The sequence below is a fragment of the Coturnix japonica genome, chromosome 2 (genome assembly GCF_054131305.1).
Source record: "Coturnix japonica strain WE chromosome 2, WE-NBRP24, whole genome shotgun sequence".
Classification (NCBI taxonomy): Eukaryota; Metazoa; Chordata; class Aves; order Galliformes; family Phasianidae; genus Coturnix; species Coturnix japonica.
The window spans coordinates 122,703,623-122,775,711 of record NC_140664.1 but is presented as its reverse complement, the minus strand read 5'-3'; the positions used below and the strand labels follow the sequence as shown (position 1 = coordinate 122,775,711).

Sequence of the window (72,089 nt, the reverse complement as noted above, 5' to 3'; positions counted from 1 at the left end):
AGACCCATCAAACTGATGTGATTAGGGGATGTTTATTAGAATAATTGTGCAAGGGAAGAATACATCACTAAGTCCATCCATTTTTCCTTCCTTAAGTCAAAAACCCAATACACACATCTGGGTTGCCTGGATGCAGCCTTCAGTGTTCAGCACAGAGCTTAGACCTGTGCTCTGATTTCTTGCTGAGACCTTCTAATCACTGTGCTCTAATATCAGCTGATTATGAGAATATAAATGCAGAAAAGTTTAGACAAGTGCATGGATTAAGAAGAAGCATGTATGTATGTATGTATGTATGTGTAATCATACAATGCAGAAATACAGAGGTAATACTTGCCCCCCAAATTCTGTGTCTCTGTAGAAGAATAACCATTCTAAATTTTTCATCATAGTGGGCTTCAGAAAGCAGCAAAACAAATGGAGATGTACAACGTATGGGGTTATATGGAACTTTGCATAGAATTGCTAAGCACAACACAAGCAATTAATTACTGTTAATCTCCTGTCCAATCTAATGATCATGTTTCAAATGGAAAAACGCGTGGCATGAAACTTCTGCACTTGGGAGAGCAGAAGGCAATACAGCAGCAGCCAACCTTCATTTTTCAGTGCTGTAGAAAGGCTAAAACAATGTTCTGTATAAGTGACTTTGGAGAATTATTTTTAAAGTCAAGACACAAACATTATTAATGAATGGAATAAAATGGAAGTCTGTGATCCATTTCTAGGAGTGATATCATTTATATGAAGGAAATATGAGCTATGCTCGAAGTGTAGAATTTTTGATTTGCATCATTAAGCAAGTGAAAAACACTGGGGGACTTTCCTCATTAGGAAAGTATCAACATGAACGCTGTAATCTCAGATGCATTTCTGAGTGGGAAGTGCTGAAGGAGAACAAGGTTTTAGCATTTCCATTCCATGCCAATGGATGGAAGCAGTTATTCTCAAAAAGTCAAACTTATTCTCTAAGGGTTAGCTCTTAGGTGAGCAGAGTCTTCCTGGTTACCATTTCCAGTTACCATTAATCTGCATCCAGTTTCTGTTTATCATGGATCACTATATTGGATTATAGAAAGGCAGAGATATTTTATACATGTTTGGTGATGCATTGGCACAGGCTGCTCAGGGAAGTAGTGGAGTCACCGTTCCGGGAGGATTTCAAGAAAAGAGTGGATGTGCCACTGAGGGATGTGGTTAGTGGGCATGGTGTGACTAGAATATCTTATTGGTCTTTCCCACCTTAATGATTCTATAATACAGAAGGCAAATGACACAGGGTCCTCTTAAACTAAGCAAATATTTGCCTTCTTTCTGTAACAGCCAATATCAGCTATCTGGTTCTTTTTAGACATATTTGACTTTCAGCAAGCATTTCTGTGAAAGGAGATTTTTTACAGTTGACATTAATTGAAAAGAAACCTACACATTATACATCTGCAGTGTCCTTGTTGCCATAACCTTATGTGTTATGGAAGTCAAAGCCCAACTCCACCTGTCTTGGCTGCTTCCACACCCAGTGCTCTGAAATTCTTTGTTATATGGAAGAAAAAATGCACTTACTGCTGAACATTTCATTCATTTTCTTTAATCCAGTGTTCTCATACATGTTCTTGAAAGCTTTTCCACTGGAGGAAATTGACTGATAGATTAATTCTCTTATTTTTATTGAAGCTATTGTTCAATAAAACCAACTTAATTTGGAATCATCTCCATATGATGTAGGTAAATTGGGTTAGTTAAAGCCTGTAAGGAGAATACATTATTCTGTTAAATAACACTGTCATTATGCCAATCAATTTTACTAAGTAGGCATTACCTAATGGCCTGATTTTATGAGATTGTTAACTTATCCTGCAAATCTTATTTGCAGCAGTTCCTATGGCCTGTTTTTTTTTTTTTTTTTTGTTTTTTTTTTTTTAAAATTGTTTTTCTAATTGTTTACTACGTTGCATAGACATAGAAATAGAACATTCTATGATTCTATGCATTCTATAGACTAGAAATAGACATTTCTAGACGTGAACAATAATGTTCTCTACCTGCACCTCTAGTTTATTTATTCAGCCTTCAAAAGTATATAATTCAGATAATAAAACACCGTTGAAATATTTGTCTCCCTGGACCTAAATTTTTTAAGCTGAATTCAGTTTAGTTATGTTATAAACCTTTCTAGATGTTCCATGATAATGGAAATGACATCACAGTCTTAAATTAAAAAGAACATTGCTGACAGGTGTGGTGGCAGTGAATTATGTATCCCTTTAGAAAGGCATGAAAAATCTTCATTTTCCTGTTATAATTAGCAGAGCATGTGTCCCTTTGTTCTGATTGTTGCTGGATTTTTTTTTCCACTAAGAAAGAAAAGGAGCATTTTCCTCAGCTCCTTATCAGCCACAAGTCCAGAGGAAAAGTTGCTGGGAAGGCAGCCATGTTCTCAGAGTTATTGGACCTGATAGTGCCCCACTGTTAACTCTTGGATCACCTGGAGGATCAGGGATGCTGGCATTTCAAGACACCCTTGTTCTATATCAGTAAACCAGTGTCAGCTTACTTGGAAGATATAATCCCCTTATCTAAGGGTTCTGATAGGTCTTAAAGGCCTCTGCTTTCTCAGCAAACAAGGCTGAGAAAATTTAATGTTAGCAGTGTGTTCTTCCCCAGGCAGGTTAATTAGCATCTCACTCTACAAAGTCACCTGTTACCAGGGCAATGGTTGGAAAATATCATCTTTTATCAGCTGCTGTTGAAATGCTGCTGGTTTCAAATAAGTAATGTGAAGAGCAGGAGGACATGGTCTAACAGATGGGCAGGGTAACTGGTGGATGCCAACACAGCTTCCATGCTCCCTTCTTGTCCAACAGCAGGATTATGAATGTGAGCCCCTGCTAAGAAGGAATGGGAAAAGGCACTCAGCCTGGAGGGAGGCAGAGCAACTCCATGTGATATTTAAAAAGAAGTCTTCAAGATGAGTAATGCTTTCTTCATTGCAGGCTGGATCTCAGTCACTGCTGCTTTGGCTCAGGTCTGTGACAACTCTGATCTCCACACCCATCTGACAGTGGTCAGCACAAGATGCATCAGGGGTCTGAGAGAGCAGGCAGGTATTAATGTGAAACATTATGGGGGCATGTAATAACTTATGACACACAAAATTTTGTTTCCCCTACAGATTTTGTTAAAATTAATTTCTAGCAATGTGAATATTCCTCTTATTCGTGCTCATGTCCTGCCTCTCTGGATCTTGGCTAATAGATTACTAGCTTCTGGGAAAAAATTTCTTCTTTAAGCCTTGCTCTAAGTTGAATGTTCACATTATTTCTTGTGTCTGAAGTATTTGTTTGGTCTCTGTGAAGAAATAACTATAGCAAAGTTAACATATTGGTGCACTAGCCTTTTGCTTCCCAGCCTTCACTTTTTATGTGCTGGAGGGAATGATCTTGGATAATAGCCTTTGATCCAGGACACTTTCTGTCTGTCTCTGGCCTTGTCTGTGTTAGGTGATTTTCTTTAAAAGAAATTTTCAAACTGAGTAAATTCAACAGCGGAATCATAGAACATCCTAAGTCAAAAGACCCACAAGGATCATTGATTCCAAGTCCTGGCTCCACACAGAACCATCCAAAACTCACACCAGATGTCTGAGAGTGTTGTCCAGACACTTCTTCAATGCAAGCAGGCTTGGTAGAAATGAGATGTTAAAAAAAAAAAAAGTGCAACCAGTAAAAATACCCCAAAATGACTAAATGCAGTGTAAGTGGTGTTTGAGTCACAAGCAGAAGATTTATTTGTTACAGCATTTGCCAAAGCATTTCTGTCAGTGATTTAAGTGTGATTTTCTAACTCCTGGTAGTTGGGAAGCTTACAGAAAGGAGCTGCTTGGGATTATAAAGGCATTACAGTTATTAATCCCATTTTGTATTAGCCATCTTTATTGGGCCCTGTTATATGCCCAAGAATTTGAGTCATATTTTGAGTCCTGAGGCTGTGATTCATAGAGCATCCTTGGTTTCTACAGAGTGTGATGGGAATGAATGAGCTCTGCAGTGTTCATACTATGAGTTTATACCCTATGTTTTGGTTTTGCCTTTCCTGTGTGAGCAGTAAGCCAACGAGCACTGGTAAATTGTCTGAAATGGCTACATGTTTTGCGCATCAGGCAACACAGTGTCTCTAGAAGCTTCTGAAAACACAAGAGTAAACATTATAGCTTTTGGGCATGTTCCAAGATAGAAAAACAAACCCTTCTGCATTGCCTAAATTTCCTTCTGTTTGGAGACATGAACAGTGTCAACGATGCTTGCTTTCCTGAGGGGAGCATATGCATGGCAATATGTCCTTTAATTACTCAGTCACGAGCTATTCCTCTAGTAATGTGGAATCATATCCATATTGCTGTGAAACCTCAGGTCACTGTTTGCTGTTCTGCATGTGCTAGGCAAACACAGGGGTAGAGTCCCTTGTGAGGAAGGGACAAGAATTACGCAGTAATTTGTGATAAAAAATATTTGTGCACGTTTGGATGCTATTTGTATAGGATACTGATTCTCAACTGAAAGGGCTCACTGTTGCAAGGCTTTTCTTTGCAGTGTATTTTTCTACCCAAAAGTGTAGTCCAGCTACGCTGAGCTGCTAAAAGCTGAGGTGGGTTCTTTGTGATTTGAGAAAGATTCTGGGAAGAAGCAGTGAACACAAATACATTTTTCTAATTGTGATGAATGTGTGCTCTGTGGTGGACTTATGATGGGAAACTGCAAGTTCTGGATCAAGGTTGACTCTTTCTAGAATTCCTAGGGACAAGTTATTAGTCTGTTGATTTCAGTGCCATGATTTGAAACAATTCTTCTATCTATACTTGTTTGCACAGGCCTATTTAGCAGAATTCTGCAGGGCTCAAATTCAGTACTGTAAAAGGCAATTACTTCTCCTCTCCTCTCCTCTCCTCTCCTCTCCTCTCCTCTCCTCTCCTCTCCTCTCCTCTCCTCTCCTCTCCTCTCCTCTCCTCTCCTCTCCTCTCCTCTCCTCTCCTCTCCTCTCCTCTCCTCTCCTCTCCTCTCCTCTCCTCTCCTCTCCTCTCCTCTCCTCTCCTCTCCTCTCCTCTCCTCTCCTCTCCTCTCCTCTCCTCTCCTCTCCTCTCCTCTCCTCTCCTCTCCCCATTTTGTACATTTCAAACACATACATTTAAAATATTTGAGAAGGAAATGCATGACTTAAGATGTTGTGCAGTGTGTCAAGCCATTGCAGCATGTAATTTTAGGGCTGAAAATTGGTATTGTTAAAAGGAAATACTGATGTATCCAAAGCTCTGCAGTCCCAAAGGATATGGCTGCAGTGTAATTTGCTACAGATTAAAACCAGAGAGGAAGGGTCTCTACTGCCTGTCATACTGCACTAAGAATGAACACAGCACAGTTAAAAATGATTAATGTTGAGAGGATACAAAGAATATTCATTATAACAGATGTTAATAAACAGTGTTTAGTATGAAGAAGGTTGTGCAGGATGTCAGATATTTATTTATGTCTGCTCAGGATTACAGAAAGAGAAGAGTATAAATTGTTCCTGACAACTCAATTCTCAACAGAATTCTGATGCATGTAGAAAAGCTATGTAATATTTTTTGTTTATTATAAGCTATATGACCTCTGAGTGTTGTTATAAAATAAAGTGTTGACAAATGCAGAAAACAGTGCTGTCAGCCTGGAAGTGTGGAATTGCTGTGTTTCAGCCAGCACTAATTCACTAATTTTTGAAGTGGTAACTGTAGTGAAGAAATGCAGGCTTAGCAAGAGATGCTTTTATCAGACTTTGGAGGTGAGTTCTGGAAACTGGAAGCATGGGTGAAGACAAAGAAAAAGGGTAAGAAAGGCAGTAAAGAAGCGGTCCTTTCCTTGGGACCTTCATTCTGAGATAAAGAAGGTTTAGAAGGGGTATATCTCGAAAACAACAACAAAGTATAAGAACAAAAAGCATCAGGGGGTACTCTGCTACAGGGGACACGAGGAGAAAAGGTGCAAGTGAATCGTGGTTCAAAAAAAAGAGTATAAACCAGGTCTTTTGAGGTATAAGTCAACACAACTCTGTATGAATCAACAAATAAGTACTGTAGGGACAGATTTAGGTGGGGAAGTGCCTGGTGTCTGTTTCATTTGTTCAGTATTGTGGGGTTGGGAAGATCCTGCTCCTGCTGGGGAGGGAAAGAACTGAACCAAAGCTGTTAGCATGATGAAACCCCCTCCATCCTCTCCCCATACGCATGTGATGTTCACAACCTCAGGAAGCGATATAGAGCTGCAGACATGTGGGCTGCAGTTTCTCAAGGCCATTGGCTGTATAGAGACAGGTACTACTCAGTACAAATCTGGCAGTGAATAATTGGATTTGAGCCGCTTCACTCAGGCCACTCCTCCTGATTGCCAGAGGCAAATGAGTAAATGAGTAAATTTACTCATTTACTCTAATTTACTCCTTTATGAATCTATTGGTGATAAATGTCCCTCTCTCAATAAATATTCAGTCATTGTCCAACAACTGCCACGCTCTCTGTAAAGACACGATGCTTATATTCACAAAATGAACATAATAATGTATTTAGTTGTGCTAGTAATACTGGAAGTTGCTGTGAATAGTATTAGATTTCAAATAGCAAAAGAAGAATGGAATTAAGATGAAGATCAAAACTTTTGTCCTGAGATGGGCCAGTCCTATGCTGTACCAGAGTGGCTATTGAAAGTGTATTTGTTTCCCTTGGAAGAAGGTGCTCTATGCTATTTCTCACCACTTTTTAACAAAATTTTCCGTAATTCCAAATCAGGCTGAGCTCTCAATTATCATGTTTTCTGTCTCAAATATCAAAACTAGCTTCCAGTACTGTCTCACCCCCACAGCTCTTACAGAGTTCCTCTCAAACTCTCTCTTTCCATTTCAGAATTGTCCTGTTTTCCTCATTAAACTATTTTTGAGCACTTTGGCACCCATGGATCCTTCCCAGTTATTCTCTTATTCTTCCCATACATTGTCTTCCAAAGTCCTTTTATCTATTTTCCAGTTTCCAATCATTTCTCATCTTGGGCATTCCATCACTACCTATTTTTTTAACTACTATGGCACCGTATCCCCTTCAGTGGCTACCACCTCCTGCTACCATCCCCTTAGCTTCTTTTGTGATTTTCTAGGGCAAAAGGAAGTAGGATGGACTTAAACTCTTCCTATTCCTCCAACCTAGAAGTAGACAGCAATTATATATATAAAAAAATATATAGACAAGAGTATGGGAGATGAGAGCTTCCTCTTCTAGGGAAGAGTATGCATATATAGACCGAGATACAGCTGTGAAATCCTCAGGATTTGGCAAAGCGTATTGATGCCCCAGAGTCAAACAGCTGTTGGAGAGAGAAGGGTGAGAGCAGGAAGGTAACTGATTCAGGGTCACTTTCTTACCCGCTGCTCATCTTGTCAGTAGCTGAACTTTCTAAATTGACTCGCAGCCAGATTATCAAATTCTTACACTGCAAAGCTTATTTAGTTTCCTAATTGTTAATTGGATTTGTCAGGAAAGAGAAATCTTAAGGTCTTTGAAGGCCAGCACTTATCCAAAGGGATACCCTGTCATGCTGCAGTTTTTGCTAATGCAGTCTTACAAATTTCATTTAAAGCCAAAAGGAGAATTTTGTCTCATTTCCTCCTCTCTCAGGTTAAGCCCAAGGATCATATAGATTGCATCTGACCTTCTGCATGACACAATCAGTCTAAGTTTTTCCTCGGTTGCTTATGGGAAGGTGACCACTTGGGACTAGCCTGCAGCTGCCCAAAGTAGATGTCAGGCCAGCTCAACCAGGTGCTCTGCATGTCAGCCTCAGGCTAGGTGTAAATGAAATAGGTTAACATTTACATTTTGGTTTTATTACCTGTGGGCTAGGTCTTCAGTCCTTGGCCTTCCCTCTGCCACTTTAGCCTGTAATCTGGCTGAGTCTGTGCTGTCCCAGAACTGGTAGGGCCAGGAAAGCATGACTATTCTGTTTTCAGATCCAGGCCAATAAGTTTATATGGCCTGGTGATATGTCATATACTCTTTCCAGAGTCCTTTTTGACACAGGTTTGGAGATCTTCCTGCCAACCTGCTCTGTATGGGTGATTCCAAGGAACAGTAGAAAATCTGTAAGTGGAGCTTGTGTGTCAAGCCGTCTCTATTACTCGTGAGCTTTTTACATTTGCACAGCAGAGCATCATGAATTTTTCCAAAAATAGCAAGGAAAAGATAATCTCTGCTAGCCTGGAGTTAGAAAGATACTTTCTCTCAAGAGTATGCCATTATATTTCTGTCTTGTATTTATTTCTGAAGCAAGTGGTGTGACTGTTGTTAGGGCAGGATATCAAGTTTGACTGCCCCAGGTCAGTGTGTGCTTCTTTGCTTCCCTTCTTTCTACCTTTGAGGCAGCTGGAGGTGCAATATGTATTTTCTGCTCTCTCCTACAGTCCAAGACAGTTCAGTAGCATGCAAAATACTGCTTTTCACTATAACAGGGATTTCTTATTTCTGTTGTACATCGATCTTGACATCTTTTGGCAAAAATGCTGTAAGACCACCTAAGCATGGAGACTTTAAAGCTGTGTGACTTAATTCCTGCCAATGTCTGTGCATTTCAGTATGTAGGAAGAGTGGTCACAGAGATGAAAACTGTTGAGATGCAGAGGAATTGTAGGATGAGAGGAGACAACTGTTTTAATAGGAAGAAGAAAGGCACAGTGGTCTCCCAGGTGGAGAGGAAAGGACTTCAGTTCTGCATAGAGTTTGACTTGCAGGCTCTTTGTATGTCTGAATATGTGAATCATTTTCCAGCCAAAGGCATGTACCTCCAGTCTGCCATGGCTTGTGTGGCCTCCCCAGAGAGGGGTGCTGCATGCCATGTCCCTGGTGTCCTAGACAGAACAAGCCCAGCAAACTGGGGGCCACACACAGGTTTTGTCCAGAATCACCTCCAGAGTGCAAACCTGCATTACTGAGACTTAATTCTATTTTCACATATCATCCCCAGCTGTTTCAGCCAGCAGTACTAACTAACTCTTTTGTTAGTAACAGCTGTACCAAATTTCAGAGGCAATGCTCTTGCTAATTTTGCCTGAAGCAAATTCTGAATGGCTTGAGTTGTCTCTAGTGTATTTATGTGCATTTAATATTTGTGTTACCATTCAACAGTAAAGCTGAAGACCAGAATTATGCTCAAATATACAGGAATAAAAAAAAAAATACTATTAAGTGGGCTACCTTGAGCTTTTGTCTTTCAGCTACTGAATTTGTTTTGGGGTTTATGGACATAATAAATTTCAGGGAATAAGTGGAGTCTATTCAGCCTATTAAGGTTCATTTTCTTTTAATACTCTAATCCCCTCAGGATACCATTTGCCGTAATTGTTTCTTGAATGATCCTCCAGTGTTTAAGCTTCAGCCTCTGAGTCATAAGCTATTCTGCATACACTTGTGGCTCTATGTAAAGAAAAATGGGACACATGACATCTGTTTCAAATTTGTTTTTTTTTTTTTTACTTTGTAATTATGCCCCTTGTCCTCTTATCTGTCTCCTAACAACAACAAAAAAGTAATAAGTGCATTTGGCATTAACTGTACTGTTTAAGATTTTATATACCAAAATTAAATCTCCGCAGACTGCCTTTTTATAGTCTATAAATTCAGATTTTATGGTCTTGTCTCATACTTTTTTTGTCCTTGGATCAATAGGACTGCCCTTCTTCTGAACTTTACGAACATTACAAATGTTAGGCAGTTGTACTGGCCAGAACGATAGATTGCATTAGGAGCAGAGAGCAGCCAGACTGCACTTTTGCTCACAACTGCTGTTGACTTGTGGTTTCAGCTCTGCATATACTTTCACATTTCTTTTAGAACTCCTCACATTGTTTAGATTATTCTATTTCACTAGTAAGTATTATTTTAAACTGTCTTATATTTTAGACTAATAAGTTTTATTCTGAACTTCTCATCTATAGTTTTATTTCTATAGAAGTCTTACTGAAAAGTGATAAAAGAATTAAAACAAAGCACAACACCTGTGCTCCTGTTAAAGCCGTTCCTTTCACTGTAATTTCTGCTGTGTCCAGTCTAATATGAAAGCTCTTTAAGTCATTCCAGTTTTCTCTGGAAGAAATTTTAGTGTCATAGTGCTTGCTGACAGAAAAGATATTTGTCTGAATTTCAGTCTGAATTTCCCTTTCTAAAATTCATTTTATTACTAATAGCTTCATGCATTATGTTAAGAGATTCCTCCTAGTTCTTACCAAGCCTCCCCGGAACTCTTGCACTTTAATAGTAGGCTTAGCCAAGTTACATGTATTCAGCTCTTTTAATTCAGTCCCATGATGTCATGGACTTTTTCTGTTTTTGCTCTCAGAACTTCCCCCAGGCGTACATTCCTGCTATTGTACTGCAGTATGATGCCTTCACCAAAGAGCTCTTCACAAGTATGTTTTGTAGTTAAATTTCTTTGTAAGTATGTCTCGCGTGTAATATTCCATCCCTCACTTCCCATGTTTTCCACTTACGTTGACTATTTCATATATTAGATTAATTTATGTTTTCTTACGCAGAAAAGTTAAAAAAATAGAAAAAAAGTTAGTAAATGTGGAATACTTTTATCACTTTCCACTTTTTCCTCATAAAGAATTAAAGAAAGTAATGGAAAGAAAATTAGAACAGTTTATTTTTTCTCCCCTTCCCTCTCTTCCCTTCCCTCTCTCTCTTCTTCTTCCCTTTCCACTTTCACTTCCTTATTTAAATGTTCTTTCAAAATTTTATATTAAAATATGAGAATTCTAAAATTGAGTTTATCCACGCTGTTGATAGTTTTGACAATAGTGTAAAAAATACTCATGAATTTTCATTACTTCCTACTGAAGCAAATGTGTCAAATCCTACTTAAGGTCTGGACACATTCATGTAAAGTGTGGTTGCATGACTGAAGTGCTTGTTTCTCAGGATTTTTCCTCTCCTCATGCCTCTCTTTTCCTAAAATGTTGGTGTAACTGTTGATGCCCATAATCCTTCATTGACATTGTTCCCAGCAATAGAAAGGATGTGTGTCTGCTTGAGGAGTGATGGCTAGTCAAACAAGGTTTATCATGCTGCAAGCAAAACAATGGTCATGGACCCATGGATCATCATGAAATATGCAGTGTAGAGTAAGTAGAGTGGAAAATATGGCAACAGGTTCTGGAACACTGCTTTTGCAGCCGCACACTGTTGCCTTGAATTGTTCCATTACTGAGTCTTTGGGGATATCTTCATCTTCCAGATGTATAATTTTTACCCTGCTGAGGTTCAGATGACAGTTTTCTCTAGTGGCAGGTTTGTGAAACCTGGTATCCTGACTAGCTTTACTGGGAACTCTTTGCTGCTTAGAGACCACTTCTGGGCTTTCCAGCAAACACAGTATGCTCTTTTCTCTGGTGCTCCTCAGCTGAGTACAAAACCTGTCTCTGCCAAACTGCAGAATTTAACCAAGTCCTATGGCTCAGTGTCCCTCTCTCTTTTTTTTTTTTTTTAATTGCACTAGAGGTAATTAATTGTTCCAGAATAAAAATATGGGTCATGAAAGAATGCCCTTTTCCTTGTCCTTAGCATGAAAAAAAAATAGGTGGTTAATCTCCATGCTTTTTCCACCTTCATTCTCTAACAGAGAATGTTGGAGAAACTGGTACATATATTCTTTATACAAAGTCATTTAAGGCAGCAGCCTCATAATACATGTCAGAGCTCTATAATACTGTGGGGACAGGTATGTCACTCCACAGGTGTGAAGTCCCTGTGGAGCATAAATACAGTACTGCTGGGAAAACTTTGTAAACAGTGGAGAGAGCTTGCTTAGCCAACACTACAGGCCAAAGAGCAGTTTTTTTTTTAGGGAGAATATGATAACTCTGTTACAGAAGGTTGTGGATGAACTATACGAAAGATAAAAAGAGTAGAGCTAAAATGATAGGGAAATGCAGTTTGCAAGCATTATGCTGTAACCAGAGATTAGTGAAGAAAGACCAGAGAACAGAAGGAAAAGGTTTTTCTCATCAAAAGGCAGTGCTCAAGGAAGGAAAACGGCTGGTGAAGGGAAGGGAGAGCAATATAACTGGTGATTAGTTGTCTTGACAGAAGAGAGGTCAGCCATCACATAGTGTGGTGTTTTGTATATAAGGGGAGGACAGCTGGTGAAGGAAGACACCTCATATATATTTGGCTTTTTATCCCAACTGTTGTGTAGCTTGAAACAAATTCTTCAACTGTTGTTCAGTTATGCAGGGAACCAGAAGTTCAAGTCCGCACAGGAATTTTCAGAATACTCTTTCTAAATTTAATTAGAGCATCAAAGTTTCTTTTCAGAAGGAGCTTTTCTAAAAGACTAATGGGATTATGTACTCAATCCCATTGACTTTTAATGTGAGCTGGCATCTAACTTCCCTTTATGCCTTTGAGAAAGTCCTTGTTAATCTTCACAGTTTACAATTTGCCTTCTGAAACATCTCTCTTTTAAAATAAATAATTTCTAATTCTTCTGAGAGCTTGAAAGGTTATACATCTTGCAAAATCTCCCCCAGGAATGCAGCGTATCTAGGGAGGGAGAATTCTTGTCCATTATTTTGCCTTGGCACTCCTATGCAGTTTCATGCATTAATCAGGGATCTTGAACTTCCAGCAGTCCAAAATGTGAAAATAAAGATGCAGAGAAAAGTTTCTCAATGTTGTCCGGTGGGATAATAGCAGAGATAAATCTCTATGCTGGTATTTGATACAAGACTGACAAATCTCTATACTATAAAATTATATTACTTATATAAAAAATCACCAAATGCCACAAGCTGGACACCTGTCTGTGACTCCTGCTTAAAGAGAAGTCAAACAGACAGATGTCTTTGCCCCAAAGTCACATATTATGAAGAACTTTTTCTATGGCTTATTTCCAGACATAAAAGCTGCAAATGCCTCTATAATTGTGAAATAAGCTGCACTATTTGAGTTAATGTACTGAGAGTCTCATCTGAAAACATCTTTGATGCTTCAATAGTTTCACACTCTTCTGTTCTCCAAGGTATATTACTCATTTGTGTCCATATCACATCCTGACCTACCAACATCCTCTACTAAACCACAATCAGATGAATGTGTTCTGTGCCCACTTAATAGAGATCAGTGTGGCTACACTACAGACATGAAGACGAGTGGGTTAGAGAGGAAGTCTGTGAAAGAAGAACAAATATCATTGAAGTATCAATGGAGGAAAATGGCCACCCAAATAATTGTGTATTTACTGTGTCAGTTACCAAATAGCAGAACCAAAGGCAATTTGAACTACTGAAGTTAATGTTCTCCAAAGCCAGGGAAGAAAGATGAAGTCTCTATGAATAGATGATAATCTCTATGAAGTTTGAGTAATAACAAAAGTCACAGTAGCCACACACATTCCAGATTCAGTGGCAGAAATCCAATCTATTTGTCCTTGGATCTTGTAGGCCTGAATACAGCCAGATAGACTTTAAGAAGATATTAAGGGTGTTATTTTGCAAAACATAATGAATCTGATAACTGAACATGCCACAGTTCCCCAAAAGTCAAATATTTACCTTATTATACATCTGTACTAGAGAGACCTCATCTGGAGTACTGCATCCAGATGTGGAGTCCTCAGAACAGGAGAGATGTGGGTCTTTTGGAGTGCATCCAGAGAAGGCCAACACAAATGATCCATGGAATAGAAACCTCTCCTAGTGGAACAGGCTCAGAGAGCCTGGGGCTGTTCAGCCTGGAGAAGAGAAGGCTGTGAGATGACATGATAGCAGCCTTTCAGTATTTAAGCAGGAGCTGTGAGAAAGAATGGGACAGACTCTTTAGCAAGGTCTGCTGTGATTGGATAAAGGGAAATGGTTTTGAATTAAAAGAGGAGAGATTTTGTTGTATATCAGGAAAAAGTCATTTAAGTGAGAGTGGTGAGGCACAGAAAAGGTTGTTTGGAGAGGTGGTGGAAGACCCATCCCTGTAGGCATTCAAGATCAGGATGGATGGGGCTCTGAACAACCTAATATAGCTATAGGTGTTCATTGCAGGGCAGTTGAACTAAATGACCTTGAAGGGTCCCTTCCAACTCTAAGAATTCTATGATCCCATGATTCTCTGGAAATAAAAGATTAAACAGTGAACAGATGTTTAACACTGCTGATTTATTGTTAACCTTAATCTGGATGGCTGACCATGCATATACGCTACACAATGCAGAGATTTTTGAGGTAGCTCTGACTTTGTTACCTGGTGAACTAAAAGTTGTGTAGATACTTCAGAACTGGGTTTCAAGTGTTTTTCTCTGCAAGTCTAGCTACCCTGTAAGTTGTGTTCACAGCTGTTTTAAAATCATAGCATCATTAAGATTGGAAAAGACCTCAGTAGTCTCAGCAATAGCTGGTTTCCACTACCAAAGCAACAATTGCTCTGCACGTCATTTGGAAAATATATAGGGATAGAGGGTCCTTTCTGTAGTGGCTGTCATTGGGAAGTCATAATCTGTTAGCAACCACCACACAGAAAGAAGATTAGACTTGCTAGACTATAGCAATAGAAACTATAATAGCCACTGTATTGTCTGGTTAATTTAATATAGCTTCTTCTATCTGTGTCAAGCACTTGCATCTGAATAGCTGGGAAGCTGTAGTACACTTTGCAAAAGGAAAGTAATAGAAGAGGCTGGAGAAATATTTTCCTACAGTGGGATACAAAGTGCAATATATGTCAGTGGAACATCTTTCAACTAATTATTACTCTCGCTGGTTCACTATTGCTCTTCAAGAAAACTGTTACTGATATATTTATTTTTGCTTTCAAGTTTGCTAGGAAGTGCTCAGCTATCTTCTCCATCCTTGCAAATGAAGGGAGAGCTGAGAGTGAAAATATATTTCACTCTTAATATTTGAGCAGGGAAGGATTTTGTTTTGTTTTCTGAGATGTATGCTGAGGGTATTGTTACCAGGTTATTCCAATTTAGGTTTTGTATAATGTGGAATGAAATATCATAGTCTCTGCTGATTGCTGTTTCCATAGGGCCCAGAGCTGGGGTTCAGATCACCACAGAGATTTTACTGTCCCATTTCATTTGCACATTTATAATCTAATTTTATTGCTCAGCAAGGAAGTTTTTATTTTGGATTAGTGTCCCTTGAGACATATCAGAATACTGTAATGATTGACTTTTTATCTCCTTCTAGAAAATCATTTTCAGCAGAATGATTTTGCACTCTCCTGCACCTGCACTGCAGACTCCAGGCCTCAAGCTTGGGAGTCTGATTTACACAAAATAACAATGGTAGGGGTGAAACTTTACAGAAACTATCAAGCATCCATTACTACACAAATTACATAAACCATATTTAATCAAAATGAAATGATTTCCCCATCTATACCATTTTCATTACATGGAGAACATTTTTATGACTCTTGCAAATTTTCAAGAAAGTACACTAGGACTATTGGCCTCAATATAGATGCTTTGTTAACATGTGTTCTATTATGTGAACCAGGGAGGACTGCTGTTACTTTTGTTTTAAAGAAGACAAGCAGAGTAAAAGGACAAAGTGTTCATCAGAAGAGGTGTTATGGCTTATTGATATCATACACAACCAGAAAATACTAGATAATAAATTGTTGTGTGGAGTACCATAACTGTACTGACTGTAAATAGATTCCAGCAATGTATTTTTTTGTGGAAAATCATGTCTTTCTATTCTAATTTTGATCTCATGGTTTATAGTGGAAAGATGCATCTCCCTAAACTGAATACAAACTATTTCTTCCACTGGTGGGCAGTTACAGAAGCAAAAGAGCTGAAATATTCATCGTGCATTTCAGTTAATTTATACTTCCACCTAAAATTTTCAGTTTTTTTTTCTGGCTTCTCTCAGATGCACTGAACCCAAGCATTCCCTCAGAATGAAAAGGCAGGGAAAGGATGCATGCTCTGACAGTAATATATTTGTCATTGGGGTAATTCAGAAAGAAACACATTCTCAAGTTGGTAAGTCATTGGTGTATGTATTGCTTTCAATAAGGCAGGTTCACAGAGAAAACAGAGCTGTAAAACTGACTGCAAATCTTGAATCTATATAGTTATTCCATTTCAACATGAAAGCTAGAACTAGGAAGTGTATGGACAATGCCTAAATGAGTGAGAGTAGGCATTTCAGGGAAGAGCTAAGAAACAAGCAGGATGAGTTTGGAACAGAAGTTCTTATTTATTGTTATTTATTAGAAATTTCAAGAGTCCTTGTGACATTGTCTGCAAATGAAAATGTAAATATAAAGAATGTTTTAAGGGCGAAGCCAATAGTCATCTGGAAAACAGAGAACAGAGGATACACATAAGCCTTTTGCTAAAAGTCATCAGGAAGGAACATTTTTCAGAAAGATGATCAGAAAGAAGAAGGGAGTAGGTTAGGGTGGGATAGTATAAGTGTGTACAGTGTAAGCTTTGATGACTGGAAAAGGACTTTTTAATGAATATGATAGGAAGTGGAGAGCTTCAAGAGAGGCTTCAAAGGACAGCAGAGGTTCCTCAGCTCTGAGTTAAAGCAGTTTGAAGAGATAAGATGAAAAAATAACTTGTGTTTCTTATTTATGTTGATGTGCAGCTCTAAGAAGGTTCTGAGAAAACTTGGAATCTTCGTTACCCTGAGGCTTACAGAAGAATTTGGGCCAAGGAAGAATATTTTTTACACTTTGTAGCTAATAGGAGGATTTCAAAGCTGCCAGTCACAGGAATTTGGTGTCTTTGTGCCAGTGCAGATGGTCTTGTCAAACTATGTCTATAAACTCATCTTAAATCAGCGCAAACTATCTGCTTCTAAGCTAGTTTTTTTTTTCCCTGCTTAATTCAGTTTATAATTTTCCCCCAAATGTTAAGATTTCAACATGATAAGAATGTCTAGATACCAATGCAGCAGTGCATTTTTGTGTATGAATATGATTACTATTGCTAAGAAAAGCACTATAACAGTATCAAATTAAATAGCAAGCATTGAAACAAAACCTGTTATAATGAAATAATTTCTTTTCTTTATGAATATGAAATGCAAATAACGCAATGACTGTCAGCATTTACAAGAGCTGCTCTGAAAGCACTGACTCCTATTTCATTAGCTTGGCCCATGATATTAGAGATGGATGGGCGGTATGTCAGTAAGAGACTGAACCTTCCTACCCATATCCCATTACATGTTGTTGCTGTGTGACAGGTGGCAGCAGAGGGGCAGGCTGACATGGAAGTGCATATGAAGCAAATGTGTCACTGAATTCCTCTACGGGGAATAAATTGCACCCACTGACATTCACTGATGCTTGCCGAACATTTATGGAGACCAAACAATCAATGTGAACACTATGAGGCAGTGTGTCACAGTAGTGGTGATGTGACATGAAAGACAACTCATGTTCTAGACAGCCATATACAACTTTCACACCACAAAATGAAGAGTATTTTAGTCAGCTCATCTTTGCAGATTGGCTAATGTTTGAAAAATATTGTTTAGTAGCTGAGAATTGCTCTATCGAATTGTTTCAGTGTTCTTTGTATCTGTTGTAATTTCCACAGAAATAAATAAGAGGCAATACATTCAGGCAGCTTACATATATCCTCTGCAAGCTGTAATGCTTCTGGCATGAATTATTATTTGATGCGTGATGACCAGCTTTTACCAGCACTAGATTGAACAAGTCCTGCTTACTGCTACCCTATGCCTGTGTTTAAGTGCCTTAGGAATATGAAGTAATCAAGCAAAGCTATTTATCTGGGCAGAGACTGTAGGATTTTTTTTTAAAAACTGGAATAGTGAAAATGACCTGAAAACCAAAGATGCCAGTTTGCTCTGCCTGTCAGTACAGTTCTGTTCATTGTGGTTCTTTTTATTGTTATTATTATTTTCCTTAAGAAGATATACCAAAATTGTCTTCACAGCATCTTTGTAGGTGACAGAATCAAGTATAAATACGCTTTTTTTCTCTCAGATAGAGAGAATCGAGTGAAAGCATCTCTTGTCTTTGTTTAAATACAAGAGAGAAGGAAAACTCTGAGAGATTTTGCTTGATAGCTTAAAAATCACCCCACAGATATGCTGTATGTATGTCCTAAATGGCTCTCCCTAGCCAGTGGAAGACCACTGCAGGTTTTATACACATGACTCACATGATGTGGATTCTGCTCACTTCAGAGTATGCCTTCTCAGTGTTTTGAATAAGGTTTGGTTCAGGTGCTGTGCCTTTGGCTGTGCAATCCCATTCTCAGGCAATAAGTCATATTATTTTGTAATATGAGCATTTCTTTGGAGCTCGGAGGTCTGCAGTGTACTTGTCTGAATGAAATGACTCTCCTAAGAAACCATTTATAGCTGATGAAGGGAAATAGACATATTTTGTGTGCAATTCCTCTTTCTTATTCAATGCATTTACTTAGGATAAAATGAATCATGTCTCTGCTACACTGACTAGATAGATTCCCATTAACTGAAGGCAAGGACTTTGTGATTAGCTCATACAGCTGTCTATATCAGGCAAATGAATACCACCTCTTCATGTTCAAAGCTGACCCTGATTATTTCAAACAAGTTACCAAGTACAATTGATAATAATTACTGATGTAGGATTAAATTCAAATAATTACCTAAAGGCTTGAAGCTATTTATCTAATTTTTAGTAGCTTGAACCAGTCAATATTCCTATTTTTTTTCCGACTGCATTGGGATCCCTCAAAATAAGGATGTTACTCTACTTAGAACATCTTTTAAAATATTCTGATCTCTTTCATAGAGCACTGCAGTGCTGTTTAGTGACAAGTGGCTCTTCTGTTGTGTAACAATTGATTGCTGGCACTCTTCATTTTATTACCTAGTTTGTAGTCTTATTTCTCATTTACTGACAAAACATAGGGTAAGATTTTTTTGCAAAACACTTTATCAGAAAAACAAGTTATTTTGTTAAAACTGAAATGTTCCATTTTATTTTATTTTATTTATTTATTTATTTTGACTGGCTAAACCAAGGTGAATATTCTTGGGTTGTGTGTGTTTCTGTTTGCTTGTGTGTGCAGGTCAAAGAGATGCTACAATGTGGGACAATTCTGATATTAATACATTTTAGAAAATGCTAGTTGTACCATTTTCATGCATGGTGGCTGATGTTCCTTTCCTGTTTCTTCCCTCTCTCATGTGTGGCACTAGTCTAAGCTCCATGGCAGCTGTGTTACAGCTGCATCTGTCCCTGCCCAGACACTTTGCTGAGACATTCCCAGACCCTGAACATCCAAATGACTTTCCAGCTTGATCTTGAACCCCTTCAGTGCCAGGGATGTTCAATGTGAATGCTGATCAGGCACACCAGTCTGGCTATTTTCATGCCGCTTGTCCATCGTGGGACCTTGACTGAAACCTTGCCCTTTATATCAGCTTTCCTTCCATGCTGAGCCTCAGATTTTCCATAAATCACAATTTATATGCACTTTTGCTGTGGCTCTCTGTTTCTAGGTATTTCAGGGCCCCATTTCTTCCTGCAGCAGGATTTCTGAGTGACTATTGCTGCCTCCTTCTTTCCAACCCAGGTTAACTTTTCTCAAAGTATATCTGTTTCTCTACCCATGCACAGTCTCAATATTGAAAATTTGCCTAAAATCAGTGCATGAGTTCACCTTTCCTCAAGTAGGCATAATTTACATTCTGGAATTTATAAGAATAATTTTGTTTTATAGTAAGTATGCTTTGCATGTTCACTTGGTGAGCAGTTATCTTGCTGACTCTCCTTCACCTGCTGGTTTTATGTTAGATCCAGTCATGTTTTGCCATGAGTTTGTTGCTGAGAAAAAAGAAAGATTTAATGAAGTTCTACGCTTTTTAGTATGTAATTCATGTCTCTTGCAAAAAAAGAGCTGAACAAATCTCTGCTTTGACAGATCATACACCAGCTCTCCAAGGTTTCAAGAAGCCAAATAATAAAAATGGGATGTCAGTGTTGACTTCTTTTAAAGCAAGCATATTTGTATGAATAGTACAGTACTTGATAGGAATTAAATTAATAATACAGCTTGGGAACAAAGTTATCTTTTGACATCTTCGGATGCTTTACATCAACATATAGTTTTTCTTCTAATAACACTCTAATTTCTAAGAGGATATTCTCTGAAGGTTTAAGTTTTATGTTGATGTTGATATTATTCTCTGATGTGGCTGTGGCTGTGTGTGAGAGGTCCATGGTGTGTTTTAGCAAAAAAGAGTAATAGCAATTTCGATTAAAGATCATTCATAAAATTGGAAACAGAAGAGAAAGATTTTTGAGGAATATTCTTTCTCTTCCATATCTCTGACTGCAAAACTGAGCTATGAATCTTTTTTTTGTTTGTTTGTTTTGTTTTGTTTGTTTGTTTGTTTCATTACTGAATTTCAATCTTTATTATCTCCAAAATGGTGGAGTGATGGATTTCAGTTATGGGCAACATTTTTCTCTGCTGAATTGTTGTGCCAATATGAAGGGTTATTATTATTTCTCTTTCCACAAGAGTACCAATCTTCTAGTAATGTTTTAAAATGTAGCTTCTTGTATGCATTTTGAGAGTTTAATTGAAAAAAAAAATTACAGTTTGTTCTTATGTTGACATCACCCTCCTACAGGTCAGTGGGAGAGGCAGCTCCTACCCATGGTAATCTTGCAAGCCCAAACTCCTTATGTGCATTTCTATTTCATTCAGCAGTGACAATCATGACCAAAACTGAAGAATCAAGTTGGGGAGCTGCACTCTGAAGCTGAGTTACACCTGAGCTCAAGGGTCTTTGGAAGCCAGGAGCCACTCTTTCTAAAAGGCAGTAACCTAAATCAGGAACTGAGTCTAGGTTATTGCTTTAGTTTGAATAAAAATGATTTTCTGAAATTAATATACTATTAACTCCTCCAAGAAACTTAGCTTTCTTAAGTTTTGTGAAGCTATGAGCAGCTATCAGACTATTTGTTTCTGAAATGGTTGATGGTTGAATGCTCAGGGCATGCATGGAGGTAAGATTTTGCTCAAATCTAGGTCTTATGACTTCTGTAAAATGAGAATTTTCACAGCAAACATTTCTAGTGGGCTTTTTATGCCTTGAAATTTGATATTTGTCTTAGAGCAAACAAGTGAGCAAACAAAAGAGAAAAAAGCATAATATTCTTCTGTTTGCCTTTTCACTTCAGATCTGTCAGTGACACAGTCTTTCTAAAATAAAAAAAATATTTAAATAGTACCAAAATGTGACTGAGAAGTCATTCAAGAAACCCTAATTAATCCATCTGATTTCTGCCTTCTTTCAAGTCTCATCATTTTATAGTTCAGAGAATGACTCCATTCCTAACTCTTCTTTCCTCTTGTCAGCCACTGATTCTTTTCATTCTACCGTTTTTTATCTCTTCAACGCTTTCTCTGAAGTGTTTTAGTGTTCTTTTTCTTTGTAGGATTGTCACTAGGGATTAGGAAGGGGATGGAATCTTGCAGACTTTTGCATTATCTTGATTTCAGCCTGCTATTTAGTATTTGTTCTATCTATCTACTACAAATAATAATATGCATATAGGAAACACTGCACTCTAAGCACTTGCTAATTGGAATTCTTAAATTTTTGAGTAGTAACTAGTCCTATCTCCTACTGCATTAGCCTATGAAATGTGAATTAAATAATTAAAAAAAAGAACAATAATATGTGAATAATATTTAGCTATGGTATTCCATTTCTGATTTCTTTGGTTAAAGATTTAGCATTTTCATTCCACAGATAATTTGAAATGTGGATTTAATTAGTCATTTTATAGCAATTGTAGATTGATAATTGAGTTTTTTTGTTCAATTTGATGCAGCATAAAACACTGACAGCTTGATACTGCACTGAAAATAAAACGTGAAACATTCTATTATCAAGGTTTATAATTTACTATTTCTATTTGTATTTCCTTAACTGTATTTCATATTTGTAGCTCAATGAATTCTTTGTTCTCATCTTCTTTGCTCCTTATTGAAGTTTCTTGCTTAAACATACTTTGAGGCCAAAACTCTGTGACGTGATGCTGGAGATGAGGCACCTGCTTCCTAACATTACATTCCCAGAATTTCATGTAACTGTCCCTTGGTGGCTAAACAAACTTGTGAGTTTGGCATCATTTAAGCAAACAAATTCCATGCAAAGACTTCCTCTTCTCCAAGATTTTTATTAAAAACACATTAGGGAAAATTAGGGAAAATGCAAGCAATGTAATAAAACGCTATCCCTGCAAGATAACGTTTTCTAGGTAACAGACAGAATCACAGAATAGTTGAGGTTGGAAGGAACCACTTGGGATCATTAGTCCAACGCCCCTGCTTCAAACAGTGTTACCTAGAGCATATTGCCCAGGATCACATCCAGGCAGGTTCTGAATATCTCCAAAGGATATCACAACCTTCCAAGTATCTGTTTGTAGTGAAAACCTGTAGGTAGCTTCCAGTACTTATATTTTGGCAAGAGAATTGAGATCGGAATGACTCCTGCTAAGCTATCTTGTTTTAAAATGTGAGACTAACAGGATGTAGGTATGTTGTTGTGAATCTGTTATATACTGATAAAGTGTTAAAGTGGTCTCGTGTGGTTGTGACCATTCCCAAAGGTGAAATGGACAACGATGGAGACCTTAAATTAATGTCTATTTTGGTTTAGTTGGTTTGGATGCCAAAAAAAAAAAAAAAAAAAAAAAAAAGTCTAAATATTTACATAGCTTAACAGTAGACAAAATAACAACTTCCAGACCATTTTCTTTATATTATTTATAATGAAAGAGAAAATCCCATATTAAGTTGTAAAAACTGGAATTTAAGAAGGCCAGTAATACTAACAACAGCAACAAACTCTCTTTTCCCTGGAAAAATGTTCAAAGAAACCAACCCAAACATCCAAAATTGTCTTTGAATCAGTTCTCCATTTTTAACAGTGGCTGTTTTTTTAGGTTTGCACCACAAAATAGGTAGCATGAAGTTATATTTCTTGTTAATATAAAACTCAGTTCCTAGAAAGATCATTTTCCCAGCAGTCTTGCAGTATTAAAAATGAAATGACTAGCAGACTCTGCTGTATTATCTTGTGTAAAAGCTCTGTTGGTTGTTTTTAATACCATTTTCATTTAAAATCAGCTTAATTATATATTCATCAATATGGTTCATTGAATACCTATAATATTCCTGACCCTACAATAAAATTCGCCTGCAATATTTCATTGGTTTACCTCCATTTGTGAAACATTACATTATATTTTAAATTATTGCATCACCTTTACTTAACCTTGTACATATTTTTTCAGTTAAAATATTTTGACATATCATTTATAACTATCAAAATTATTTTTTTTTCCTAGTTATTAAAAAGGTTTTCTGAGCTTACTAATTTGATGCATCACATCAACCTGAAAACTTAATTAATTAAAACAGAAATACTACTCATATGAATGCTAAATTATGATTTTGTTTATCCATTATCAGCTCATGGTTCATTAGACATTTTTAAACGCCATCATTCCTGTACTTGTTTCAAAATCCCACTACAATCAAATCTTTGTATGACTGCAACAGCTGTCCCCCTTGAGATCAGCAGTATAATTATGAATAGCCATTACCTGGTTATTTATGCAACATGTATTTTCTAGGGACAATATTGTTGTTGGTTTCCATTACACAAAATCTTTGCATTTCATTAATGTTCCAAGCTGTAAGTTTAGCAGTAAGCCTGTTTTTAAAATTCAGGGCGGTAATTGCTTCAACCAAAACTGTCATTAGCATGGCCTACAACCTTTTATTTTTGGAACCAGAGACAGGGAAAATATTTGTGTGACCAGTTATACCAGAAAACAAAACAAAACAAGAAGTTTCCTGCCTCCAGATGGGTTAAAATATTCCAATACTAGTGCCTACACAGTACTGAGCATTTCCAGTGGATAATACCTGGAGTCTGTAGGACTATGCAATGATCTCTGCTTCAAGTGAAGTGAAAGTGATCAGGACCGTCATCTGCAAAAATTTATGTACATTTTTTTCTGAGCCTGCATATGTGGATGTATTTGACACCTTTAGTTAAAGCATTTTAGCAATCTCTTGAGGAAGCAATTATTGATGGAAACATGTCAACATATATTTTCAAAAGGGAAAGCTTAAAAAAGAGAAAATCAGAGTGTAGGCAAGCAAAATCAAACAAATGCTTTTGTGTGATTTCACTGTCATATGTCTTGTTCTTCAAAAATTGTTAATTCCTATTCCATCAGGTGAGAAACTTCCCTGGCTTTTAGCTAAATCACAATTTCAAGAAAAAGAGCCTTTGTAGTGAAAGAACTGGCAAAAACTTATCTACACAGTTGTAGCAAAGCTAATAAATAACAACTTAAAAATTATTTTAGTTTTAACCTGTGGGTGATTACTTAAGCTCTTTGATCTTATTTCAACCAGAAGTTCCCAGTTTCTTGTTATTTCATTGGATTACAGAAGGAGTCTGTGGTCTTGACGAGTATACAGTGTTTCACACTGGTGGAATTTTGCCTGGGATTTTCATAAAGAAGCCAAAAATGAATCAAGTAATCAGTGTTCTTCACCCTCATTTTATCCGGCAACCAATGGCACCTCAGAATACCACTGACACTAGAGATTGCCTAGAAGTATGCTTAGATCAGTGAGCAAACTTCAGCGACGATTCTGATATGATTTCAGATCCAGCTCTGAGGAATGACAAAAGCTGTGTATTTTAAAGCTGATGCGAATCACAAATTACTGAATTGCAGGGGTTGGAAGGATCTTCTGGAGATCACCCAGTCCAATCCCCTGTTAGAGCACGTTCCCTACAGTAAGTTTCACAAGAAAGCACTCTGGCAGCTTGTTCCAGTGCCCTGAAGCCCTCAAAATAAAGATGGTTTTCTCCATGTTCATATAGGAATTCCTTGTTTCAGTTTGTGCCCAGTTTGTGTGAAGAAACACTTTTTCTGTAAAGTCCAGATGGAGGACTAGAAATGTTAATTAATGGGGGTTGTATTATTAAAGAGGATGCTTTGATATTATGTTTGTGACATACATAGAACTACCCTCTATTTCTATGTTTAGACAACGGACAGCCAGAACAATGGTTATTCTTCTGAATGCTAAATAGTGGGAAAGCTGTAAGCAGAGGACTGACTATTAATGTGCCTTATTACTAGCTCATTCTAACACTGTAGTGCAACCCCAGATTCTACTGATGCTATGCACTGTGTTGCCCTGAGGCTATACTGAGTGAAGGGAAAGTTTGATTGGCAGCAACATGTATGAAATGTACATGATATGCATGAATGTCCTCAGTTACTAAGTCTCAGTAACAATTGCACATTTAGCAGGTGTGCTGCAAAATGTAGGATGTATTCACTTCTTCCTTCATTATCTATTTGGAATGACATGTCTGGTGATATGACCTTCATTAGGCAGCTATGCTCAACTGAGCGTGTCTATACATTGCAGTCAGTACTCCTCTGAGCTTTGTTTTCTCTTGTCTAACTGCAGGTACTGAGAGCTGTTTTCTTTAAAGATTCAGTCCTCAATGGAACACTGCTTCTTATTTAAAAACACTCCTCAAACAACCAGGAGAGAGTTTTAATGTGAATTTCTTTAACTAGGGAAAAAGATATTTGTTTACCTACTAGGAACAAATGTATGAGACATACAAAAGTAGAAAAGACATAAGTATGTCAAGTACAGCAGAATGCTTGTACAGTGTTCTTACTATGAAAAGGACCAGATAAACAACAACAAAAACATCTCATCTTCAGACTTGTTTGCATCCTACTTCATACATAGCTTCAGAACATGTATTTTTCAGTAAAAGAAAATGGATGTGGACAGTGACAAGTGGAATAAAACTGCTCACTACTGTTTTTAACCCAGCTCATGTTTATTTTAGTCTGTGCCCTCTTTCATTCCTTTCTTTAGACTAAATACTAGCAAAATAATGGCACTACTTCTCATTTTCATTATGAATAGGTTGGAGGCACTGCTCAGATTTTGATCACCTGCACAGAGAAGACAGATTGGGCAAGCTGCCTAGCACAGTGTTCAGTTTTATTCTGTTCTCCTCTCCTGCTGCATTCCTGGGTAAGGCAAGACAACAAATATGATGTAGGCACTGTTTGAGCGGGTTTGACCAGGTCTGGAGAAGACTGTATGATGTGGGTGAAAATAACTTTCCATGAGGGGAGTCAAGAAATCATGCAGAGAAGTGTTGGAGCTGGAGAAAAACAAAACCATTTTAAGAATTGGTCCCAGGAAACACAATTGCTTCAGGTAGGCTCCACACCTCTTGAAGTTCCTACACAAGATGTCAGGTGATTTGGATCTGTCTGTCTATTCAGTTTATATTACTTGAAGGAGTTCTATGTGTTTTCCACCACAGCAGAGAGTGTGGATTCCTGGATTGAGGTGTAGACCTTCAAGCCATTGGCTACTCTGGAAGAGAAGCTGGCAGTGGTTTTCCTAGGGTGATGTTTTCCAGAATCACACAGAATCACAGAATCACAGAATGACCCGGGTTGGAAGGGACCTCAAGGATCATGTAGTTCCAACCCCCCTGCCTGGCAGGGCCACCAAACATACACCTTTACTAGATCAGGTTGCCCAGGGCTCTGTCCAACCTGGTGACGGAGGAAAGCACTGAAAGGAAATGCTAACTCTGGGTACTATAATCTTCTGAAGTCCTTGCCACTTTCTCCTTGTAACATGACCTGTGAATAGTTGGGCCCATTTTCTTATTTTTTTATTTAATTATTATTATTTTTTTTGGGGGGTGGCAACTAACTTGAAAAATGTAAGCCGGTTCTCTGTATGCTAGAAAATATTAACAAATGTCTTAGGAAAGTGAAGGAGAGGTGAAGAAAATTTGTGATTGAACAGTGGAAAGGCCACTTAAACCTCCAGAAGATTTTCAGTTTTGTGTGAATGATAAAGAGTATGAAACATAAGGTCAAGAAGTGTAGTAGCATCTTTGTAAATGTTTTCAGAGACAGTGGCAAGAGAAAATCTCTTTCTGAATTCTAATGGGAAAAGAGAAATTTGAATTTTCTGTACTCACTAGGTGGATTTTACTATGGATTTAGCAAAGATGATATACCTAAAAGATTGTTTTTATTTAAATAGAGAGCTGGAGAAAAATGAAACTTCTAGTCATCTTTAATAAACCCCAAAAGATTATTTCCCTGTTGTATTGGCTTCTGCTAGAATAGTGAAAAAATATTTTACTTAATGATTAAAGGGAGCCTGAGAAGAGAGAGCTGGGCAAACAAGGAACAAGGTATACTATTTGAATTGAAAAAAATTCCCACTCTTCACTGTTTTAACAAGTTTCCTTTAGCTTTCGGTATGTTAGGAAAAATTCTCTGTAAAGAAAGATCATAATTAATGAATTGTAAATACCAAATATTTTGATTATTTAGCAATTTGTACTCATGTTAATAAACTTCAGAGATGATAACAAGTGGATGAAGTGAATGTAGTTACACAGAGAAAAAAATGCACAGAGATTAGATTGCTTACTAACTTTAAGGGAACCTTTCTCAATCTGGAATTTTCTCCTTGCCAGGTGAACAGACTGCATCTTAAATTTACTGACTGTATCTTAAAACAGGATAATATGCTTTCTTTTTAGGAAAAAAAATGACAAAAACAACAAAACTACATATACATTTTTTTTCCATCAAAATAGTAACAAAAGCAAACTGACCATATTTACAGGAATATCTTGATCATACTTTAGTTAATTATTTAGGAGACATCAAACAGATTAGAGCCTGTTCTTTCTCATTTGTAGCTATGAATTTTATTCTGAAAAGGGCAAGTGACTGCCTAATTGGGTTTGGAGTGGACAAACACAATTCACAAGATTAGCACTTCAGCTGCTGAGGTGAGCCGAGAAGTAGAGCTACTGTTTATGCATTACCTGAATAGATTATTTCAGGTAAAGGTCCCCAATCTGTTTTTGAAGAATTTCAAATAATCCAAAGGAAAAATTCAGTAAAGCACACTCTGTCTCTTGCTTATCAGCTAACAGTATCAGATAGGTTGGCAGAATGCTTTTTGCAAACACTTTCAAAGGCCCTTAGGAAAAAAAAAAAAAAAAAAAAAAAGCAATACTCTGACACATAGAAAATTCTAGAAAAGCTGTTTTCTAAATGTCAGATATGAATTGGGTTTGATTTATTGAATTATGTATCCAAACAACTAAGAAAACAGAAAATGTGATTTTGTTTTTAAAACATGAGTATGTCCTAATTAAATTCAAGAAAGGATATTCTGGGGAGAGTGTTACAATCCATGGTTTCTGCAGCAAGATCGAAATGGCAGATAAAGAATAAAGGGGATAACCCTTTGCTCCAACAAGGAAATTTCCAGAAAGGGGACGTAGTTGTCAGTTCCAAGAGAACAATGGAGTATGTATATTACCACAGAGAATACATCAATGAAGATATAGAAAGCTTAGCTGTTACATCTGGGAGATAAAAAGATAATTCTGGATGGGTATCTGTGGTCATAATGAAATATAATTTTTTTTGAAAGGCTAATAATAAAAATACTTAAACGTTTAATTGTATGTTGCTTCTTTAGTTACTCCACTGTGATTATGCAACATACATATAATTCATTCATAAACAGTATGTAAATATTATATATAATACATACAGCTGCAGTGGTTTTGTTGTTTATGCTTACCAGCTCCATCTTTATAAGATGTTACTGCCTGCAAAAGGAGATTTTCTGTGAGAAAACCTTGAATACTAATTTAGCACATCCTGCTGCCTCCGAGAGCTTGGCATTTGTTCTTTCTTACCTGGCTGCTTCACTTAATCTAGAGTGAATGTTATTATGACTTACTGTGTACAACATTTCCTCTGTATGTGAACTGTAGCCTGTCCCATTAGCAATCTTACGAGTTAACTAGATCTGGGAACTTCCTGGACCTATGAACCTACTTCCCTTCATGAAATGCCTTTTCATTTTTCATTCAGAGCCATTCAGATAGGAAACTAGAGGCATCGATGTATTGTTTCAAATTTTAAACAACACTGAGAAGACAATATTTGTTATTTATTGATTCCAGATATAAAAACAGTACCCTAAAATGAACAGCTGAAAATGTCATTTCTTTATATTTTTTTTCTTTGAAATGACAGGAATTTTATCTCCCAAAAACTGCCCAGCAGTTTGCAGCACACAAACAAGGGATGATTTGTTATCATTATTAATAGTTCCTTATGTTTTGTATAATACCTATTATTAGTCTCCAAGACTGATCTGTGTTACATGGTTGATTTTCTTTTTAAATTATGTTTTTTTGGTAGCTCACTTGAATATTAAGGCATAGCAAACATAAATTACATTTAATAATTATGCTAAACATGCATTCAGATCTGTCACCCATCAAGAAAAATTGTCACAGAAACATTCTAAAACACAATATTAATTTATTCTGAAACGTGATAATGTCTTACATTAGGATAAAAATGTTGTGTTGAGTGATCCTGAAAGACCTGAACCAAAGGATGAAGGTTTTCAAAATGGCAAGAGTTAGAAATAAAACAATATTCTTGCACACCATATTATTGTGTATGGACTCCTTTATAACTGAGACAGAAACACTAAATCATTTGATGCACCCAGCTGAATGAAATGAGCAGTATGATCAAATTAAAGTCTAGAAAAGCTAATATGAAAATTTAAGAGGTATGTGGAAGTATTAAGTATCCTTGTGATGAATTAAATTATTATTTACTTCTTTAGTAGCATAGGTGTCATAGGTCACCATCTTTTTTGTTGTTACCTACCTGTCTGTTTTCGCATTTGTCTGGATAGGGCAGTTCCTCCCTGGCACAAGAATAGAAGGAGATGGTGCCTTTGCAGTTATATGTCTCACAAACTCCAAAATCTACTTAGACTTTTTCTGTCACCACAGCTAAGGGAGTGGAAAAAATTCACACACCAACAAAAGAGAGGGCTGGGGAGCAGAAAAATGTCTTTTTTTCTCTAGCCAGATGACGTCAGTTTCATATCAGAAAGTAAGGATCATAGACAAGAATTTCAATTTCAATAAATAGTTCATCCTTAGCAAGGGTAACTATCAGCTGCAAAGATTTTTGACTTTGTGGCATTCTAGAAACCAGTGGTGTGGAACAGGTATCCAGCCTGCAAATTTTCCACTCTGACAGGTCCCAGCTCTGTTATCCTCACACGCATCATTTATCTGGCTGCCATTTATAACTGTACATCTTGAAAGTCTCATGGAGGAATGTACAATACCAGCATTTTCATGTGATGGATCTCCATTTTGGCCTTTTACACTTGAAGTACAAGAAAGAAGATCTTTTTATAGATCAAAAACAAATATTTCCATTTTACACTTTGTATTAAACCAGGGTCTGGGTTGTAAAAAATGTTTTTACTAGCCCTGAAAATGGATTATTTTAAGACTATCTTTAATTAGGAAACAAGTCTTGAGCAGGGAAGTAGCCTGAGGGGTGGTGTTCACACTGGAAGTCTTGGATCTGAGGCTTCCCCTCAAAGTACTCATTGGAATTACATGTAAATTATTCACTTTAAAAACCCTCAGTGGCTTTTACCTAATGCTGATAGCAACACAAAGGTGATAATTTAGAGTGGGTGAGTGAAGATCATGGCTGTGTTGACTGTGCTTGTAGTCTACTCCAAGCCTTGTTTTAGTAGTGACACACTGCTCTACTGCAGTTGAGAATTTAGCGTCAGCACCAGATGTTTCTTCAACTGACAAGCAAAAGAGACTCCAAAATTTCTATAAATTTTGGGTAGGTAAGAACAAAGTTTAACTATTTATTTGTAATTCAAGCAAACAGAAATCTTCTTCAAGAGAATACAGAATTTCTAGGTTAACCAGTTGTGCTGGTAGGTTTAATGATTTGCTAATACAGTTGATAGTGCCATTTTATGGATAGATTTATGTTAGGAATGTGCATGATGAGTCATAGGATCAAGGTTGGTGTTAAGACACTGCAGGCCAGATCAGACTTGACTGTGGTCTGCTCTGTCATGTTAAATTAAGATTCCAGCTTGCACTCAAGGCCATGTGTGTGATTGTCTGCCCTGCCTGCTGATTGACTTTCATACTCCAGATAATAACTGGAGAAAAATATCCAGTTTTCCAGGTGGAGAAATACAGACACAGAAAATTAAATTTTGCCTTTTAAGGTTGGGGTGACTCCGGTCTCCAATGCCAGAGGAAATAGGCCTTGTTTTTTTCTTCGTCATACTTTACTTAATAAGGCAGTACAGATTAAAATACAGATTAAAACAACAGAGCTGTTGGAAGTGTAGTGAAAGTTCCAAACAGCTGCTCAGTTGGTAACGTTGCTCGCATTACCAGTTAGTAAAGTTCTCAGGCTACCCGGGTTATGTATCAAACTCCTGAGACGAGAGCAATTGAGATGACTTCCCCTGACACAGTAATTCAAATTGTCTTCCACAGAGTATTTGTAAGTTGTTGTCTGTATGCTAACAATAAAAGTAATTTACAGGCATTAAATTTTTTTGTACATCTTCTTTAGTAAGGGTTTGATTCTAGAACAATCTCTACACATGCATAAGTTCTGTTAAAGATTTATTTTTTCTAATTCAAAGTCTGTTACTCACAATGCCCATGTGACACCAGAGCCTATACCTGTAACACAGATCTGAGTGGCACAAAATATGTTAAAAAACCCTTAACATTGCCCTGTTAAGACTCCATTCTCCAAACAAAAATGGGATAATAGCCATTCAAAATATTTACTACAGATCTGTCAAGATTAGAATTATTTTTTTATGAATAAGATTTTCTAACTGGATAAAAAGAGAATATGACTAAAAGTTATTATTTTTTTTAATCACCACTTCACAGTTCTTAAAAATTGAGTGAACTCAAAATAAATAAATAAATAAATAAAGTCCTGTATTTATGGAAAAGTTTGGCTTGAAAGTGGGAAAATGTTATCCACTCATCTGCTGAGAAAAAGGCGAAGGAGAAAGTAATTTTTATTTCTTAAAAATATACCTTTTTTTAATGGGGAAAGGCTGAGAGAGTAGGGGCTCTTCAGCTTGGAGAAGGCTCCAGGGGGACCATACAGCAGCCACTCAGTACTTGAAAGGGGCCTACAAGAAAGCTGGAGGGGAAGTTTTTACAAGCACGTGTAGCAACAGGATGAGGGGAAATTACTTTAAACTGAAAGAGGGTAGATTTAGACTAGATAAAAGGAAGAAATTCTTTACCTTGAAGGTGGTGGGACACTGGAACAGATTGCCCAGTGAGGTTGTGAATACTCCCTCCATGAAAACTTTTGAGGCCGGGCTGAGTGGGGTTTTGAGCAACCTCATCCAATGGGAGTTGTCCCTGCCTATAGCAGGGGGTTGGAACTAGATGATCTTAAAGGTGCTTTCCAACCCAATCACTTTATGATTCTATGAAATAATTTCTGTTTAGTTAGATAAAGTTATGTGTATTTTTTCCTATCTGAAAAATATCCAGAAAATGGAAACATAAAAATGACCAGATGCAGATTGGCTAAATTCTTACCTGCTTCAAGTGTTTCATCTCCTTTGAAAAGCAAGTAAAGGATTAATTTTATTGATATCAGCTGGCTGATGTGTATTAGAAGTCTGCTGAGGAGTAACAGACAGGTGGTAATGACTGGGGAGCAGAATCACCCTTGGATCTCACAGAAAGACTGAAATTACCAACAAAGAGAGGACGTAGTCATTTTCCTTCCTTCTTTTTGCTAGGTAAAAAGCTGACAGTTATTACTGTAACAACAACAAAAAATCAGTCATGTGAAGTATGTATTTGAAACTTTGAAAGTGATTTTTATAACTTGATTTTCATTGTTTTCTAGGGCTGTGAATTTTCAGAATATTTTGAAACTGATTTGCCTTCAAGTTTCCACCACTAGTTGAAAGATTTATGAGATGTTTAACAAAATTATGGAAATCTGTTTGCCAGTCTCTGAATGTGCAGTAGTATTCAAACTAAGGATGGCGTATCCTGGTATTCCAAATTACATTCTATTTAAAAAATATTCTTAAACACTAATAGTCTCCTTTTGTCACTATCCCTGAAATAAATTGCAGCAAAAGACTTGACTTCCTACAAGTGGTTAATTATGGCTAATATACTTTGTATTTCAAATCTATTGAATTGTTCTAGTCTATGTATGTTGTAAATTCCCTTAAAAACATGTTTTCCCTTGTGGATATTGATTTATTTAAATGTGCTTAGCCAGAGGCATCCAAAAATATAAAGCCTCTCATTTTGTTATTATTTTTAAAACTAAATTTGAAAATACATCTGGCACTACTTTGAATTATATCTGGTTAAAAGCTTTAGGAATTAAAAACCTGCTCATGCTTTATGTAATGAAATTTAGAGACTATAATTAAAATTGAAGTAGTTATGCTGAGTTCCAGGATTGCAGAAATGCCAAGAGTGGGCAGGGAAGGCCTAGTTGGTGTGGGTGAGTCCCAGACCATGGCAGGCAAGCAGCCTGAAAGGGGCTCTGTTTGGGTCCCTCCTTTCTTTCTCTCTTTCTTTTTCCCTACATTTTTAACTGCATGCATACAGGCAGACTGATAAAGATCAGGAGGCTGGTATTTATGTAAGGAGCTGTGGCTGGTAATCTCAGAAGTGCCTTTTTGAATTTCCATCTGTTTGCCATTGCTGAGGCAGGGAGAACCATGTATGAGAATAGTATTGGCTTAATCCATCGGAGTGGCTGAAAGATTGTTTCCATCCATTAGTCAATCCTCTAAGTGCATTCACCAGACACTGCACAATAGTAGCTCTGACCACCCAATTAAACATTGCAATTAGCAATATTAGTTCCTGGTTATTATTATTTTTAATGATAACCTCACGTAGGCTTCCATGAATACAGCATGTAAACCTACGCATAAGCTTTGGTAAAGAAGTGGACCATGTCACCTTGCCTCTCGCCATTCAAGTATGTCATAACATAGTAAACAGCAAGTGGCCAGGGACAAGTGAGAGAAGACATGAGCTGTGATCCTTGCACTGAAATTTTTTGTGGATGTTATTCTTTGCTTGTTCCAGAAGACCATGTAGTCTCATGCGTAGCTGGAATGAGATACAAAAGTCATGCTTCCTGTAGGAGCAGCACAGTTTCCTGAAGTTATCTGTGAGTTGGGTTTCCAAGAGGAGCCAGAGCTCAGGCATCTTTCTGGCTAGTGTGCTGGGATTTGTGTAGCCCTTGTGTGGTGCCCACTTTTCTCCAGGCACACATAAAAAGCCCCAGTTCCTGATGTAGGAATAATTTCTGTTGTAAGCATAGAATGGCTTACAGTAGAAAAATTAATTTTGCTTATAGACAAAGAAAATATAGTTTCTTGGAAGCTAACTACTTTAAACGTGGCCATTTTCATAAAGCTGTGCAATATCAGCTTATATTCAGATAATGAATCATGGCATGATTCTGAGTACTTAGCTTCCACATCTGCTAGCTGGTTCCATGGATTGCACACCACCTGCATGCTTAGTGATTTTCAGCTCCTAAATATAGTTTCATTATGAGATGAGGAACAAATAGGCACATGTACACTGTCAGTAGCAACTGAAATGGATGGAAAAGCTGCAGATCAGAGGCTGTAAAATGCATGCATAAGTTGGTGTGAGTGTAATATATTTGGGGAAAATGAGCAAATTTATTAGCTTTTTTGAGAAGCTTGTCGAGAATCTGGTCAAAACACCTGGAGAGGACTAATTGGCCAGCACCTGCTCCTTCTGCTGGTTGCCTGAATTTATTCTGTTTACAGGAATCCTAAACATTTTAGAACTTTACTGGTCTCAGGTCTCAATTGACACTTATAGCTGTCACTGCAAATCTTTCTCTCCCACAGCCATGGAGACTATTTTAGTCATGCTCCTGGGGAGACCAGAGCAGCTTCCATGAAATGAGTACCTGTGGTTCTGTTGTGACCTGGTGTTTATTACTACAGAGGTACCCACAAGCACACATGGTCTGTTCTCAAAAGGCTCTGCATAGACATTGCTATGGTAGCACATGGTCCTGAGGAATACTGATAACTATTCAAGTTTGGTTTTAGAAACTTCAGTTGTATATGTAAGGATGAACTGGGTTGATGCTTAGTGATATATGCTGCAGAGCCAGTACTTTTATTCATGTAGAGCTCTGTACTGAGCACAGGACAGACTGCTAACTTTAGTCATCTGAAAAATTTCAGGTAGGATGTATAAATATTTTTGGTGTAATACATATGCAAAATAGGTATCCTTTAAGTGGAGAGAATTTTTCTAGGCTTGCATATTAAAAATGAATGAGTGAACTTAAATTTGTAGGATGCAGGCCTCAGAAGTTCAAATCTTCCTGCTTAAAGCAGTCAGAATGAATTCTGAGGAAAAAATATGTATTTGAAGAAGAAACTTTATGCTAATTTCAGCCTATTCAATTCCATTTATCTGCTGCATAGTACCCGAGTGAGTTTTTCTATTACTGTGGATTTGCTTGCTTTTGACATAGCTATAGTATGACAGATGTGTCAGAAGCATGGTAGTGATTTCTTTGTTTCCATGTAATTGAAAGCATTTTTTATATGTAACTGTAGCGTTGTTTTCTTTCTTTCTTTCTTTTTTTTTTTTCTTTGTGTGTGTGTAGAGGGGATTGGTGTTTGTGGAAGAGGTGATAGAGGGTTTAGCTGTGGCAAGCAGTCTGCAAATGCAGCCTATGTACAAATTTCAGATATGAGGCAACAAGAAGTCCCAGGTGAAGGAAAGCAGGTCTGGAAAGCAAGTGAGAAACACAAAACACTTGCAACCTCTTTCCCTTTTGGGAATTGTGTATGTGTTTCTGAGACCACAGTTTGATCTGCTGCTTAGAAAGGTCACTCAGGGTTAAGTTCTGCCATAAGATTCTGGCCTATGGCTCTGACTGGAGTCATTGGGAGCCCTGTGAATGCATTTGAGGGCACAGTGTGACCCTTCCTGCTTATTTTCACTCAGTATATTTTTATGCTATGGCACCTCTTAGCAGGGATAGTGTCAGCTGTTCATTCACTCTAAAGGCCATCTGTGAGGAGAGATATTCTATTTTCCTTTTCTAAGCAGTCCTTAGCCTTAACTTATGGCTTTCTTTATTACTGATAAATTACACTACTACTGTTCAGATCACAGTCCATAAAAATTAAAACTTCATTCTGAAAGAAAAAAAAAAAACCACACAAACAAGTAGATATAATAAGTACAAGATAGTAGTGCAAGCAGCTTCTGGAAGACATAGTGTATTTCATTATTCATCTGTCTTCTCAATTACAAAGAACAATTCAATCAAATTAAAAGTGTGGAGAGATTTCCCTTCAAGCTATATTGAGCAGTTGGGTCTAAAAACAAGCCATACTGTGCTCCCAAAGCAGATAATAGTATCAGTGGTGAGGCATTACTGTTAAGAGTAAATGGTTTTTGTAAAATAATAAACTGAATTAATGGGCCTATTAAGTATTATAAGTATTATAAAGGTACTATTCATGTAGTTGCTAGAGGCAGAAATTGTTTTGCCAGGATTGACTCTTAGCTTGACCTGCTTACTGCAATACTCCTGGAAGCTTGAGGCAGTCTTGAGGGTCTTACTTCGATGGAGTCTGAATGAGACCCTGAAAGCTGAATGTCTTGCAGCCTATTTAAGCATGCTTCTGGGTGAACTCACTCTGGTTTTTTTTTTTTGTTTGTTTGTTTTAATGAAATATTTAAATGTGTTGTTCCTATAACAGGATCCTAGTATGAGACCAGGATTTGTTGCACAAGAGAAGAAGAATTTGGAACCTAATTTATAGAGAGTGCATTGCTGCCTGCAGGTGGCCAACAGGCAATGATAAATAGAAGTATGCATCTCTGCCATTGCATGCCAAAGGTGCCAGGGAGTGCCTCCATACTTGAAGACAGAGAGCAAGAATGAATAAATTTTAAAGAAGAAATGCCTTCTCTGTTCATATGCGCTGCTGCCTGGTGGATGCAGGAAGTTGGCCTTGATGAGCTGTGAACTCCTCTCTATTCCACTATCACTTTCTCCTGTATGTCTTGGATTCCCAAATCAGCAGGGAGGGGGTTGTCTGCTCTGAGGGGTCATAAATCCAAATAATGTTCAAAATCTTGTGATTTGCCCTCAGTCTTGCTTCTTTCAGTCTGGAAACTGGTCTGTAGCTCTCCTTCCTGTAAAGCAGACATCATGTTAAAATCTGACACACTGTCCTTTGTTTTCAGGATATTACCAGAGGATTTGTCATGTTAGTAGTTGCTGTAGTGCTGATGTCTGGATGAGGATTGCCCACTTTGTATCGTTGGGAGGCAAGGTAAAGCTGCTGTAGAAGTTTCTTGTCCTCTTGCCCAAATAGAAAATGCTTGACCTTACCTTTAACTCTTCTCTGACCTGCTGGAAAGAAATGCAGGAGGGAAGGTCTGTTTGCAGAGAGAAGTACTGAACAACTTGGTCTGACCTTATGGTTTCTTTTTTTCCCCTCCCTCTATATTATTTGCTATTGTCTGTACCATATTACTGAGCAGAATTCTATTTTCTTTCCTCTGTTTCTTTGGAAAGATTCGTCTCTGTGACAAGTTGAAGTTGTAGCCAAGAACGTGACAGGAATCTGGGAGGTTCCTAAATTGACTGGTGCCTCCTTTGTCTTCTGTATTTTTTCCCTCTGTTTAAAATACTGGCAAAGGAAGAAAGTAGTTGCAGCAGGAAACTCTTCTAATAATTCTATCTAATTCTTCTTTAAAGAAGATTCAGATCCCAGGGTACAGCTTTGAGATTTTAGATATCACTGGGATGCTTTCTAATCTGTTGTGTCCTCAGTGTAAAAGAAAACTGGAATAGATTCTTGTTTCAAAAATAAGATAATCCCCTTGTGTTTTTCCTTTGCTTAGTATTCCACAGTACCTGGTGACTTAAATGTTACAATGATTTTTAAATAAAAATATCACATCAAAATAATTCTGATTCTGGTCTAAAGAAAAGAAAGTAATCTCTAAATAAATAAAAACAGTTTCCTGTGGAGCGTATTCTGCAAATTTTATATATATAAATTTATTACATTCCAGTTCTGGGGAGACTTTAAAACAGTTTTTAGAGCCTTGATGAATGCAGGGAAAGAAAAAGTCTCTTGGAAAAAGTGCAAATATTTTAGTAATAAAGTATTTGGTTTGTAGAGATGTCAACAAGTTCAGCAGTAACCTGAACAAAATGTTTTAGTGTCTCCAGAAATTTTATTTTGGAAACCAAAGATTCTTCTCTAATTTTTAGATGCCCTCATGTTTGTCTTACCATAAAATAATGAATTCGTAGGAAAAAAAAAAAAGAAATAAACAGATAAAAGCATACTTTAGATGGCATTTGGAGGGTTCATTTGTACATTTGTACAATGAGAACATTTGTAATGCATAAAACAGCTTTCCATGAATTGGTAAGGCAGAGAGAAGGGTGAACAAATTTACTCTCCTTTCTTGAAACTTGACAAACACCAAATACTTCTGGAAGTATCACCCTATACTTCTGAATTTTGCTTTTACAGAATGACATTTTTTGAGTTAAAATTTAGATATATGAAAGTGAGTTCCAGAAACTTATTTTAGTTTATGATCGCATGGTGATGAATTCTAATTCTCTTATCATAGAGCTATATTTCTCAGCTTCTCATATATATATATATACACATACATAGCTGTGCTTGTGAACTGTTTCCTTAGTTTTCTGTTTTACATTTAAAAAGAAAACCTGACATTTCCAACATTCTGTTTGTGGAAATATATCACAAATAGATGTACTCATACAAGAATATGAAGAGTATAGGCTGAAAAAGAAATTCATTATCAATAACATTCAGCGAGAACTATGTCATCTGGGAATACATAACGAGTACCTTTATGGGCTTACATTTCTAGTATTCAGGAAATTTTAATGGAAATATGTTTTGCAAAGATCATGCACGGCCTGTTTAATACAAAAAGCTTGAATCTCTTTTCCTTGGAAATCAGCTTCAAAAAATGTATGTCTGCTTAGCCCTTTTCTGATGAGCTGAACTGTGTCTCACTGGTTTTGTGTTTAACAAAATGTTATTGTTTATCAGTAAAAGCTATCTATTTAGGCAAAGGCACTTGGGAACCATCAAGAACTGTGGTCTGACAAACAGGTGTCAGTCTAAATGTCTTATATCCCAACAGCTGTTGGGAATATTACACAGAGGGTTAAGGCATAGGGCAAGAATGTAGGCTCTGCTTGGTTAATCAGTGTTTGGAGAATGAGAGTTGTTTTTATTTTTTTTCCTTAGGATTACAGCATCTGAAGGTTATGATAATTGTTTGATTGGTGCCAACAAAAATCTAATAAATGAATGGAATAAGACAGAAAATGCATGTTTGGGGGGATATTTGGTTAGACTGAATATACAATTTCTTGAATCTCTACTGCAGTAAAAGCCCTTCCTGCTTTTCTCTGCACAGCTGGAATACTTAATTAGTGATTGAGCTGAACCCTCAATTCACAAGCGTACTAGGCCTTTATAAGAAAGTAGAATACAACATATGCCCTTTGTGCACAGAAACTGCACTCTACATTTAAGGTTAATACTTAGGAAGAATCTTTGGGTTCAGCATGATCAGATGTGGTTATTGAATTTTTTCCCCTGTGCACATGCTGTGCTTTAACCCTGACAGGCAGCTAACACCACACTGCTGTGAGTTCACTCCCCCCAGAGTAGGATGGAGGAGAGATTTGGGAAGGTAAAAGCGTGAGAGTTTGTGTGTTGAGATAAAGACAGTTCTCTAGGTAAAGCAAAAGCTGTGCACACAAGCAAAGAAAAACAAGGTATTTGTTCATTGCTTCACAGCAGCAAGAAGATGTTCAGCCTAATACAGGAAAGCAGAGCTCCTCATGAGTAGCTTTTTGGGGAAAGAAAAATGCCATCAGTCTTTATCTACTCTCTACCCCTGCTATTATGACAGGTTGGTGGCAAATGGTGTAAAATATCCCCTCGGCCAGTCTGGGTCAGCTATCCTGATGATGCCCCTCCCAGCTCCCTGTGCCCTCCAGCCCCTCTCTGACAGGGAAGCATGAGGAGCTGTAACATCCTTGGCTCCGCGCAGCAGTGCTCTGCATTATTGAAAACATCAGTGTGTTATCTCTACTATTTTCATCAAAAATCCAAAACAGGGCAGCATACTAGTACATACATAGAAAAAAATAACTCTATCCCAGCCAAAATCATCTTGAGGTCTTCTGGGTGAATTTTTTGAATTTCTCTATTTTTCTTACCCAGACTATCTGCAAAGAAAAGAAAGCTCCCTTAATCAATCTTCCTTATAACCAGTGGCAACACTGCTACCACAGCAAGTGCACTTTTAATGCTCTAAATGCTTTTCTACTGATCATTACATTTGAGAAAATAACAATATAACTTTCTTCACATGCTTGCACTTTTGGCTCCATTAGCACAGATAATGTTTATCAGTGCACAGACTAATGGAATTCTGTAGCCCCAATTAATATATCATTCATACAAATGGTATATATATTTCTAAATTTTTAACATTACTTGAATTAAAAAAAGGTATTTATTGTTTAAAGATATACATAAACTTTTTTTCTTCACTAACGTTTCCTGTTGATTTTCCCTATATTGTATTTTGAATAATATGGATTGAAAGCTTATACTTGAAAGATAACTGTTTTGCCATATCTGTAGCGAACTACTAAAATTCATAAAAAAACTATAAAGGAAATGATGTTATTCTTTTATGTGAGTGCAATACTTATAAATAATTATGTTCCCTCCCCCCACTGTGACTCTACAATTAGAAAGTGTGCAATTATTTCATTGATTAGGATCCAGCAGACCTTTTCAAAACACCAGCTCTTCAGTTTAAGCAGTGATAGCATCTATTTGCTGGTCTGAATAGGAGAGAACAGTCCTACAAATGTTTCAGCCCAGCACACAGAAGTCAATGGGAACTAATCCATGAACTGAAATGAGGGTAGCAGCAAGGTTGTAAAATGCTCATTGCATACAGATCACATAGCTCTTGTTTGAAAGAAGACAGCATAAGGAAATTATCAAAAACCAGGAATGAGAGTAAGAAATACAAAATTTCAGCCAATTGCTGATTAATTAAAATTCCTTCATTGGATTTGGACATGCAATGAAGTTACTCTGCACTCTTCTGTGCTCATGGCAGAGGCTAAAATATTGCTTGTAGCTAACAGTGGCAACTTTCCCTTTTGCTAGACAGTTAAGAGTACTCCTTGAAATTTTGCCACTAAATTGCATACTTGGGTTTCTATACTCCATGTCAGATGTCTGTCTAAGTCAAAAAATCTCTATGTCAGGCAGCAGGGCTAAGGAAGTTTGCTGTTTTGCCACATTGTCCTCGAATTCTCTAGCTCCATATCCAAGACTGAACAGGAGATTCTGAGATGTGATTGTCATCGGGCAATACTGCAGAAAGATGTCTCTGTAACCATTGGTTTTCACATGGGCCAAATTACTTTAGATTTCAGGGAAATCCACTGATATGAGAGAAAAACTTAATAGAATTGTTGGGATTAACCAAGTCTTACTTTGTGAAAGTGTCTTGTTTTCAAAATTTTTTGTTGTTCCTTTCTGACATTAATAATTTTAAGGAATCATAAGCATTCACGTAATTCTTTAAGTGTATATTTCTTAGATATGTTCAGAGGTTCTCCAGGTTGTCCCTTTGTTTTACAGTGGAAGCTCTGGTCAACTGCATTGGTCCTGATGGCCAAAACCAGTGAAACATATCACCAAGTTAACCTGGGGAGAATGGCTGTGGAAGGTGGTTTCATCTACATGGCTAACAAGATGAAGAAAGGGCAGGATGTCAGGAGCATGTTTTCCACAGTTCAAGGTCTTTATCTCTGTAGGTTGTCAGGGAGCTAAGTTGTTGAGCTCTTGTAGGGATCTCTACAAGTTTCAAACATATTTATCAGAAATGTCTCTGATTTCCACCCTGTAAAGTGATGTGTTTTCAACAAATGAGAAATTCTAAATTATTATTTTTTCCCCAACAAGTTATAGAATTTACATAATGAAAATCAGATTCAAGATGATTTAATAATGAAATGTTCATATTTATGTTTTAAGGAAAATAATTAAATCTTAAATATTGGAAATTGGTCTCTTTTCAGTAGTGCGTGGGGATAGGACTAGGGGTAATGGGATGAAAGTACAGCATAGGAAGTTCCGCACGAATGTGTGGAAGAACTTCTTTACAGTGAGGGTGACGGAGCACTGGAACAGGCTGCCCAGGGAGGTGGTGGAGTCTCCTTCTCTGGAGATAGACCCGCCTGGACGCCTACCTGTGACATGGTGTAGGGAGCCTGCTTTGGCAGGGGGGTTGGACTCGATGATCTCTAGAGGTCCCTTCCAACCCCTACAATTCTGTGATTCTGTGAAATTGTATGTTAAGTAAATGTTGTTACTTATACACAGAACCTAGTTAGTATTGCCCTGAAAGTTAAGTATGTATTCATTCCATTTAGGTCCACAGATGTGAATGAATTGGTGTCATTGCTCAATGGGTTTTAACAAAATTAATATTAAGAAAATGTGTTCCCTTTAGTACGATCACTGCTGTGGCACAAAGAAAGGATGAGGAATGTATGGAGTAATTTGCTTTCACTGGGAGAAAAAATGGAGCTGCATTGAAAATCTATCAGCAGAAAATTAAAGAAAGGCTGAATTATGCAGCCATGTTGCTCTTCTTCAGTAGCAATGCTGAAACTGAAAAAGTGAAGGCTTTGGAAAATTTGAAATGCAAATGAATAACAGGAAAGATTAGTCAGTTTAATTTAATTTAATTTTGATGCCATGTATAAAATGATGTCCTATTTTAATAGAATAGACCATGTGACAAATTTTTTCCCCACATATATTACAAGACTGCTTCCTTTCATTTTATGAAGCAGTACTGTTTTGTGATACCATAGCAGCCAACCTCACTGAGATGCAAAAATTGATCTCTATCCGGTTTCATATATATTCTTGTGAATTTCATAGATTTTTGCATTCTGTTCCAGTTATTATTTCATATGAAAGTTGCTGCATATGAGGTGAGGATAATCTGAATCTACTGCCTCAGTGATTCAAGTGCTTAAATCTGCCACCATGTAAGATCTAAATAGATTGCATTTTTAATTTGTCATGAAGCAAATATAAAAGGAAAACATTTATTATGTATGTACAGTACGATATTAAAAAATAGAGGGCTTCTTCTCTCATGAAAAGGCAACGGTAGTTGTTTTCATTATGAAAATGAATAGCAAATTGTTCTTACATCAGCTTAATTATTTTTATTTAAAGTTATAGAAATAAACAGCGTTTATCAAGCATATGGTATTCTGCCTATTTTCTGCCCAAAGGAGAGGGATATTTGTGTATGAAAGCACGTTGCTGAAAAAATAAGTACCAGATCCAATAAAGAAATGTAGAGATTGGAATATGACAAGGCTGAGGCTACTTAACCTTTTTTTAACCAGCAGCTCTGGAAGTGACAACTGTATTTCTTGCCCTAACTCCCTTTTACAACACTTCTGAGAACATAGGTCTCTCAGAACAAGATGCAAATCAATTGCTGTATTTCAGTGGGAAGCTGCTGATATCTATTTGGAGGAGCGTTCAGTTATCTGAACAGAAACTTGGTTAATTCCTATGTTCTTCACATTTGATGAAATCAGGAAAAGGACTGATGTTTCCAGAAACTTAAAGTCTCATTGTAATGACAGGATTGGTAAAACACGGTGCTTACAGAAATTCACATCCAGTGTTTAGCTTCAGGTAATGATGCTTTGGAAACCATTAAGACCAGCCTTATAGGTGGCAAGAGAGTTGGGATTCAGAAAAGCAGCATCTGGGGAAATGGCTGGTAACAGTTTTCTGTAGAGTTCACTGAGCTGAGGCACAGTGTGGAGAACGTTGTGCAGTCAACCAGGAAGTGTGTTGGGATCACTGGTCATGCTCAAACAGAAGATTATCAGGAAAATAAACAAAGGAATATTCTTCCTTCCAGTTCAAGGGCTCCACTGCTTGTGGCTGATGTCTGGCATTCTCCCTAGTGCATTTTAGCAGAGGAGATCTGTAACTTGGAAATCCTATGCTGCCTGCTGCTCCCAAGAGAGAGTACTTCTACAGAGGTTTGTTGTTTAAAACTTAATGGTGGCTTAACCTGTATTAACATATTAGGAAGTTTACTCCTAAGGTGAAAAAAAGCTTTAAGATATGTTACAGATTATAATCTCAGTGAGAACTGGAGGCACTCAATGCCTTGCAGGATCAGTAGTTTAATATCCCTAAATGGAATAAATAGTGAGCCAAGTAAAATGTACCACCTTTGTCATGAGAATTTCAGCAACATTAAACACTTCTAGGTTGAGATCTGTGTTTTCCGGAGTAGTGAGATCAGTTCTATTGCTGAGCCATTTTACACAAGGCTGGGCAAAGAATTTCTGCCATGAAAGGAAATGGAAAAAAGTTTTTTAGCCTTTTCATTCCTCCCACAGACTGAAATACTGTCCTTTGGGTAGGTGACAAATGCTTGATAATACCATATGAGATCTGTATAAGGATGAAAGTATAGAAATGAAACTTGGCAAAGTTATTTGCTAAAAAGAAAAGAGTCCTGGAGTAGTATGAGATCATGTCTTCAGAACAGAAAGTTCAGAGATGCATAAATTTCTTCCAGAGATTAGAACATTTGTTTAAATGGTTTTATTTGTGATAAGAAATCATTAATATATTAATGAATAGATAAATCACTTTAATTTTCAGTAAATATTTGGGGATCTGTTTTACTTTGGAAAAAGCTCATTTCACACAAGGTCCAGAAAGAAATAAATGTGAGTTACACCATCACTACAATTGTGTTCTTCTGAGCTGCATAACTCTGAAGTTTGAAAAGGCTAATCTGATATGCATTTTAGCTATTTTTAATGCAGAAATCTTTTGATATTGGAGTATTACAGATCTCTCGGAGGGAATCCATTATCCAGTATTTATACAAAGCTGTGTGAATACTTTGCTATCCCTCTGCAAGGTTTGCTTCCTCTCACTGGACATTCTGCAGTGATAATAACCAGGCAGCACTCACTTATGGAATTTACCGAAAGATTATGTATTTTATCCGTTGAATGGTCTTCAGACAGTGCTAGGATGCTGCCAGGGAAATAAAGACAAAGAGTACTCTCTCTTTTGTTCCCTCAGTAGCTGTTTAATATAAAATGAATTATATTTGGTATTTAAATAAATTAACTTGCAGCTGTAAGAGATCAATTTTATCAGATTCAGCAAAGACTTTGATATTTGCAAACATAAAGGTCTTAGTAGAATATCCATTCAAAACATGAAAAAACGAATGTGATACTTTGCAATCCAGTTTAAGCCAGGTTTGTGGGGAGACATTAAACCTTTTACAAGACTGGCTAGTATAATTAGAAACAATAGATAATATAAAGGACCGAAAACCTTTCTGTGGGTTTGAAATAAAAGGCATCAAACTTCAAAGCCAAGTAACAGTGGGAAATAATTGCTCAGAATTTAACTTGCTTATGTTCAATTTGAGACCAAAGAAAAAAATTGGTTAAAATCAGGGGAGTAAGATGGTCCAAGGGAATATGATATCAATGGAAGAGCCGAAGTGGTGGTGACAGTGGAGGGAAATGGAATTAATTACTTTCTCATGGATGCTAAATTATTAGTCACAAACTTAATAGAGAAAAAAAAATCACAGCCTGCCACAAAAACCGAATCTTGTTTGGGTATTTGATTTGTAACATTCAGGGCAGTTATAAATTTGAGTTTCTGCACAATACAACACCACTAAAATACAAGTGAATCTTTTCATATTTTTCCATGCAACAGTGCATATAAGATGTTTGTAAACAGCCAAATAAATATTTTTAAATAGAAAAAGCTGTCATCTTTAACACAGTTAGGAAAACAAACTGAACAGAAGTCACATTATGCACTCTCTGAGGCTCTGCCCTTTTGACATAGGCATTTCTACAGACTAGAGAAATCACTGATAGTGAAGGTCACAGGGTTAAGAAAATAATTGTCCATCAGTTTTATTAAAGAGCTGTGCACAGGATGGATGCCAGATAAAGTGTAGCTTCCCCTTGAGTCACTGAAGAACAGTTTTTTGCAATGCAATACTATCTCAAGAGCAAGACTCTTTGAAGAATATATTTTTTTCTAGGTAACTTGTCAGTGACACATTCCATCAGATTTTTCTAGGTTAAAAAAACTAATAATCTCATAAATAACAAACCTCAATGTCATCTCTATTTTCAGTGACTGGAATTGTTACCTGAACTGAATTTTTTGAACTGTTCTGTGTGATACCCTGTAATGAAAACAGAGGCTCAAAATACTGTATTGAAAAGATACAAGGACTGTAGGTGATTTATTATTTGGTTTGTATATTTATGGTGATGTAAACCAACAAAAGTGACTTTTACTTCCCCCACCTCAAGAGCTTATTTTTCTGCAATTTAAATATTAGCTTATAGGTTTCACTGTCCATTACAGTATCAAAAAGATATTAAGTATCTCTACACATGTTCCAGAGCAGAAAGCTGTGTGTTTAAAAGAGGAAAGGGTATAGTCTTTAGGGACTGAATCAGGGAGAGAGGATTTAAGACTACCATGTCCACAATTCACCCTACAGAACTAATGTTGTTCATTGATGTAATGAAGTTTGAGTCTTTGGGAGAAATGAGTTACTGAGAATTGTCTGAATTTTCAGCTTAGCCTGAAAAATTCACTCTAAGTGTCCAGTGAAGGAGTGGTAAGCACAGATGGAGAGGTGATATACTGGTCTACGGGACTGCCCATATGGTTTGTTGCTCTGAGTATTTGATTTTGTGAATAGCAATAAAGCTTTTTTTATTGATCTCTGAAGGATTAATTTCTTAATTTAGCACTCGCTGGCAAAGATGTCTGCTGAAAAAAAATAATGGATATGCATGTAATGAATTGCAGTGTTTATAGTTTGCAAGACGCACAAAAACCATAATCTGCTTATTGGAATTGAGTTTGAAAAGTGTTAATTCATGAGCTTTGACATTCCAATTATTTTGTTATTAATATGTTCTGCACCCACCTTTAGTACTGTCTAGCATCCTTTCAATAGCCCTGCTAAACAACACTAGATGCAGATAACGGAAATGCTGTATCACTGTGCATTTCTCTAAAGGAGGAGATGGGGAATTTAGTGAGCCTTTTATTTAATTTAAGGTGACTGCTTTTCGCAGCAGAAGTATGGAGCATTCTTAAATTGTGCTGACAAGGGAGGTAAGAAGTGAACAAAATTTCAATTCCATTCAAAGTTTAGACTAGTTCAGCAAATATTTTTTTTTGTGTAAGTCATATTTATGTGTGGCTTGTTGCAAATGGCTTCATATTTCTTAAAAGTGGTGCATTAATTTTTAGTTATAAATTATTCTTTTTCTTTCTCTGCTGAATGGACTTTGCCACACAGATAACAATCCAAGTCATGTTACTCTGAAATTGAGCCAGATAAGAAGGGAAACAAATGGAAAGCACCAGGAAGTGCTTCCCAAGGAGTAACCTTTCACTGGTTAAAGTGAAACTCTCACTGAAATACAATAGTGATATAACCTTGATGTTGCCATATGTAGACCAAGAAGTAATACAATGATTTGAGACCATCTTGCTTGCAATGACTGAAAAGGCCAATCTGTTAAAAACCAGACAGGCATTAAGACTGAGCAGCTGCCTGGATTTGCATATGTTGGGGCTGTCAAATATCATACTTCACTTATCTGATACTAAACGCACTTCTGGTGATGCAACTCAGCCAATCTTCCTGTTGCACTCCGGAGATCTCATGTTGCTGATCCAGGTCTTGCTCTGTGTACTAGATTAACCTAGGAAAAACAAAGACAGTTTTTAGATTACACCTCACTTGTTCTGTTCTGTCATCTGGCACATAAAGTGGGAAATCAGCACCACGGATCTTAATGGCAACATTGGAGACCACGGAGATCCAACCTTTTTTTTTCTTTTTTCCTATCCAGAAGGTAAGATACACAAGTCTTTGACAATAGGGATATGATTTCTGGTACTCTAGTGATTTTCCTCGGTGGCATTAAAGATCTATTATTTATGGAAATTATGCTCTGAACACATTGGAGGGCATTTCTGCAAGGTATGTATGCTAACTAGCTGAGTAATGAAAAGTGGAGAGCAAGAGTGGTGTGTTTTAAGTTGCAATAAGTAAAGACATTGTTGGCTCACTTCTTTCTATGGACTTTTACTTATTGCATAAAGTAGTTATACAACCTTTCTTAGGGCTACTTCTCAAGAAAATTATTTGCCTTCTCTTTTAGGATCCATGTAATATAAAAAACATTTCTTTATAACAATGAAGTGATGTTCATATGTACAAATATTTTAATAAGAGGAATTGGAAAAAACATCAGTGGAAGGAAAGAACTTCAGAAGAACTGTGCAGAAGAATGCAGCAGAAATCAAATCAACAGCATCAACAATCTCATATTTCTTATCAACCTATCCTGCTTGTCTGGGAGTGTCTGTACTAAACAGTCTTCTGAAATTTATGTGGCTATTATACCAAAAACAAATTTTAGAATTCAACTGACTTCTTAAAGAGCTGCAGATGGAGAAAGTAATTATCATTGCATTCCCTAAACTATCCTTCATCAGCAGCTGCTCAACTTGGGAATAATTCTCAAGTTAACAACAATTTTACCCCAGTCCCTTCCAATCTAAGCCATTCTGTGATTCTATAAATATATGATTAGTGTAAAATAAAATAGAAAAAAATCATGGAAAAGTATAGGGTCTAATTATGAAGAGGATTTACCCTTCATAAGTCTGAACAACGCTTGAAACTGAAAGTGTGAAGTGGCAAAATCAAATGATAGGTAACGAGCTTGGGATATTTTTGATCACAGCATTGCAGCCATTTCCTGTACACAGAGAAAGTTAGATTTGATCATCTATAATAATGTATATTCTACACATGGCTCTCAGACCATGAAGCAGTCCCAGTTTTGTGACTAAAAATCAAGAAAAATTCAGCCAGGCCTTGCTGTCCTCTCTGAACCCAACTGTAAACTTTCTAAAACATTTAAGGTCTTCAGAATTTCTCAAAGGGTTTCAGAGAGAAATGATAAAGAAATATTACTCTGAGAAGTTCATATCTAATATGAAAACGTCCATTTTTCTGTAACTCAATAAGAAATATTCTACTGGCTGTCAGATGGCCTTGGTTTTGCCAAAGTCCTGTAAAATTAAATCCCATTTTCTTTGTAAGAAATGAAACATATATGGAATGAGAACTTTACTAGAGAGAAAAGAATGGTCAGTTGTTTCTTATTGAAATCATGGAATATGAAAGACAAAGTCATCTTCAACTTTTCTGTGATCTTTGCTGATGCAACAGCTTTTTTTCCAGTGCCTAACCACTCTTTTGGAAAATAATTTTTTCATAATGTCCAACTTGAATCTCTCCTGGTGCAACTTGAGGACATTCTTTCCTATCCTGTCACTAGATACGCAGGAGTGGAGGCCAACACCCACCTCACCACAGCTTCTTTCAGGTGGTTATAGAGAGTGATAAGGTCTTCCCTGAGTCTTCTCCAGACTGAACAATCCCATTTCCCTCAGCTGCTCCTCATAAGACTTGTGCTCCAGACCCCTCACGAGCTTTGCTGCCCTTTTTTGAACACTCTCCAGGGCCTTGATGTCTTTCTTGTAGTGAGGGGCCCAAAACTGAACACAGTACTAGAGGTGCAGCCTCACAAGAGCTGAATATAGGGAGTTGGTCTCTTCCCTTCTCCTGCTGGCAACACTATTTCTGATACAAGCCAGGATGCCTTTGGTCTTGTTGTCCACCTGGGAACACTGTTGGCTCATGTTCATCGGAGTGTTGATCAACATGTTCAGGTCCATTTCTTTCACAGTCTTCCAGCCACTCAACCCCAAGCCTGTAGCATTGCATAGGGTTGTTGTGGCCAAAAGGAAACAGACTGATGCTGTTTACTACAAGCAGAATTATACCAACTCCCAGTGTCTGAAGCAGAAATTCAACCTGAGGATCTAGGAGAGAAAATGAAGCAATTAACAAGTAAATTGATTCCAGCTGATCTACTTGGAAAAAATGGCTATCACTTCTCATTTCCAAGTAGAGCTCTGTTGCTGTTACCTATAGTTTACACTGTCTGAAGCCATTTAGTTACAATATTTGTAGGTAATAGAAGTATTAATTTTTGTGTTCTTTTTTTGTATTTCTTACATTTTTTGAAATCATTATTGCAAGAAAACCCAGATATCACTGATGCAATAGAGTCTTTATTTCTCCTAAAGAGAGGCTTTCCTCATTTGTATTCTGCACTATTGTACATCACACAAACAGCTTGATAAGGAACAGCTCAAATTTGGATCCCTTTTTCAAGTTAAAAGATGTATTTTTGACAATTTGATATGTGATCTCAGATGCATTTCATTCCAGTGCTCATTTGTTATAAAGCATATACTTTCTGTGCTAAGCTGTTGTTTCACAAAAAAAAAAAAAAAAAAAAAAAAAAATCTTGATGATTTCTTGTAAGTTCACTTATGGAATTTAAAGATCTTTTATGGGAATTTACAACAGTTCTCAACATAAATTCCTTCAGAAAAAAAATAATGAAATCAACAGCTCATGTTGGTTTGTGAATGGTAGTCCGGAGATCCAAATCAAATCCACACCCTCTGAAGTCTCTAATTAGTATAAGAAGTAACCTGAGAATACTTCAATAGTGTTAAATTATCCTCCACAGTTCATATGAGTTATGGTATCATCAAATCTACATGTTCTCGAAAGATCTTACTTCACCTGTAGGAAAAAAATGAACAAGAAAGCTTTATGGTTGAAAGTCAAGTTATTAATCTTATTTGTCATATATCAAAATTTGCTGCACTTAGCAATGGGAGATTTAGAAGTGAAAGTGTAGAATTATTGACTGTAATAATCATATATTTCATATCATGATTAGTTATGTGTCTGCAGTGCAGGAAAGGGATATCTTTTACTGAGACTACTTCTGCCAGAAAAGCTGTAGAATGTGTTCCAAAGTGTCATTTAAAAATAATAATTGTGGTGATCTGGAAGATCATTATCTGTATTTTTAATGCTCGAACTTTGTGTGTTATGATAGCACCTTGCAATATGTGCCATATCTACTAAGAAAGCCTTTCCTTGCCTTGCCTTTTGCCATACACTGTGACAGCAGGGTTTTACTGCTCTCACTTTTGCTGTGAAATAATGGACTGCATTTAGCACAGACAAGAAAGTGATGTAAATTAAAAAAAAAAATTATTGGGAAGGTGCTATTAAATGATGAATGTTAAATGTGTAAATGTCCTAAGCATCTGCAGTGAGAAGAAATCTGGTATGGTCAATACTAGACTATATTGGAATGAACCAAGAAAGCAATGAAGAGATATGCCATCTTTTGAGCAGAAGCCCTATATGGGAACAGGAGGATCTGGAACCGAAACAGCCCTTAAGAAAGGGGAAGTCATGCAGTGAAGAAATACTTGGTGATAAATTAATTGGTTTAAATTGTTCTTTGGTGAATTTTGTGAGCCTTGTTGAGGTTCAAAAATGAGATTTTTTTTTCTTTTTTTTTCCAGTGGTGTACTTTTAAATAAGTTCTCTATTTTGTGATGTCTAAAAACCACTTTGTCAATCTGTGAGGAGATCCAAGATCTCCTTAAGCCTGATTTGCCACCAAAGTCAGTACATTGTGAAATTAATGTTGTACCTAGTGTAACTTTTTGAAAATCAATAACTAGGAGTTTTGACAATGCAAAAATTGCTTTTGTAAACTGTTCTGACTGATAAAATGGATTATTAACTGATGACAGCTATCAAGGGGATATGCCATCCCTTGAAACAAAATACCATGAAAGAAAGAATCATGGAATTTTAGGGGTTGGAAGGGACCTCTGGAGATCATTCAGTCCCCATATTATAAAAAGAGATGTATAGCATCAGGGCTGAGAGACCACTATTGAAGCTGTCTTGATCACGGCTCTGATTGTATTCCCATATTGTTTTTCATTTTGCGAAGGGAGTCTGCTCCAATTTCAGTTATGTAATGGAGGGTACAGGGTTGGTGTGTTAAAACTCAGTCAACATGCTTTTCATTTGGTCTGAGGAAGAGCTAAATCTGCTGGTTGCCTGAAGCTGAAATAGTAACAAGGGTACAAAAATTGTGGCAGAGTAAGAAAAAGAGCTGATGCTACATTTAGAGACAATTACCCTTTTCAAAACACATCTGTGAGAACAGGCCAGGTAACTTATGTCAGATGCTGAACTTGAGCCCATCTGCCTCAGGAATTAATACAGGATGTAGTAAAATAACACCTATGGAAGTCCGTGTCTCCCTTGTTTGTGGATGAACAATGAGTTTATGTGCCTGGTTCCTATCAGTCCTGTTCCTCATGCACTGTATGGACGACCACTGTGAAGATGACCTTTGCTTTAGCACGTGCATAGCAAGTCTGAGACATCACACAATGATGAACTCACTGTCTAGGCACTGTACAGTTATTGCACAGATATTTCACTCTCGGAAGTCTGAGACAGAAATATGAACCCCTGGGTTGTAAATCACCATTTTTTTCTCACTCAACCCAAAGACTGATGAAGCTCAGGTTGGCTTCAAGCCTTATGCACAAACAATAGAGATGTTTGGGCTGTGGAAAATCTGGAAGTCTTATAGCTCTGAAGTCTTCAAACTGTGGAGATTACAGGAGTAGAAAAGTCCAGTCACAAGGACAGCTGAGAAAATGATATTTTTAATAGGGTTCCCCCCCCCACCTCCTTATTTCCTAAATCTAATACACTTAAAAGGCATGTTGTGAAATGCTGAATTGTGTGTGTTTGCATGGTGTGAACTGTGAGCATAGCTAGACAGGCGATCCCTTTCCCATCTCTTTTTAAGTTGGTAAAATATCAGGAAGTATCTTTTTATGTCATCTAATAATCACAAATCTTCCTTATAAAGTACTTTGCCAATCAGAAAAATTCACATCACACTGATATGTTTCCAATGGTAGTATCTTTCAGACTACAGGAAAGAACAAGCCAACAATGCTTTTTCACTTCAGAGTACTTAGACTTTATTCAAAGTTCCTATTCCGTGTTTCTCAGATAAGTGGTTCAAACTGCTAGAAAGGGGCCAAAGAAAAGATCCTTAAATGGAATCTCACTATAACATTCATTCTATGAAGACAGCTGTCCTTTCCATCACTTGCTACTTCTGCCTGTGTGTGGTGTTTCCCTAAAGATGTGGCTATTAATTTAATGTCAGTTTGAAACTGTTCTTCATATACTAAAGCTGAACGCTGTCATGAAAAGTACTGAGAAAAGTACCTACAGGCTTCAAAGAAATGGTTCCAAACAGAACTTCAATGCCATTCGTGACTCTGCCTAAATAGGAAAAGTCCCCTGTACCCAATTTGAAACTGATGAAATCTGCATGGAAGTCCTCTGAGTCAGAAAATATTCACTAGGAAAGGTAAGTAAAAGTGAGTGAAGTTCTTAATCACAATGCATTTGAATGTGTTTCCAGTAGTGACTGTGTTTGGCAGCCATAGTTCTTTGCCTTTTGCCTATTAAGAGCTTTTGGAGTATATCTGAAGCATTCCAGCACTTGCAAATAAAATATGAGCTTTTCTTGTGATACTTGAACTTTCTGATTGTACTGGCCAGAATCTCCTAAATGAGGCATTTTGCCTGATAATGAATAGACAGAAATGCAGACTGGTGCAGGCCAGTTGCACACTTAAATACTCTTGTTTAGGACTTAGAAGCCTTCCTACAGAACTGAGACTAATTGAACAGAACACACTCTGAGGGTTGAACAGTCCAAGGCAACAGACCAGCAGAACAAAGTCTGCTGCTTTCACACGCATAAAACCAACTGGCTGTGAGTTCCAGCCACATTCCTTAATCAAACTATGGGGCTGTGGTTTTATTGCATGTAATGGTCTGGTGGAACAATTTGATTAGTGATTTTAACCAGACATGAATATAAGGCTTAAACCTATGTGGTAATAGAATTAGCCTTTGCGGTTTTTTGTAAAGTGCCACATGCTTCCACAGCATTAAAAGGCAATTATTTATTCTTCCTCTTGCTTAGCCCTAGCAATTGTGCCTTCTACAAATTGCATGACATTGTAGAAAGTTACTTTTTTTGCCGTTAGTTAAGATTTGCTCTGCAACTTGACATGATAAGCTTTTGTTTTCAGTTCCAGTTATGCTCCTGTAAGTCTACACTCAGGGATAAATCATGTAGTCAGTCTTTCATTATAAACTGAAAGATTAATAAGATAAAAATTAAAATCCAGCTACTTTAGAAAATAAATTAGATGAAAAATGCTGTTTACTTATATTAGAAGTGTTTAGATGAGAAGCATTTATTATCTATGTCCTTTGAGGTAGAAGCTGGAAGAGTGGTTCAAAATTGTTTCTCTGTTGCCAGGAGAAACTTCCTAAATATGACAAAATCTAAGCATTTATATTGAAATTACTAATAGAAACATTTACATATGATACAAAAAGACCAATATTTCTTGATTTGTATTCTGCTCCAATAAAGTAGTTAATGGTACAATTGTCATCCCTGGAGGCTTTCAAGAAAGGTGTATGTCTGGCACTGAGGGACGTGGTTTAGTGGGTATGGCAGCGGTGACTGGACTAGATGATCTGAGAGGTCTTTTCCAACCTTAATGTTTCTATGATTCTAAACACTACAATTCCTTTTATATGCATGCATACTCTCACAGAAAAAAAAAATAAAATTAGAAACCATGTACAATATTATTATTTATTATTATTATATTTATTTATTTATTTATTTATTTATTTATTTATTTCTGGAAGTAGCGGGACAAAGATGATCTTTGAAGAAACAACCCTTGGAAAACAGAGCTGTGGACATTACTCATATTCACTGCATGTAGTCACAAGATGTTCCTCCTCCTGTGCACAGAATTAGACATATCTTCTGGAAAGAGAGTGTGTAGGCTTTTTTTGGATTTGGAGTCTAAGTCCCAGGACATAAACACATGAGTGCTGTGACAAGCCAGATATTTCAATTCTTGACTTCATTGTATGCAAATTATAGGTAGTAAAAACAAGTATCCCATAAATACTATCCTCTTTATTCTATATCCAGTTTTGTAGTGTATGCTGGATGCTTTTAGGAAATATAGAGTAGGATTTACTAAGTCAGGGTAGTTTCCCATTTGATTTTAAATAAACTATTTTCAATTAATATTGCATATACAAATGACTTTCTTCTACTTCTGTTCCTCTTTTCTTCCTCTTAGCTTGGAATCAGTGTAATTTGAAATATCACACCTATCAAACTGGATGCGTAATATTACTCCTAAGACACATTAAAACAGTCAGGCTTTTATATTGTTCCTTAAAAATATCCCAGCATAGTAGTGAATTTAATAACATTAGTTTCTGGCAGGAGGGATTAAAGAACAGGAAATAATCTATACTTTATAGCTTTGAGTATCAAGATAATAATGTATATTATTCAATATCCCCATTGCTGATATGACTTTTTTCAGGAATAGCAAATTAGAAAATTAAAAATTTCCTCTCGTTTTAATATATTTTATTGATGAGAAACTTCATTGTGTTTAATCAGTTTTCTGGAATGGAAAGAAGAAAGATAAAATGCTATTGCTTGAAGATAAGCAAAGAAGAGCAAGTAAGCTATTTAGTGTAGCAATACTTTGTCTCTTTAATGTTTTTCTGCTGTTTGCACAACTTCATCTGGAGAGCATTAATGCAATAGCAGTGTGAAATATATGTCTAGTGAGACTTTGTAAGTGTTGTATTGTAATTTTTAAAGAGTTTTTGTTGTTGTTAAGTCTGGGAGCTTGTTCAGTGTAGATAATTTGCATTTGACTTTATTCTTAGATATGCCTTATTTGATATGGATTCTTTCAAATAAAAAATAGAGAAGATGCCAAAGCTTCTAATAAAGGAGGGTTTAGAAATGAGGCTTTAATCTTTTGCAGACAGCTTAGAGTCCTGGCTTTTTCTAGCACTGAATACCAAGTGGTTCCTTCTGATTTCAGTGTTTGGGAGTTCCTTGATTCTTATTTCTCTGTCATAAGGTGGTTGAAATTTTGTATAACACAGCGCCTGAGTCTCCTTACCTAACCTGGTGCACCAGGTTATTTATTTTTTTTTCTTTTACTTATTGACATGTCTTCCCATCATATTTCCACTCCTTCATCTTTCTCTTGGTCACACAGTTTTGTCCACACAGGATGAGGCCGGATTCAGATATGCACTGCTGATGCCTGTCATGTCTTCATCATGGGAACACAGGGCTCCCATCTTCCTGTGTGGGAGGATGCAGAAGGAGGAGAAATACGGTTAAGTTCCCTAGCACTTTTCCCTAGCAGCATCACAGAAGGTTAATGCACACTAAGTAGTCCCTGATAAAAGGGAAGGGATGTTCTAATTCACAAAACTTTGCCCAGCTTTGTTACATTAGGCATCATATAGCACAGTGTTAGGCAGGGCTTATTTTTCAGCCTGTGACATATTTGCACTTTAATATTTTGTCTGCACCCTTGCAGCTCTCTTCCACTGAGCACATTTCCTGTAACAAGGAGATCTGTGGAATTCTGTTTGCTCTTTGTCAGTAGGGAAATTGCAAGAGAGTCAGACATACCTCACTCCAGGGCCTGAATTATACTGTTATCCTGCTGTCTGCTGTGCGGAGCTTTCAAGCAGACTGTTTGCCATTAGAGCATCTCTGTGTGAATTATTTACTACTGACAGTGGTAACCAGTAGGGAATATTTCCATAGGGTATGGATTTATAATTATGCTGTTTGCTCAGGGATTAAAGTTTTTTTTGATGGCTCAGAGAGAGGGTTTTGTTTGTTTGTTTTGAAACCATAGGAAGTGCACTAGGAATCTGACCTATCATGTTATTTCTGGCTCAGGAGAGGGAATATGGGATGAATAATAAGAATAATAAAAATAAGGTAAATACTTATTTTCTCTAAAAACACTTCAATCTGATTCCATGGAAAAATATCCAAAGCAGAAATTTCTGCTTTATTTTAAAAGGTTCAGCCTGGAGACTGATATCCTTGCAGAATGGTAGGCAGAATGACCTTCTCAGGTTCTCCCTAAGGGCTTCTGTTAGAAGTCAATCAGATTCAACCAGGAGTCAATGAGCAATAGCTTTAAAGTATGGCAAGGATAACATAAGCGTTTACACTCCTGTATTTACCATGAATTTACCATGGTATTTTTATTATTTGGTATGTTTGTACATGTGCTGGATTAGGAGTGGGGTGACTTTACTTACTTATTTCATTTTTTTGGAAGTGGATACAATTACCACAAAATGTGGCAGGAATTTCATAATACTACAGTAACGTGGATACCACTGGAGTAGCATGGTGGGAACAATGAGCTGTGATGGGTGAGGCACCGTGCATGGCTTAGATGAAACATCTGCTGAATCAGCTGAAAACCCACTGTGCTTAACCTGGCTGTTAGTCTGTTTCTCCCAGGCCTAATAATATGGTTATGAAAAATATCAAGTTGAAAAGCCAGAAAAAATATTTTTTCTTCAAGTATTGAGAGAAACTTACTCAAAGTCACACAAAATAATGGAGTTGCTCTATCTTTGTATAAATAGCTGAAACGTATCATCAAGCTTTTCAGTGGATTTTAAGTACATTCATATTTAATATTGTAGTTATTTTTCAATGGCTTTCACAGTGATCTGACTGACTATATCATATGAAATGTCTGGTTTTGTTTCAATATTCAGATAAATCTGAAAACCATTCTCCTATGGTGATGTCTCAGTGCAGAAGGAAATGGGGCAACTGAGTTATTAACACTTTGCCTTCATTTACAATGGAAGTGCTAATAGAGCAATAAATGTAACCAACAGTATTACATAATAAATATTCTGCTTTTTCTATTTTTCTCTTCATCTTCTCATGTGCCTTAGCAAATGTATTTGAAATAAGCAACAGTCGTCTCTTGCACTTCCTCTTCCAGAATGAAAATCCCACAGGGACAATGAAAAATTATTAATCAAAACAAACCTATGAACTAAGGAAATAGTATCAAGATTGGCACAAGCATTGCTTAACATTGTCCTGATAAAGATATAGCTGTTCTTAAGCTTGAGCTTTTATGAGGACTAAACACTGAAAGTGTGATTTACTTTTTGTTCCCAGAGTAAATTAATGTTAAATGTGCCAGTCTATAGTACTGCAAAAAATGCATAAACTGAATTAAAATGTGACATTCTATAAACATGCTACAGTTACATGACTGCAAGAATCTGTGTGCAGAAGAAAAAAAATGACAGATCGGAGGATCAGAATTGGTCAGTCCTGGTTTATAGCAACCACAGAATTTTTGAGAGTGCCCTAAGGTATGCCTCTTCTGTAGAGGCTTTTTTGCTAATAAAGCAGCCTACCACTGTCAAGAACAGTCTTTTTCTGCCTCAAATTCTAGAAAAAGGAAAACACTACAAAGAAGTATTGCTTCTGTGTTTGTGTGTGTATGTGTAAATTCAGAATGCCTTGATGTAGAAAGCCCTTGATGTTCCTGCAGATTGCCTCAGAAAAACTGCAATCCAATACTCCAGCCTGGAAATCAACACCAGGAAGTTGTACTGCACTTTCTCAAAGGGTGAAATAGCCCAGGTATTTGGACAAATTAATAGAGGTGGTTATGGCTGTGCTTGATGAACACTGGAATACTACAGTTCTTCCAAACTGCTTCTTCAGTGACCTGGGAACAGTAACTGGGGATCTGCTGAGCTGCTAACCAGGATGCTGGACAGCTTGTTCATCCACAACTACTAGGGAGGTACAGACAATAGAAAGTGCTCAGGGCTTCATGATTGGGGCATTATTCAGTGAAAGTGGGGGATAGAGAACAACTTTATTTTTGAAAATAATTTGCTTGATGGGATTAGTTTTAGACTCCATTGACACAGCTGATCTAGGCATGTTAATTCAGCACACTTGCATGCGCAGATAGAAGCTCTGAGATTCTTGCTGTCTTGAGTCCTGAAAGCAGACAACAGTGTCAGCTACAAATAATACAGCAGGCAATACGCAGGCAACGTTGTGTTCAATACTCATGCTAATATAAATTTGCTTTGGTATCTCTCCCTGACATGACATTACCCTTCATGTGCAAGCAGTGAAGCTCATCAGTTTTTCTGCATTTAGGCAGGAAGTTTAGCTCTGCTCTGGAAGAGGAAGAACTGATGCTATGTGCAAAATGTCAACTAAAGGAAGACTTTATGGATTTTGTTGAGGCAGAAAAATCCAGAATAGAAAAACACTTTGTTTAGGTTCAAATAATCACTAAAAAAAAACCCAAAGACAAACAAAGCAAACACTTGATGGACAAAGCACAGTTTCATGCTCCATTTTCCATGGAAGGAAAATTCTGGGAACAGACAATTGGGAGGGACAGAGAATTCTGAAATACTGCAAACATTATTATCCTTACAATAATGGAGAAAGAATGGACAGTCTTGAAGAAATAACACACTGTGTTCATTCAGCCATCTGCTCATGAACAGGACTAGCCTGGACTATGCTAGGAGGTAAAAACCCTTCAGTCAGTAGTCCTTCAACTCTGGCAGCAGGGGAGACATAAGTGACAGAGATAGTAGAAACTTACATACTGTCCTCTTATAATTACAACAATAATAAAATCTTCCTACTGTTCTCAGACCCCTGGTTAGCTATGAATGAGGAGACCACAGTGATATTAACAGAGACTTTTCTGAACACCTTTATTTTGTTGTGTTGCTTTAATTACGTTGTCTTATTTGTGAAGCTCAAAGTGAGGTAAGTCACAGCTAAGTACACGGTTACCTGTCATCTGCATACACTGATTGTCCCAGCTGATCAAGAAATCTTTTTCCTATAAATCAAGTATTATGATAAAATGTTGGAGTATATAAACTAATACCCCAGTGCAAGAGGAGACTAAGAAGGCAAAAGTGAGGTATGAGGAAGAATGAATCATAGAAGACAAAGACAGTAATACAAATTAGCCTGATCTTGTTCACAAGTGAAGACCCATCATATTTTAATAGATTTTTAATATATTAAAATTTATATATATATATATTCAGATGTATGTTAAAAATCACTTATCTCTTTGCAGAATATGGTAATATATCGTTTAATCACACTTCGTTAGGGAAGTTTGAAGATCTGAGAAGAGAGAAGGCAGATGAAGATGAGCCTGCGGGCTTGCTTCCATGCCCACATGGGGGGAGCAGAGGTCTCAGGATCATATTCTAGGGCTATCAGTTCAAAAACTCTCTTAACCCATCAGTAAAATAAGTTTTGTCTTTTTCATAAGAACATTTTTGAAAGTTCTTCTAATCTAATCTTGTATTTAGATGCTAGATGATGATATATTAAATCTTCAAGCAGAAATGAGCACAAAAGCATGCTCAAATGAAGCATGAAAATATTGCTTTTTCTAAAGCCACACATAATGTTCCAGATACAAAATTTACTCATCAAGCTGCTGGAAAAGCTCAATGTCTAGTTTTTTAGCAATAGTAGTTGTATCTAAACAAAACAATTTTTCTATGACAAAGAGTACATGATAAAGTACTAGATCTTAAAAAGGATCCAAATTCTATTTAGCACTGTTAATCAGTTATGCAATGGATTTTGACTTAAAACAAGTATTGGATCTCATCTGATATGTCTATTTAGAAAAAAAATAAAAAATAAAAAAAAAGAACATGAAATCCATATCGCTGCTTGAGTCACCAGGAACTGATAGCAGATACTATGTGCCACATATGACTCTGTTGTATTTGACCATTCTTGGAAAGCTGTTTCTAAAATGTATTTTGTCTTGGAAAGCTGTTTCTAAAATGTATTTTGTTACTTTAAGCGCAAAGCATTGCTCCAGCTGGTGTGACATGGTTGAGCTGATGGTATTCTACAAACGAGATTTCAAGCATTACAAGTGCTGAATAAAATGTATTTGAAATGCCTCTGCTTTCTGACTCTGCAAGGTTTCCTTTAGTAATTCCAATGCAGAGGTGCATTTTAGTGGTGTATATATATATATATATATATATATATAGGGTATTCTTAGCAGAGAAAAATGGCAGACCTCTCTAATTTCAAAGGAAAAGTTCAAGATTCTCAGAAAGCTGTATTTTTGATGTTGCATTCAGAGCACTTTGTTCTAGGAACAGACAACAATCAGCTTGACTGCTATGACATCTTGAATTCTACAGATAGTACTTTGATGGTGAGCTTCTGCAGTCAAATAATTCCTTGCTGGAGACAAAATTTTTTAATTTTAAGTCTCTGTAAAATTACAGGATGTCAGCAAAATCTGTGGAGTTGGGCTGCTCTTCAGATGCTGGCTCTACAAGAATGCTTTGACTCTCATTCCTATTTGAAAGCAGATGATTTTAGGACATGGAAAAAGACAAGCATGCACCATTTTTGTCTGTTCTTCCACTGATGGCAGCGACTCATTTTTTGCATCATGGAGTTTGTATTAGACATCATTCTTTCCTTGGTCCTGCTTCTTTCTCTTTTTCATGTGAGATATTTCACTCTAGATCTATGTTTGCTGGGGCAATTTTTATTCAGAATTTGCTGCAGTGTTGTACATTTAAGTCACTTTTTATTAAATTTTTTTTTTGCAGCTTTACATAAGGCTGTAAAGCCTGAGAAGGTTGTTTCTTTTCCCAAGGTCATAGTTTCAAATTCAGTTGTCACTTGCAATTACATGCAAGGCAAAGATCTAATGAGATAGTGCTTATCATTTGATTTCATACCTATTCCACAACCTTTCGGCACAGGAAACTTAGATTTATTTCATTGCTCACTTGGATTTTTACTGTAGAGGATTAAGATGAATAAATATAAAGACGAAGAGATCTTTGAATTCTTTCTTTCAATTTCCTGCAAGAAAGAATATCAAAAAAGTTTGTAGCACTCCACGTACATCACTGTTGTCTATACCCAATGCTTATGATCAAAGGAGTATTTTTAAAAGAAATCTTTAAAGGAAAGATCTTTTAAATAAATTCAAACTACTTTGCCCAAGGAAAGGAGAAAAGAAGGAGGAAATCTATGAAGAGAGAACTCAACTGCCTTTTTTTAGAAGTGCATTACAGCCAGTACATTTTTTTTTTCCAAAAAGGTCTATTGCTTAAGTGGAAGGGGGTTTTGTTTCAGTAATCTAATGTAGTATCCATCAAAGCTTAGGGAAATGTCTTCATTTTCAGATTTCAGATATTTCTCTCCCCTTCTACATTTTTCTTTTTCTTCCTTTCTTCCTTTCTTCCTTTCTTCCTTTCTTCCTTCCTTCCTTTCTTCCTTTCTTTCTTTCTTTCTTTCTTTCTTTCTTTCTTTCTTTCTTTCTTTCTTTCTTTCTTTCTTTCTTTCTTTCTTTCTTTCTTTCTTTCTTTCTTTCTTTCTTTCTTTCTTTCTTTCTTTCTTTCTTTCTTTCTTTCTTTCTTTCTTTCTTTCTTTCTTTTTTCTTCTTTCTTTCTTTCTTTCTCTCTTCCTCTCTTCCTCTCTTCCTCTCTTCCTCTCTTCCTCTCTTCCTCTCTTCCTCTCTTCCTCTCTTCCTCTCTTCCTCTCTTCCTCTCTTCCTCTCTTCCTCTCTTCCTCTCTTCCTCTCTTCCTCTCTTCCTTCCTTCCTTCCTTTCTTTCTCTTTCTTTCTTTCTTTCTTTCTTTCTTTCTTTCTTTCTTTCTTTCTTTCTTTCTTTCTTTCTTTCTTTCTTTCTTTCTTTCTTTCTTTCTTTCTTTCTTTCTTTCTTTCTTTCTTTCTTTCTTTCTTTCTTTCTTTCTTCCTTTCTTCCTTCCTTCCTTCCTTCCTTCCTTCCTTCCTTCCTTCCTTCCTTCCTTCCTTCCTTCCTTCCTTCCTTCCTTCCTTCCTTCCTTCCTTCCTTCCTTCCTTCCTTCCTTCCTTCCTTCCTCTTCCTTCCTTCCTTCCTTCCTTCCTTCCTTCCTTCCTTCCTTCCTTCCTTCCTTCCTTCCTTCCTTCCTTCCTTCCTTCCTTCCTTCCTTCCTTCCTTCCTTCCTTCCTTCCTTCCTTCCTTCCTTCCTTCCTTCCTTCCTTCCTTCCTTCCTTCCTTCCTTCCTTCCTTCCTTCCTTTTTTGATTTTGATTTTAATTTTTTTACCATTTATGAACTATCTGTATTATTTCAGTTTTTTGGTTTTTTTTTTTAGATTGCCTGAAATTTTTTTTAATGAATTTTCTGTGTTGTCTGGGTTGTTCGTGTGCAGATCAAAAATAGTCTTTGCTCAGAATCAAATCTCAGACATAGTATAACATTGTTATAAAAGTACCTCTAGTATATGTTAGAAGAATTACCTTTTGTGAAGAAGTGTTGAGATTTATCACCCACTTTTCATGCTTTCCTAAAATAGTTAACTTTTTACTCTTTATTTTGCTTTTATGCATTCATTCTTTTCCCTTCTTATTTGAAATACTTCTTATGTAACCCACTACATATCAGTCCTTTTTTCAGATCCTTTCTCAGGGTTGTTGACATTTTTTTAAACTTTTAGTTTAAGTCTTTTATTCAGAGAGCTTTCCATTTGGTGTCATCTATTAATTTTTGCCATTGCATTCTCTGTATTACTTTTCACTATAATGAAAATAATAAAGAATTTAAAATGTAGGACATATGAGAGAATCTATTCAGGCTTCTTTCAGTAAAAAACAGATTTTGAACTATTTTGTTCTCAACCTTTTGTACAGCAATTTTATCTAGAATATATTTCTCTAGTTTTATTATGAAAAAGTCATGTTGGTCTCTGTCAAAAGCCATACCATGTGACATTTCAGCTTCCCACTCATGTACTTATCCAATTAATTTGTCAAAGAGTGAAATTATATTGCGTGAGCACAATTTGTTTTTGACAAATACATATTAAATGGTACTTAGTACCTTTTTGATGTTGATGAACTGAGAGATTATTTAATAATTTATTCCATCATTCCTTGGGGTACCAAGGCTTGTTTGAATAATCTCTAATTCCTTATCTATGCCTTTTTCCTCCTTCAGAATGATTTTCTTTTTGTGCTTTTCTAGTCCTTTAGGATCTTGCTGTCTTCCAAGCATCCTGATAAATACATGCTGACAGATTTGATATTGCGCTGGCTACTGCTGTAAGTACTCTGAGGGGCATTGTGGTATGCACTGTTGACTCTGATGTATCTAATGCCTAAACAGTCTTCCATACTTCTAGTTTATTTCACTTCTCCTTGTTACCAGCTACACAATAATTCTGGTATGATTTACTAAGTGCGTGCACTAGTAGGTGCTGCAGAAATGACTCTCCATAAAGTCCAAGTGCTCATCAGCTATCCACATCTATAGCAGTGATAGGGAGCTCTAGGTTAGATCCAAGCTTTCCTCACTGTGCAGGGAAGAGGCATACCAAGCTTTCCTTTGATATCCATAAGTACCTTCATCATAAACCTTGGTCTCATGAATTGCTCTCACTTTTGTGCAACTGTGATTGTTCTTGTGTCTCCATTCATGTCTCAAATTAACAGTCTTGTGGTTAATATATCCACCCAGGGAAGGTTCAGTCCCCTTTTAGGATTTAAATCCAAACTTTCTGTTCTCTTAGAAGATTGAGGCTTCAGTTTTCCCTTAGCAAAATTTATCTAATATTGGCACCTAAAGTTAAAGCCCAAGCTTCTATACTGTCCCTTGACCTATGACCACCCCACTTCTCTATGAAAGTCAGGTCAAGGAAAGGAAAGCAGTGGCAGTGCACAAGGGTCAGAAGGGAGGACAGAGCAGAGGGGAGCCTTGTGGTCCTAGATGTATGCATGATCAGCTAGGGTTACGTATAGTCTTAGTTCAAACAATTATTCCTGCTTCTCCTGAATACAGAACTGGTAAAGTTTAGGAAAGGGTCCTGTGGTAGAAAATACCAGCAAATTTAATGAAAAATTGCCATTTTGCTCTCTCTAACTTCCTGAAGGGAGGTTGTAGTGAGCTGGCGGTCAGCTTCATCTCTCATGCCATTAGTGATAGGACCAGAGAGAATGGTTTCAAGCTACGGCAGGGGTGATTCAGGCTGGACATTAGGAAGTATAACTTCTCAGAAATGGTGCTCAGGCACTGGAATGGACTGCCCAGGAAAGTGGTGGAGTCACCGATCCTGTGGCTATTCAAGGAACGACTGTATGTTGTGTTGAGAGACATGGTTTAGTGGGAGCTATTGGTAATACATGAACAGCTGGACTCTTTTAGGTCTTTTCCAACCTTGGTGATTCTATGATTCTATGATCCAGCAGTAAAGCTGCACTACTTCAGGGATACTCAAATCCAGAGCAGAAGAGGAGAGATATTTGAGTTGTGTCTACTGCTAATCCGTATTAACAACAACAACAACAAAATCCCAACAAAGACAAAGCAAAAACCAACCAAATAAACCTTCCTCTGTAAGCTTTTTCCATGATTTTTTTCTAGTAAAAAAAAATAAAATAGTAGCTATATTTTGGAGAGTTCAAGTTCTGTATATTCAAAAGTAGTCAGAAGCATGTGATTAGAATGTAACCAATCCAGGAGCTGTATGTATACATCTAATTGAGGAGCACCAGATTGCTTGAACAAATTCCTGTTAACTAGAGTTGGCTCAACTACTACACCTGTATGTTTCCTCTCCTACCACTAGATTATATGAAAACAAAACTAAAAAATTCTTAGATAGTCAGTCAGGCAGAACTTCTTACATAGGAACTGAGTATCAACAAAGCCTCACTCGTGGCCAAATTTATTGTGTGGATTGGTAGCAGTAATAAAAAAAGATACTTAAGGATTATATCCTCATAACACCTGGCCTCTACAAGGCCCAAACCACCCATCATCAGCTATGATCAGCTGCAAATGAAAGATTAATGATTTCCTTAAGACGACATGAATAACTGCGTATTTTTTCCCATGTATTTTCAGCATAACAATTAATCATCATGAATAGCTCTATTTTTTTTTTCTTCTTTTTTTTTCAACTTGATTCCAGCATAGTTATTTGGACAGATCTACATTACATATCCTGATCATAAATAACAGGAACATCCCAGATATTTTTGGTGATGTGTGGGGAGCAAGGAGAACAAGCACATGCAGGAGCAAAACTGAAAGACTTTATGAAGCTGAAACAGTACGTGAGATTTATGAAATACAACATATTTTGATCCTGCAGAAGCTGAAATTTGTTGTCAAGACTATCAGAGCCAATACTATCACCTCCCTCAATCTGCTCGCCACACTTCTTTGGATGCAGCCCAGGATATGGTTGGCTTTCTGGGCTGTGAGGGTACCTTGCTGGCTCATGTCCAACTTGCCATCCACCAGTATCCCCAGCTCTTTTTCAACATCCCCCAGAATGTACTGATAGTGGGGGTTACATTACAGCTCATTACAGCTAACTTATAAGTAAAATGCATTTTCTGAGTTCTATGCCTCAATAGAGAACATGGCAGTCCATTCTTCCTGTGAATCTATTGATACTGAGAAAAAAGTAGCTGACTTAAATACAGCATAGAGAGACTAATTTAAATTTTAAATTTGCTTACTAGAGAGAGAAATTCGTTTTGAAGCTATGGTTTCATAATTTGGAACAAGCTAAAGCATTTGTTCTTTTGCAGATAAAGGGCAAATATACTCTGACTCAAATTACATTAACTGCTGTTTTAGCTCTGCATTGTTGGTACTCTGGCATTTATCCTCATTGTTTCTGTCTAAACTTTTGACTAGTGGAAGTGGCTGGATGAAGAATATTTTATTCCTACTTTAGTATTTAAATTTATTTATTATATTTATTTATAATGTTAGCCTAACATTTATTTTACTTCCTTTCTTCTTTCAATAGTTATGGTACCTTTGTTAGCTCTTTTGAAACCATGCACTGTGAAACACATAATTAAATAGACATATTTCTACAGCTCTTCAGAAGAAAACCCTGTTAAGACATTCTTATTTTCCCTCTTTCTTTGTAGCTTCCTTTCTCTCTGCATTCATTCTTTCTGTCCACAGAGGTATATGAAAGTCATGGCAATTACTGTGTTTAAAGTTGTTACTTTATGCAGCCAAAGAAGAGCTGCATAAGAAAACAGCACATCCACATCACTGTAATTGTTTGATCTTGCTAGAGTCAGTACAAGACTCTCGTATGAATTCCTGTCCATTCTAATTAAGGAGTGCCAAATCCTGTTTTGTGTGTGCTTTCTAAACACCCTTTCTCTTAGGCTAGGTGTCTTTGCTGCCTAGAGAAAGTTTGGATAGTGATGTTTTGATTGTCTCTAATGTGGTACAGCTGCAAGCTATAAAGTAAAACTTTAGCAGCACCATTGTCAGCTTCCTTAATGAGTTCTCAGTGGCTTTAACCCCCACATTGCTGATTTCTTGGTATATAAAGTCAAACAATTTTGCTAACATTTTTTTTTTTTTTTAGTCCCTTGTAATTCAAACTGTTTTTAAAGTCACAGTATGGATGTTTCTATGCCTAAAAATTCAGTACATCAAGGTGACTGGAAGTCAACCATTGGAGGACAGCTGAATAGTTTAGTGGGAAAGGTAGTGGAGAAGTGCTTAGATCTAGCCTTAGCTGTGCAGTTAATTTCCTAAATGTCTTTAAGAAATACAGGAAAATCTGACTCAGTTCTTTCAGTGTCAAATGGGGTTTTTATTGTTCCTGCTCATATGTACACATACACACTCAAGACTATGTTTATTAGTGTCTTTATGAAGAAGCTAGTAAAGATCTTGAATACTTACCACCCGTGAATAATAGTGGCTCAGTAAAAGCCTTCTGAGAATACAGGCTCCTAGGATCTCCCAGTAAATAAGAAACTGAAGGCAGCAGTCTTGTCCAGCTCAGACACCTATCAATAGATGGAACAAATAAGTGCACTGAAGGTGCATGTATCTCTAGAGGGATGACAGAAGTGAATTACAATTAATTCCAGAGGTTATGTTCTGTAGATGTTCATAGTCCAAATGGAAGTCTCTTTTCTGTCTGTAAATAAAATTGAGCCTGGTGTATTCAGTACTGGTTGTATACTGGGAAAAGGCCCTGTAAGAACCTTTGAAATGCAAATATTTTCTATACTTGGAGAGAAAATACCACCTTTAGTCACTAAGGTTAAAAGAAAGGAAAGTAATTGAGCTGAAATTATTTTTTTTTCACCTGTTCTTCATCTTTCACTGTTCTCATGCTTTCTGAGATGAGATGTGACAACATTCCAGAAAAATCTTGCCAAATACTGTATTAGCAGCAGTGTTTAAATTCAGGATGATATAATACCTAACTATCTTGCCAAATCTATGAGACAAAAACCTGATCTCCACAATGCATTACCATCTTTCTCCCCTGAAGTTTGAGGTTCCTAGAGCATTTCCAGCTAGAAAAATCCCCAAGAGGTCTTCAGCAGCTGTGGAGACTTTTGTTAGCTTTAATCTGTTTTGTTACTAGTTCTACACAGAACCAACAGGAGTTGCAGCACTGCAACTCTGAGATAGCCTCCAATGAGTAGGTGTGAATATTAAACGGGTACCAGTCACATTATACCCCTATAAATACCTACTCTTGTGCAATAGAGAACACGGAGAAACTGTAACGCCATGTCTGAATATGTCCCAGATTTTCATGCACATATTTATTCAGGAAAAGCAGGGTTAAAATTTCACAAATCAAATGTGGAGCATAGACACTTACCTTCCACTGATATTAGAGCAACTCCATAGGATTACTAGGAATGTTTTGGCTCTTTATTTATTTATATTTCACTCTGGAGAATTAAGCCAATGGTTAGGAGCACATTTTTATGTGGACAAGTGAAAACAGATCTTTATTTTTCAAGATCTTGTATTGGATCTCAGCTCAGTCTCTAAACGTGCTTGGAAATCTGAGCAAAGTACATAGACACTAGGTAATTAGAAATCAAAAGGATACGTGACTAACTTAAATAATCCCAAGTTGTGTCGAAGGTTGTGGCACTATTTGTCAATCTAAACTTCTTTTTATCATTTTAAACTAATTGTATAGAGGTAGGACTGAAACAAGCAGCTCTGTATTCTGAATTCTTTGCTATGAAATAACTGAAAAATGCATTCTGCCCTAATGCACTGAAGTGTATTCTCTACAGAAGTTTGCTTGGTTAAGGTCATTCACTGCTTCCTGCACTAGATAAATAACAGGATCTGAGGTTCCATTTACGATAAGAAAAGGTATTGTGTGAAAAAATGATGCGGTAACACTCCTTTTCAAAATAGCTCTGCTGCAAGACTGCACTTATTCCTGAGCACCTTTTTTCTATGAAAATTACTGGTGAGTGATCTAAGAAAAGATATGATAATGATGAGAACCAAAGAGATTGACTTCCTATGGAAGGTGAAAGAGTCATACGTTTATATGGTGTTTGGCCAAGCGATTAATGACTGCCAGATCTATGATAGCGATCTGCCAATAACTGATGGGTAGAACGCAGAGAAGCGACAAAACTATTTAGGATAGTGGAAATGAAGAAAAGTTTATCTCTTTCAGGATGGGAAAATATTATGTGGGAGATTGTTAGCTCTGTTGAAATAGCTGCTATTAGTGTAGTTTTTATTATCCACTCATTTGCAACCAGACTGAGACCGGTGATACATATAATGCAACAGCATGAAAGCTCACTTATAGGGAATGTGGGATAGTTTCTGATGTTTTCATGCCTGGAGTGAGCACCAGAGGTGCTGGGGCCATTGGGCCATTGATAGTAGTATTGCCCTGTTTGATTTGAGAAGAAATCTGCTTGCCCAGCCTGACCTCCTGAATGGAGTGACACATTCAGCTCCTGTTGGATGGTCAAACAAGTGGTTTTGGTTTATTTTCTTACCCTGGCTGTGCTGATCAGGAACAAGGCTGTCCAATAGATACCACCTAGACAGCCCTGTCTGCATGGCGTAAACAATTTATTACCATTTGTCTGCTCCTTTCTCTACACTTCCACCACTATTTCTCTGTCCCAGTCTTCTAGTCATTAACCTTCACCATATTATTCTATCCCAATGCATTTTCTCCCAGGGTTCTAATTTTAAGACATTCATGCCCAAATTTAACATTGTTTCTGTTATCATTAACAAGGTAATCTCGGCCTTATGTGGTGTTATTTATGTGATTACACAGGCACTGTTGGCCTTGCAAGCTTTTGCTAATACAGAGGTCCCCAGCTCCCCCCTTGCTTCAAGTGAAGTTTGGATGTTACTCATATAACTGCCTCTTAGCCACCCAAAAGGTTGTTTAAATTCAGACCACTCCAGAAAGATTTCTGTAAATTTTGTCAGCATCTGTCACATCCAAGGATTTATCATGTTGAGTTCATTAAGTTAGTTTTCACATCCTGTCCAGCTCAGCCTTGCTGAGGCCCAGTCCTGGCATCTTCCTGCAGCCAACTGGAGATGTTCTTCTGTTTTTCATGTAATTTCTTTTTTCCACTTGGATACTTCCCTCATTCCAAATTATGTTTCCTTTCCTATTTTCACTTTCCCTCCATTCTGAAAAAAACATCACTCCATAAATAACAATAAGTAAAACCTTTAAGTCAGTAATATGGTCTTAACCTATGTCTGGCTGTAACTGCTGGAAGAGTGTGAGTCACAGATCTGGAGAACCCTGCATGAACTGTGATGGGTACCCTGCATGTTGCTCATCAGGTTTCCTCAGATAGATGCTTCTAACACTCTTAAAACCTGAGCTAAGACTTGATTCCTTGCCACTGGAATGCTGGGCCTGCACTCAGTTGTAACTTTTCACTCCATACACATCACATATTTTAAAAAGTAATCCACTTTTGGGGAGAAGCATCTCCCAGTTTTTGTTGAAGTGCTTGCACATATCATTCATTTCCCTTGTAAAACTGTCTATTTTGTATATTTTTTATTAATGTTGCAAAATGTCTTTTAAATTTTAGAAGTTTTTTATATAAAATAAACACAAGAACAGGCTCCTATTAAAATAGGAATTATTACATATGCACATGCGTGTGCCTGTTTTTGTGCATGTGCAGGTTCTCATGCCCTTTTCCATTCAAGAAATACAAAACTCTACCTTTGGGACTATGTAGCCAACTGAGCAGATAGAAGATGGATTGTACTTTTACTAAGATATCAGATATCAGCCAGTTGGGTGTGTTCAACACACACTGTAAGCTAAGGACATATTTTTCACTTCATTGCAGAACTCAATTTTGAATAGGCTTTTTTACAATAGAGCTGACTTCCAATTTACACAGTACTGATGTATTATCCTTATGATAAGATTCCAGTGAACTAGAAATAACTGTTATTACATTTCTGCTTTTCATCTCCTACATTATCTCCAATTCTTATCACTGCTGATAATAGCTGTTAAATATTTTCTGTATTTTCAGTGTAATAAAGATTTCTCCCTTTCTTTGCTCTTGCCTCTTCTGGTCTTCTCACACATATTTCAATAATTGTAATGTTTGAAAAATGTTGTATTTTTTTCTTTTAATTTCTTTTTTTCTACATCTTTGTGTCTTGTGCAGATAAAATTTATCTCTTGCTGCGTGTTACTGCCAGCTTTCTAATGTAGTAATTTATACTCATCTCCAGACAGTTAAATGCATCAACAGAAAAGTGATTTACAGCTAATGAGGGCAGGTCACATATTTTATTGTCAGGATTAATACTTTTCCTATCATCTGTCTGTGCCTTAACATATCTTATGCAAATTACTTGCTTTACTCAGTTATAGTTGAAGTTTCAGGCTCTTTTTCTACTACTTCCTTTGTCAGGCCACTTGTAGTTCTCCATTTTATTAAAAAATATTTTATAAAATA

General features: G+C 36.9%; 1 long non-coding RNA gene across 1 annotated transcript; it reads right to left on the bottom strand.

The window, feature by feature from the left end:
- Nucleotides 1-43,383: 43,383 nt before the first annotated feature.
- LOC107308996 (uncharacterized) lies at nt 43,384-68,183 on the bottom strand. Its single transcript, XR_001553035.3, has 3 exons — nt 68,023-68,183; nt 49,722-50,240; nt 43,384-48,043 (listed from the first exon to the last, which is right to left on the bottom strand). It is a non-coding gene; the product is annotated as an uncharacterized LOC107308996 (long non-coding RNA).
- Nucleotides 68,184-72,089: the final 3,906 nt, after the last annotated feature.